This window comes from Daphnia pulex, chromosome 10, assembly GCF_021134715.1.
Source record: "Daphnia pulex isolate KAP4 chromosome 10, ASM2113471v1".
NCBI classification, from domain to species: Eukaryota; Metazoa; Arthropoda; class Branchiopoda; order Diplostraca; family Daphniidae; genus Daphnia; species Daphnia pulex.
Window position 1 is genome coordinate 9,272,565 of NC_060026.1, and position 72,089 is coordinate 9,344,653.

At 38.6% G+C, this 72,089-nt stretch overlaps 1 protein-coding gene and 2 long non-coding RNA genes across 3 annotated transcripts; all 3 read right to left on the bottom strand.

The window, feature by feature from the left end:
• Window positions 1-8,337: 8,337 nt before the first annotated feature.
• Window positions 8,338-11,341, bottom strand: LOC124204352. Its single transcript, XR_006878850.1, has 3 exons — window positions 8,937-11,341; window positions 8,547-8,802; window positions 8,338-8,485 (listed from the first exon to the last, which is right to left on the bottom strand). It is a non-coding gene; the product is annotated as an uncharacterized LOC124204352 (long non-coding RNA).
• Window positions 11,342-26,926: 15,585 nt separating this feature from the next.
• LOC124203494 lies at window positions 26,927-28,195 on the bottom strand. Its single transcript, XM_046600169.1, has 5 exons — window positions 28,187-28,195; window positions 27,869-28,098; window positions 27,502-27,596; window positions 27,231-27,460; window positions 26,927-27,136 (listed from the first exon to the last, which is right to left on the bottom strand). The coding sequence occupies exons 1-5, from the start codon at window positions 28,193-28,195 to the stop codon at window positions 26,927-26,929; spliced, it is 774 nt and encodes a 257-aa protein (XP_046456125.1).
• A 13,028-nt stretch (window positions 28,196-41,223) lies between these two features.
• LOC124204349 lies at window positions 41,224-44,231 on the bottom strand. The gene is made up of 3 exons (XR_006878849.1): window positions 41,824-44,231; window positions 41,433-41,688; window positions 41,224-41,371 (listed from the first exon to the last, which is right to left on the bottom strand). It is a non-coding gene; the product is annotated as an uncharacterized LOC124204349 (long non-coding RNA).
• Between the last annotated feature and the right edge of the window lie 27,858 nt (window positions 44,232-72,089).

Consider the following 72,089-nt stretch of genomic DNA (forward strand, 5'->3'; position numbering starts at 1 on the left):
AAACTTTATGAATAAATAATCTAAGATCTGAGAACGACATCATGTCGTGGCAATAGATTTAACCTTTATATAACACTTGATAATAAAGCGTCTAAGAACAAAGTGGGGTGTAGGCGGTGCCGAAACAGACAATAATAGTGCCGAAACGGACAAAAGTGGCTAAGAAAACATGCATCGAAATACCAATACTTAGGACCACCTCTGGTGGCGGTGCCGAAAAATACAATTACAGTGCCGAAACGGAAAAAATTAGTGCCTAAACCGCCAAAATTCAAAGTGCCGAAAAAAGTGCCGAAACGGGTGGCAACCAAATTCAGACGTAGACAAACAACACTGATTTCAGAGTCCCTATCTCAAACAGATAACACTAAACACCTCCTGGGAAAATGCGATCAAGCGAAAAACGTGGAAGACTTGTTGAATAAAAAGGTGGTAAACAGTTACTTCTGCTCCCAAGTCTTGCATAGGCTCTCCATACGGGGTATTACCAACATTTACGGAATATATAGAGTTACAAGACGGGACATTGAAAAGGTTGGTTGGCTTGATGGATTCCGGAAACCAGATCTCCTTCATACGTATAGGCTCAATCAGAAACGCAAACAAGGAAATAATAGACAACAAAGAATTAAGGATCAGTGGGTTCTCCGCAAAGACAGGGAAAACCAGTCGTCACAACATAGCGGAATTCAACCTATGTTAAACCTACTGGAAGGCACCCAAAATCAAGTGCAAGTTCATAGAGAAAATTTTTTTGGGAAATTTAAAGGACTACTATTTCAGGAGATGAAGGAACGGTTAATACAGAAAAGAAAAAATATTTTGCAATATTTTTATTTTCCAATCATTACTGATCTACAGTTTCAATTTCCATATCATTCACCTCTTCCAATAACGCTTCTTCGCCTCTTTCTTCTTTAGCTGTCTTCTCTGCTTTGGCTCTTTTGATTCCGGCAAACACTGATTCTTTGTGCTTCTCTGCAATGGATTTTACTCACAGAAAAACTGTTACTACCCGTGGGCAGCAACTTCTTGAGGTATTTCTGTGTCAGTTCTTTCTTCTCTTTCTCTATGTCTGCTTGCCTTTTATGGATGCTGGCCAACTACATCAACACTTTCGACTGCTCTTCTACTAGTGCGGCTTTAGATACTGCTTTGTTTTAACATCTCTTTACGATGCTTCTCTTCCTCAAGTTTGAAAACCTCTTTCTCCTCTGGACTCAGATGTTCAGAATGGAACTCAAGTGGTCTCTGCGGATGATTGCCTGCGTAAGGCCTTTAAAATCCGTGGCTTGGTTTTCCTTTTCCTCCTGAGTATGGAGCTGTAATCCCCAGACGATAGAAGAATTTCTGTGGAAAGAGACGGTCCAGAAATGCCCAGCAGGCCTTCAAGTCGTTCTTTTCTAACAGCCCTAAGGAGTGTTTTCTCACTCCAGTAATAAGCATATTTTCTCACTCAAAAGCATGGCCATATAGGTGGTAGCAGTCATTTCCTGTTCGAAAAGAGGGAGTGTATGTACGTGTGCCTAGGGGTGGGTGGGTAGGTTTTGCTTGATTGGGGGTTCGCCATTTTGTAGAAGTCAAAAAGAAAAAAATTATTAAATATAAAATTAATTATTTTTTAATTTTGGCAATTTTTTTTAGGGAGGGGGGGGGAGAAGATAGTTTGTGTTAGAAAAAAATAACCCTTCTCTCTCTCTTTGAGCGCTGGATTTGGATTCCTTCAGCCGTGGCTAGAAAAATGCGGTCAGCGAGGTATCGGAGATTCCACAATCTACCAGCACCAACCACAAGTCAACAAATCCAGGCTCGACCAGCTCGTAGCATCTAGTCACGGTCGACGTCGAAGGATCAGCAATTCCCGTTGGATTTGGGTTCAGGTTGGTTTTCAAAAAATTATTCTTCAACAAATTACTCTACCGTTTAAAAATGTAACTTTTTTCACTGTTCTGCTAAAGACCCCTTGTTGCTAAAGACACATGGCTACTGCCGTTTCATTGTGTAGACTTTGTATAATGTTATGTGAAAGTTTTGAGTAGCGTCGGGTCATTTTTCTACAACGGCTTTCTTTTTTTGGTCATCTACCAGTTAAAAATGTAACTTATTTTTTGAAATATTTTGCTAAAGACACCAAGCTACCACAGTTCATTGTTATAGAACTGGCGCAGCTTTATATGAAAAATTTATTTCGTATCAAAAGATTTGGTTAGTGTTGTTTCATTTTAAAAAAATTTAAGGGAGTGGTTAACACTGTTAGGGCTGGTTGGTTGGCTCATGACAATGAACACAGAGTCCCCCGGTCTGTAAACATTGATAACGAAATTCGGCAGAAAGTTTAGTGTAAAGTAGTCGGCCGCCTGATGGTCAGTTGGGGTAGTCATCGCATAGAGGGCAGCGAGGATATGGCTGCGCTGGCGAACCTCCCGTTGATAGTTACTTCGGCTGTTGTTGCAGTTATATTCTGGAACGGTTGAATTAATCGAATCCTACAGGGTTTCTGTGCACGTGTTAGTGGTGGGAGGCATCACATGCACACTGCCAAAAAAATGCAAAGAATACCAGAGCTCCTACCTCTGGCTTTCCGCCAAAGATTGCAACAATGTCTAAAACACTACTGCCTTCTGCTTGTTACTGTCAACGGAACACAGGAACACTCAAATTTATCGGACTCTAACTGCTACATCCTCTTATAGGGGGTAGTCGTCCGCGTTTCCCTTTACGGCGTTACCAGTAGTTGCGATGCGGCAGACAGCACAACTGTGGAAAACTGAGTTTTTCGAAGTTTCCAATCTGGACAACCGACGTTCACATAGTGCGCAAAACGTGCCTGTGGTTCACTGAATAAAGTTGCAGTATGCTCATGGTAGGAGAAGAAAGGATTTCGGCAATACAGAGGAATTTACAAACTTGCCTACAAACAAACAGTTAAAGGAGTGTTGTATTGCCCAAAAGAAATGAGTGCTTACAGAACATAAAGACTAACCATTTCAGTTTTTCCGAATGTTTATGAAGTGAAGGAAGGTCTCTTCTTCTACAAATGGAAGGAGTGGTGAGCGAGAGCCTCCGAAATGTACGTCCAATACACTGTTGGGACACTTCTTCTCGTGGTGGTAGCCAATTGGATATTTAAAAGCCATGGTTCCCGTTCGGAACATGCCCTTCCGGAATGGGAATTGGCTAACGAGAGAGATAAATTCACACGTCATTCGACACAATGTACAGATGGAAAACCAGTCTATGTACGAAAACAAATCATAAAATTTCTTCTTCTTTCTGGCTAAGGCGCTACATACGAACGGTACTTGCTAATATGGTGCTAAATCACATTAAAAACCCACCGATAACATGCACTTATGTATAATGCTTTGCGCTGATGAATGGCAATCGGCGTTATTAGTATTACCTGTTCCATGTGATTTGGGTCAGGTGCGAAGAATTTCCGTAAGGGTGTTATGTTCAAGTACAGATTAACTGCGCCCCTGTTAGCTTTTGGTATGATTGAGCCCCACTTGCACGCAACAGCAGAGGGAGCAGACTCCAATGTCACAACAGTGGGTTGCAAGGCTTCAGCAATGTAACCTTTGTTCACAGCCAATTAGTTTTCAGATGCAACGGTTTTCAACATTTTGGTGGCTTGGTCGTAGTTAACCACGTCAGCATTAAACTTGCTGATGTCGAAATTTGATCAGAGAACGCCACAAGCTGTGCCCGTTTTTTGTTCCTCAAACGCATATTTATTACGAAATTCAACTTGAAATGTGCTATTAGGAATTTGAGTTATTACGAAATGGTTATTACAAAATGGAACAATCAAAGGTGTCACTGGTTTGCACAATTAAGAGCAAAACTGGCAATAAGACGGGAAGGGAACCTAACTTATGAGGAACATATTTTTGGAGACGGCAAGTACAGTATCCTACAAAAATCTGAACAGCAATTCATTAAAAAAAGCCAAGCCCCCTATCCATATTGCTTTTAACTTGGCTTTAAACCCAAATTTAGGGACTTCATTTGCTGGAACATTCCTTTTCTAAAATTCTTTTCTAAAAACTATTATTTTCTAAAATTCTTTTCTAAAAACTATTCTTTTCTAAAAACTCTGTAACATACATGTAAAAACATCTGTATTAAGGCATCTAAAAAATGGCTTAGTATAAGTAAGAAATTTTTTTTGCAGAAATTCTAAGTTCTTTTTACTGACAAGTTTAACTTTCGTTGTTCAACCTAATCTAATTGCAAAGATTTCTTTACTTAAGTAAAGTAGCTTAAATTCCACTGAAAAACTGGACAGATATGTTCAGAACACTCGTTATGAATAATTTATATTGTCCATATATTCTTTTAACCAAGGCAACCCTTTATAAAGAACCACATAGTCAGTTTTAGTTAATCAAGTTTTTTAGTTTAAAGATTCATTGATTGAAGGGGTTGAGAATGAAAAAATCAGCAAAAGCAGCAGCTATTGCATATCATGCAGAAGCTGTTGCATGATATGCAGCAAGCGCAAGATCAGAAGGCCAGATCAGAAATCCACATTCACCAGAATGTTGTCCTCAAAGATCCTCTGGAAACGTCGCAACAGCCAACTGGTGACCCGGGCGGAGATCAGACCTTAGGATCGTCACCCTCCAAAAATTTTATGATCAGATGGGAACAAACTATAACAGATGTTTACAGACTTGAACAAGTCCTACAACTGTCTGACATCAGTCACCAATGATCATATAATCATATAATCTTATTTGAATCTAATTTTTCTTTATGCATTTCCATGTAATATTTTCTACCACTGAGAAAGTAGGTTTTTTTGTTATTTATTTCCAAAACTGGTCATTGAATTATTTAAATCCCGGAAATTTCCAATCTTTAAATCCTGGAAATTACAATTGATCAAATTGTACCAGCTGTCTGTCCCTGCCCACCCATTCCCGTCACCCGACACCAGAACCCAGACATTATATGATCCCCATTGATTCAGTTGAAATACCGGATTTCAGAAGCTGGTTCAACAGCCTCAGTAATCTGAGCTGCTGCTGCATAACTTGTTATAAATTATAACTGATATTATAAATTGTCAAAATTTGTTATGTTCAGTCGATTTTCTGTTGTTTGTCGAGTTCCGTCAATTGAATGCCCATCCCATTGCTCTTCCTTCTAGATAGAACACGGAAACGTGATTTTTAATTGTTTTTTTCATCGAACAGTTTGATGATTTGTCTCGAACTAAAATGTCACGGGGACAATACACAATTAGCCACAGGCTTTTTGTATTTTTCACACAAGAATTAGGTACCTGTTACCAGTTCCATCGCGGATACGAAAATGGGAAAATTCGTGTGAATCTCCAAATATATGGTACTTTTATGTTAAATTTTTTTTTTAATTTAGTTTACTTACATTTTTTTTTACAGGAGATGAACTGCATAACGAAACTGCAATTATTAATACATTTGAGGATGCGAAAGATGCGTGTTTGCGCAATATATTTCATTTCTCTTTCGAGAAGAAAAAATGACCTAGTATGTTTTTTTTTATTCTTATCTTCTTCTTCTTGCCATGGTGTGTAGTTGAATTATTTATTTGGGCGAGATATTTAAAGTTTAATTCCCCCCTCCCCTCCATCTTTTTTTTTATTTAGTAACTTTCTTCCTGGACGGAATTTTGATGGCTACCGAAATTCCGTCCGAAAGACCCAACTTCCAGGGGATGGGGTATACCCCCACGTAGTGCAGCCAACCCTGGATAAAAAGATCAAAGATGAAGGCTGGAATAAGACGGAGATTCGTTTTAATTAAGAAAAGATTTTGGATTCATCTTGCTGGTGTTTATTGGACCTATAAGTAAGTCTAAAATGTCTTTGTGCGTTTTTTATTTGTTATTTTTTTATAATTTCTTTTTTTTTATTCTAAAGAATTCAATATAACATCCGTTGATAACATCAAAGAAAAAGCGGTTACCGATGCGATTTTGGAAGGGGGCCAAATCAATTACAGCAAGTCTTTGCCCCAAACAGGAAGCAACCCACCCACCAACTGGTGTCCCGGGAGGAGATATATTAGCCAGATTGTACCCCAAGATGTACACCAACCAACTGGTTTCCAAGGCGAGGGGGGCCTCTAAAAGTCATCGTTTCAAAAATATTTTGAAGGCATCGACGTCTTTTAACTTTATTTTGTCTTTTTTCACTTCTTCTGCCACTCTGGCCCCTTAATGTATTTTCTAGATCTAGAAATATCACGATGTTTTTTGTATGAATTAACCGAAAGTAAATACGGACCTTTAGTTACGATGAAACTAATCTCTTTCTTTTTGGTTTACAGTGTCGAACCACTCAAGCAAACACGTGCCAAAAAGTATTTTTGTCAAAGATCCACCACGGGATCTAGACGAATCAATCGCTAACAACCGAGCGTTCGCGGAAGAGCTGGTCTTTGACGACCGGAAAGGAAACATCAAGGACGCAAAGCGTCAGGTTTGGCGCCTATTGGAGCGTTGCTTCCCGTTAGCATTCTTCGATCTTACGGGTTCAACACCACCCAAGGCCCTCCTGACCGAGAAACCCAAAATGAAATGGGAAATATTGAAGGCTGAAAGGCTCGAAAAAGAAGCCTTGATTCTCCTAACCCTGGATCAGAGAACGCAGTTCGCCGAGGACGAAGCTCTCATCCGCAGGGATAGAGAGGCACAGAACGCTCTAAGAGAAGAGGTTCGCGCAGCAAAAAAGAGGAAAAGGGACGCGGTGGAAGAGGCAAAGATACGACTGGTAGAGAAAGAGGCAAAAGACAAGCGTGAGGCCTACGAGCGCTCAAAGCGTCGTAGGGTTGACCCTCCACCTGTCAGGGCCAACACGGTAGCCCAGGAAACGGTTCCGTTTGTCACACCAATCGGAGACCTTTTTCTACCAGGAAACCTCTTCCACAGGCTGCAGACGGCCATCGCTGCAAGGCAATTCCCTATTCCGGGTACGGCGAGTAACCCGGTGACCTCGGAGATACTGGCAGTGATTACAAAGCACTCACCCCAAGTAGATCAGCCTATGCCATTGGCCTCGACGAACCAGGTAGAGACACCGACACCAACGGCCTCGACGAGCCAGGTTCGGACTCCAAAAGCGACTCCAAAGCGTACAGCGGCAAGTAAGAGCAAGGCGTCTACCCCGAAGAGGTGAACGTTGAAGCTTTGAAAACTCCGGCACTGCTGAGTCCGATATCGCCCAAGCCGTCGAAAGGCAAGGCGGTAGCCCGGTCGAAGCCCGCGGCAAAAGACGCGCCAGCTGTCAAAAGTACGCCCGCCAAGGAGTTGAAGCTGATCATCAAAAGGTTCGACGACGAGAATCCTGGTGTTACACTGGTGAGGCTCCCGAGGCCCCGACGAATGTCAGCCATCAACCCTCCCTCAAAGGAGTTGGTAGAAGCGGCAGGAAAAGAGACGGCGAGGCGCAATAGTCTCAGAACTGCCAAAGAACCTGAGCCAGGCAAAGAGAAGACACCCAGAACTGAGCCTGTTAACTTAAAAGGCAAATCAAAGGGGCTGTTCGGTGAAACGGACAGCGCCGAAGAAAAGCTACTTAAGGAGAAACCTATCCCCAATTAGGCCCCGACTCAGGCCCCAACTCCAGCGAAGGAGCAAACCACAGCAGCGACGACTGAGCTGCCTAGCCCGATCCCACGAAGATCCCGCCGGTTGTTGGACTCAGCTTCCGAGTCAGAGCCGGAGCTCATACTCACGGCGGACGAAGAAGAAGAGGTCCTGAAAAATCTGGCTCTAAGTTCGATTAGGCAGGACAAGACGGTTGAAACACACGAAGAGGTGGCTAAGAAACTCGACCTGGTTTCGGAGCCGATGAATCATTGAGTCTTGATATTGTATCAATCCCTGTGTTTGTCGAACTAAAGACACTTGTAAAAAAATTGAACTGTTTCTGTCTGTCATTTGAAGAATAGAGAATGATCTCTGACAAAAAAAATGTTTATTTAAAGATTAATTAAATTACATTTCATACGTGTTTTATGGTCAATTCTATTACAATGCTGTGCCGCCTTTAACGCCCAATATATCAAAAGAACATGCCTTTGGTATGTTTACTGTAATTATGTATTTTGATATGCGCGGCCACAAAAGAGAACCTCTCTAGATGCCGGTGCTAGCCGGAATGAGATCTTTCTTCGTCTTTGGCGGCCCTCTACCGGACATTTCTACGCATCACTTAACACAAACAAACTAAGCACATCCCACATCCTCCACTCACACTACTGTTGCCTGGCATAGGAGGGATACCATCTTTGCCAGACTTGACATTCTTGACATCTACAATACATGCATACTAAGTGTTAGGCACAACTGGCTCCACATGTTTTCACTCTCGACTGCAATTTACCCATTCGGTGAGCAAGGATTTCCATGTTCTGAGCTCCTCTAATGGCATGCTCTGCACTGATTTCATCAGCGTATTGGATGAATCTGAAGCCTTTCAGAATGGATATGCCTAAGTCGAAAGCAACATGCATGATCTGACATTTACAGACAAACTAAACAACAAATCCTACCCATTATGTGTCCGTATTGACTTAAATTCTCTTCTAGCAACTCTTTGGTGAGTCTAGGGTCATTGGTGGGCAGGTTTCCCACAAAAATTCGGGCACTGGCCATTGATGCGTCAGAAGTGTGATTTTAAAGCCTGTCTGCTCCTCTTGGTGGGCCACTATCTCTGCCTCCACCTCTTCCCCGTCCGCTGTCCATATCTCTCCCACCGGAAACCTTCCATTGCCAACACCACGTCCACGCCGAAAACTCATTTCGTTTCTGATTTAAAAAAAAAATACAAGTTGAACACACACGTCATTTTCGAGCAAAATAGGCAGTCAAGGTACTCAAATGCAGCTAAAGTGAACACTAAAACATCAAGTCGAGCAAAATGCACTAAAATGATAGCATACCTGTTTTTAAAATAGTAAGATTTTACACTTCGAAATGAAAAGCCGGGATCTTTTTGCCTTATGAATGGCGTCACAAACAAGCTTCTCGCCGCGACGCTGCCGCAATTTTCACCAAAGATTTCTGATAGCGACTTGTCCATGTCGTTGATTTATCGCCCTCGGGACTTGGATTGGGGTTGGTCGATTTTTATTAAAATAAAACGCCGGTTTTCCTCCTCAGTTTCGACCCCTTGGGGCTTAGTTTTTTATACATAAATTATATTAAAAATAAAGAAAACCGGCTACCAGAATTTAATGAAAGATTTTATTTATTTTTTCAATTTCATAATAAAAAAACAAAAAGAACACACAATTTTTAAAATGTCCTTGATTCAAGCTAATGGCCATTGCGAATTTCCCGGGACACCCACCAACTGGTGTTGCAGGAATCCCCCCCCCCCCAGAAAACGCAATATGTTTCTTTTTTGTTTTATTCCCCGATTCAAGCTAATTGCCATTGCGAACCTAGAAATTAAAAGATGTTGAATAGAAGATGTCGTATTTGTCATGAAACAAAAGCAGTCCGCGATTCTTTCAAAAACTACTTCAATTCGGAGGAGGGCGCCGTGCCATGGCAAAATTCAGCAGTTGATAACGATGGATTCGATCCATGTGATAATTAATTTGATAATTATATTTTCACCTGTCAAACTGGACCAAGCTACATACGTCTATCCAACCATTTTTAAACAAATGGAACCACCGACTACTGGCTACCATCTTGGCAACTGGTAGTCTTCTTCTTCTTTTGCCTGGTGCGGCTGCCAGGCCAATTGGTAAATAATAAGTTATGCGTGTTAAAAATATATGTTTATTTTTTTTTTTTTTTATTTTGCAGAAGTAGATCCAAAGTTTGTCAATGTTGATGGCCTTGCGGGAGCAGCAGGTCAAGCTGTGCTTGACATCGACCTAAAATTTCTTCGAAGCTCCTATGGCATCTTAATCGTGATTGCGGTTAAGTATATCATATGGCCCTTCATCAAATTGTTGGGGGGTCGACTCCTACGCAATTGTAAGTATTATTTTTTTTTTATTTATTTTTATTTTTTTATTTATTTATTTTTTTATTTTTATTATTTCAGGGAGATGGTGGAATGACGCAGTCCGTTATTTCAACCCCCCTCCCGAAGCAGCTCCTCCAGCTCCTCCACCCAACTTGAGGCCGTTGGAGGAGCTACTCCAACAGCAGCTCTTAGTGATGGGGGAAATCAGGGGTTTGTTGTTAGTTGATCGTGTTGCCCCCGTCCTACAAGTTTGTGAATGTTGAACGGCTAGCGGGAGCAGCAGGTCAAGCAGTGCTTGATATGGATCTGAAATTTCTTCGAAGTTCGTATGGAATCTTAATTCTGATTGCGTGCAAGTATATCATATGGCCTTTTTTAAAGATGTTTGGGGGTCGACTCCTACGTAATTGTGAGTATTATTTTTTTTATTTTTTTATTTTTTTTAGATTTTTATTTATTATTTTTTTTATTTTTATTATTTCAGTGAAATGGTGGAATGACGTGGTCGAATATTTCAACCCCCCTCCCGCAGCAGCTGCAGCAGCTCCTCCACCCAACTTGAGGCCGTTGGAGGAGCTGCTCCGACAGCAACTCACAATTTTGGGGGAAATCAAGTTGTTGGCAGAACGTGCTGCCCCCGTCAAACATCATTCGCCATCATCCGCACCCCCAAATCCCGGGCCCTTCCCAGACCAGTTGGACCAGACCTGTTTTATGGTCAATTCAACATATATCAAAAGAACATGCCTTTGGTATAATTACTGTAATTATGTATTTTTATCCCATTACAAGAATTCCAATCTCCTGTCCTTACTATTCGCTGGAAACCCTTTTAAATCAAACGTAATTTTTTTTATAGTTTCAATATTTTCATGAAATCAAAAAATTTCTGTATAAAAAAGCCATACCCGTGGCAGAGCAAATCAAGGCGACGAGGAGGAGAACGTTATTTTTTTAAAACTTGTATCAAATCCTGTTGCCAAGACGGATTAAAAAAAACGAAGCGCCAGATCGAGCCGGATTGAGCCGACATTGAATTAATAAAATTTAAAAAAAAAAAAACGGGTGAGACGACGACACAAAAAAATGTCGAGAAAATAAATTTTCTCGTCCCACTAATTACTCGATTTTATATTTCAAACTATAAGTTCGAAAAAGTCTCCGTAAAGAAGAAAGGGTGAAAAAAAACGGCTTTTTTGCCGGATTCAGAAAAACGAACAACTTTAAAACCATATCAAAGTTGTATGATATCTGGTTACATAAGTCAAAAATGACACATGCGCGTCAACAAAAGAGAACCTCTCTAGATGCCGATGCTAGCCGGAATGAGAGCTTCTTCCTTTGTCTCTTGCGCCCCTCTACCGGACATTTCTACGCATCCCTTAACACAAACAAACTAAGCACATATTTAGGAGTTGCCAGATTGCAAAAAATCCAAAGGAGCTCTTCACATCGTATTTCCTTGACATTTCAATGATAATTCTAGACGAATTACTTTTAAAGCTAATGCGCGTGTTAAAAAGCTTTGAAGAAATTGGGAAATTAGTTGATGGTTATTTCCATTTTTTGGCTTACAAATACACAATCTTTAAGGCGGATATGTAAATATCTTGCAGTTTCTTTTTGTTCATTACATGTCTTATTCGACCATTTACCTATTGAAAATGACTAAAAGAAATGTGTGTTGTCTTTTATAAAAGTTTTTGATGTCTCATAAGTGTTATACCCAAGGATGATAAATTCAACATTGAAATAGTAGTTACTAGTAGCGCGTATATTGTTCGTCAAATTTTCACAAAAAGTTTATTTTTTAGCGCTAGATGGAGGTAAGAAACAATCGGAAAAATAATCGACAAAAATTAGAGGAACATCAAATTTTTCCCAGAGAAATTTAATCGCCAATTATTTTTCAGCGATTATCGCTAGCAGCTGATTATCGGCAAAAAAAATCGTGCGGTAAGTCTGAAGCTACGAATCCAAAGGTAAAAAAAAATATATGTTAAACTTCGAAACCCGTTCAATATGTTGGGATAAATTTTATTTGGATCGAGATAGTACCAGCGGTATACGGACGATTCGGCAAATTTGACGTTTTCCGAATTGGTTTTTGCCGAATTGGTTGACTTTGTTATTTTCCCGAATCGTACATACCAATTCGGTAAAAAGCCAATTCGGCAAAATTGTTTAAAATGCCGTTGTAAGGCCAGTGGCGCTAGCTGTGTGGGTTTCGGGTAATCAGCGCCACCACCAACACGCGAATTATACTGTCTGTCGTCACACTCTCATTTTTATTACTCATACAATTATTTTTTCACAATTACAATCATTCACTCACATCATCTTTTTCATCGTCCAAACACATAGCTTCATTTAACACATTTGATTCGGCATACACTTCAGAAACAGCTTTTAGAAGTTTTTTTTCCATTAATCTGTTCAGGGTAGGAATTCCACAACTCAAACAATTTTTTGTTTAGAGAATCGGTTAGTTTCAGTGTGCGCTTAATTAGTTTGTTTCCGCATAGTAATTTCTTATAGAGGGGAATTAATTTGGACTCCTGATAAAGTATGGGTACCAGTAAGTAAAAATTCATTTTATCCTTATTGTGGCGATTGATGCGATTATGCCAACCCTCTGCGTCGTTGTTAGTGCGGATTGGCTGGTTGAAAACACACCATTTTGCAGGGGGCCAAACTTTACTTACGATCCAATTAGCACGCATATAGGAAACAAATTTTTTGACTAGTGCTAGTTGTGTTTTCTTCTTTTTTAATTCCTCATCCGTCTCCCAAAGAGAAATAATCTTCCTTTCAAGGTATTCAAACATTCTGGGAATTTTTTCCATTGGTATCAGGTGTAAGCTTAGGAATCTGTCTAGATATTTATGTACATTTGCGTTACTTCTATACAATCCAACAAGGCCAATCTTTTTTAAATTTCTAAATACAGCCTGACACCAGTGGAAGCCACACCCAATAATGTTAACCTCAGGAAGCGTTTCCTTCACCCCCCTCCAAATTGCTCGTTCAAAGTCTGTAACAAACTCCTTCACAGCACATTCACCACCCAACAATTCCAGAATCTTTTCGAAAACCTTGCGGTAATCTCTTTGAGTCCTTCCCGACATAAACACAAAACAAAGTGGAACCTGCTTTAACTGCCCATTCTTTTTTAGAAACCCATGGAGGGAAAATAGTTGAGTGAAAGGGAAGTTTATGGTTTTAAAGGTTCCGTCGGCATACCATCGAACGGCAGTTTTCAAAAGCGCTAGTTGTTCGTCAGTCATGAAAATTAAATGACGTTTAGAACCAACTACAACTTCTCCTTTAAAAAACGAAGTGGGCATTAAGTCCATTTTGATTTGAAAAAAAGATCAGTTGGGTGTTTAGCAGTGCGCTTTGCTTTTACCCGATTTACAGCCCTAGCTAACGTTGTGGGGTTAATTGGGTTCCAATTTGGGTCATCATCAAGGGCCTTAACAACCATGTGCTCAACGACTTTTAGGGCAGGTTCGTTAATATGAGATAAGGCATACTTTTTGGCTTCGGCAGCAAGAACCATGTTGACTTTATGGTGGGACTTTGCCTTGCACGAATGCGGGTGATGCTCCGCAAATTTATCTCCAATCTGGGAAACTAGTCCACGACAAGGATTTTTATTTGGCCGGTAGTTGCAGCACCACATGACAGTTCCATGAATAAATCTGGAAGCTTTCTGGGAATGCGCTCCTTTACATTTTTCAGTAGTGCAGCCACTTGATCAAAGCCGCCATCTCCGTTACCCCTTGTCTTGCCCAAAAATTCAGGATGAAATGAGGCTGCATTAACAACAAGAAAATGTGTTCTGCACTATCGTATTCAAGGTTCTTAATTTTTTATAAGCTTGGTAGTTAGGGAATTTAACAGCAAATTATACCCAAAAATAGAGCAAGATTTGAAGTTTAACACATATATTTCCTGCAAGGTAGCATTATCCCTTCATATTGAAAAAAATTCGGAAAGTCGTAGTCCCATAAGACCCCTTGTTAAATTGTGGTATGTGTTTTTTGGGAGGAGGAAAAGTAGGTGCAACGTTTTTCAGTGGGACTGCGGTTAGGGTATAGGCTATAGGGGGACAACACTCCTTACAAGGACGCATTTTACTTCGTGATTATAACTTCGGGAATAATCCTGATCGATATTTCTCTTCAGCATTATCGAGATTCTGGAAGGGATGAAATTGGATTTCTCCTTGAAACTGTGAAAAATTTAAAATTTTACAAGATAGTTTTAGAAAACGACATATAAATAATTATTAACTGCATATATTTGTGCGTGAAAATTTGATTTCTAATACACTTCATAATGTGGGGGACATCTAAAATTTCAATAGATTTGGGTCGGTAGGATGCTTAATATAATTTGTGACGTGTTCCATTTCTCCAGATACACCAAACAGTCTTTGTACTCCTTTTTAAGTGTGGTGACCATCACAAAAAATATTGGTCACAATTGCGCCTTTCTTTTTCAAAGCTTTTATTGCCTTGACAGCAATGTTTTGAATAACAATAGCACTGGCCGCACCACTAATTGCGTAAACAGCGATATGTTGGGCCAATTTAGATCTGTAGCATCGAAACATCAACACAAGCATAATCTGCCAGTTTTTCGCTCTTGTTTGTTATCATACTCTCTCCGCCGTAATCAACGAGTCCTTCGAATAAATGTTTTGTTTTGAAAACTTGTGTCCTTTTTTGACAGAAATCTCATCCCATACCAAAGAACTGTTTCTGATATGTTTTTCTTTTCACTTTAAGTTACGCGCGATTGCTTCGATTGAAAAGTCGTTTAGTCCAAATCAACCGAGTATACCCCTTACTAGACTTTGAATGGTGCTATACTATGAGATGGCAAGGGAAGGAGTCCATCGCTAACATTTCCCCTCAGATGATTGTAAGCCTTAGTACTCTTTACTCTTAACAGCAAGCATTGGAAAAATCAATCCATGTCGTAGCGTATTCCTATATTCAGGGGACGAAATAATATTTTCATGTTATTTTATTTCATAATTGGGAAAATTGAACTCATTTGTCATTAATATTTAATTGTTTATAAAACGTAAAAAAGTAAATGGGAATCGTAATGTACGTTTATGTGAAATGGAAACTAAAAATTTTAATGAGAAAATCAGAAAAAAAACATTCTTCATCAAATTGGTTACATGGTTACTACAGAAACATTTACAAGTGTCATTTGAAAAAGTAAACGGCAGAATTTTCGTCATCTAAAAGAACTAAAAAATGGGATGTCAGAAACAACAATATGATACTATGCAATTGGAAACCAAAATGTCTTAGATGAAATGTTTGAGTTCCAGCGTCGTCAAATATTCATTGAATAATTTTCTTGACCGTAAACCTCTTTATTATACAATGCAAGTAATACAAATAACATTGGACAAGTAGTTGGCATTTGCAACACGTAAAACGTTTTTCGATCTCATTGGGGCTCCATAGTCGACGCAAGCTTCACAAAATTCCTTTTCCATGCTAACGTTTGCAGAAAATCTGAGATGTGCAGAATTTTGGCAAATAGCACCGTGCGGTTCACGAAAAATTACGATTTTGTCAACGACTCCGTTAACTGTGTTGCGATACCCACATTTTTACGGGCAAGGGACAGGTGATTTGGATAGTTAAAAATGAACACTACCAATAAAAAATTGCTTGTTATTGAAATTATAATTAATTAAAAATTAGTCTTACTCAAATTTTCAAAAATGACCAGCATTAACTTGAGGTCTGCAGTTAGTTTTTTAGTGCACATTGTAAAAAATCTGAAAATTTCCATGACAACAGATACGTTTCTTTCGAGCTTTTCGCATTAAAACTACCAACAGAGATTGCTTACGATCCGCTCCATTTTTATGTACATTCTTGAACTTTCAGACTTATACTGAAGGATACGATCGATCTGTCGTCAATAAGTCTAAATTTTCCCTAACCCCTTTTAGAACCCTTTTCAAATAAATTCGCATTTTTTCAAAGACGCTTCAATCCCTTACCCCACTACGGAGAAACAAAATTGTGTTACCCTATCCTAAACTTATTGGGTATTCTACGGGGTCTCTATTCTACGGCCAGGGAACGTAATGTTATCATAACTACGTTTCCACCGAAATTTGAGACATTGACATTTCAGTATAGATTGTGTATGGCTAGGGATTTGACCCCTCCCCAACCCCCAAAAAACCATTCCACCTTGTAACCCAACATGTAATTTTCCATGTAATGCTATGTAATTACATATATTTAGTGTGTTTGTTTTTTACATATAAACAAAGTGTGTTTGTTTACTTGCGCCGTTACACTTGCAGTGCATCTTGAACTTGTTACCGATTTATCCACCCGCTCGTTTTACTGGCATTCAGAAGATTTGCCGCGAGAAGAGGGCCAGTGTCGGCCATGTACTCAGATAATGCACAAACATTCCACTGTGTCGAGCGCCACTTAAACATCCTTTGGATTTATTCCGCAAGCTTAGCGCCATGGTGGGGAGGATTTTGGGAGCGGATGGTACGGAGTGTCAAATATTTACTACGACGCTCCAACGGCAGAGCCTGTTTAGCTTACGACGAACTCGAAGCAAGCCTTATCGAAATCGAAAGCGTAATTATCGCACGGCCTCTTAATTACATCAGTGACGGACCAGATGAACCACTCCCTATCACTCCCAACCAATTTCTCAACAATCGCTGATCGACTTGCGCTAACCCGAAGCCAGCAGTCAACTTGATGGCTGCAACCTCAACTAGTGCAACACTCATCGCGATGAGCCAGGAGAGAAGAGAGTATGTTAGCAACATCTTCGCCCGATTCATCGAGGACTATGTAATGCAGCTGGATAACTTCAAAACAAAGGGAAAATCCGGCCGGAAAATTCACCTTGGTGAAGTCGTACTCATTCACGACGAATACACCAAACGCCTTATGTGGTCAACCAATTGGTCACTGAGCTCACACCGAGTCGTGATGGACTCATTCGTTCAGTCGTTCTCCAGACTCCTAACGGTAATCTAATTAATCAAGCAATTCAATGTTTATAGTCTTTAGAAGTGTACCAAGACCACGAAGACATATTTGCCAAAGATGCAGCAGGAACGGAGCTGGTCGATGATCCAGCTCCCCCTGACCCAGCACCGATGACACCCGATCCAGTTCCAAACGATCCAGATCTAGCAATTGGAGAAGTCGAGCCGGATGATACGGGCTCTGGTGGGGAGTATGTTGGGAATGTATTGACACCCCAATTGCCTATTTCAAGATCTGGCCGTCGGAGTCGCTTGCCGCGTCATCTTAACGATTATTAATTGAGATCGTAAACAGAAAATAGAAGACCTGAAGATTGAGTTTACTTTCACTCGGTATTAACGAAAAAAATTTAATTATCCAGGCAAGAGTGAAAATTGATTTTTAATTTCAGGGCTTCCAAAGAATTGCTAGACAAAGTAAAATCCAACTACGTAAAAAATCTACCTGAGGATGTGTCAGAAGAAATGTTGAGGGAGGTTTTTGAACAGTTTGGCCCTTTTTTCTACCTGAACAAATTCAAATCTAATGCTCTGGTTAAATTTTAAGATGCCGTGTGCGCTACTCACGGACGTTTAAGTCTTTGCGATAAATTTGAAATTTGTTCGGCTGCTGCAGTTGGTGATCGTTCAGAGGGAGGTGAAACTCATTAGGAAATTGTAAGTGTTAAGTAAAATAAACAGTTAAATTCGCTTTGACTTCCTCATTGTTGCTATTTTTCCGATAGCCCACCCCCCCTCCTTCTGTTTCTAAGTATTTCCATGGCAGCCTAGCATTTTGTCAATAAAAGGGTCGTCTTCTGACACGAAAACCTATATTGACCCTATAATGTCTTTTCTAAACATTACCAGCCTTCTACGTAAAAAAATAATGAAGTAGAGTTGCTTTGTTGTAACCAAGTGAAATATTATTTTTAAAAAGGGCAATAGAGGTCCATTTCTATAGGTGATCTGATTCGTTGAAATATCTAGGTCAACTACAGTTAACACAATTCAGTCGAGCAAAACGCACGAAAATAGTTAACATTGGTAGCTATTAAAAAAAAACTAGAGGAGGGGAAATGGAGACGGCCACGAACACAACCTCCCGTCATGGAGCGGCGAAAATGAAATGACTGGAGTTTTAACTGGTTGTCGTCTGCTTTGAATTGGGACTCATTGTTGCCAAGTGTACCAAAAATTCAATACAATTTGAATGTTTTGATTCTCAAGTGTGCTCTTTTCTCAAATACCTTGTTCCTTGCATAGAATTATAAAAAAATAATGAAAATAAATAGTAATCGAATAATCAAGAGCATAGTATGCTCTTGTCCTGGCCTAAAATCAATTCAAATTTTCTCGTCTGTTGAAATTTCTTAATTTCTTTAGTAAACCTGCTCGTTTTAAACCTTTTATATTTAAGTCTAATTGCATAATCCGGTATAATGTAATCTAATAAGCTTGATGAAAACCTCAACCCCCTCAAAAAAATAAATTCTCACTTGGCAACGTTGCCTATGCAGCGCGGGCTCCGCTCTTTAGCCGCGAGGATCTCCAGCACTAGCAGCACCAGGATCTCCGAGGCCCTCACCCCCGCGGGCTCAAGTCACGCTGGAGATATCCTCGCTGCATCCGCTACGCGGCCGCTTGCATCGGCAAGTTAGCGATGAAATAGTAAAATAATTCTGAGAATTTTAACAAGATATCGTTAACCACTTCACCAATAGCGCTTAACAACATGTAGCAAATAGCAATAGTGATTTGAGGTAACAACGGGGACGACACTCCCAGAAGGCCAGAATGTGTGACGTCATTTCCCTACACAGACACTTAATTATTCAATTAACAAGATTTTTTGTTTTTATTGCTTGATAATACAACACCGGATAAATGATTCACACAAAAACACATTTTAGAATTTAAACGTGAAATACTTTTTAAATTGGTGATACTCGACAACAATGTGTAAAATTAAAATTCCATCAGACGAAAAGAAATTTCTCATCTCACTCAGATGCAGTGATGGTATCGTTCTTATGAAAATTTTGCGTGTAAGAAATTTTGTTAGCCAAGTCTTACTGAACTTATTTCTAAAATCTGCATCTGTTTTAGGTCTTGAGATTTTTGGATCTGCACCCACTGGAATTCTGATTTTCTAATGAAAGTGTTAGCAAGATCATGCAAAGCTGTGTCAAAACCTGCTTTGAGACACATCCAAGTGGTTCGTAATCAGCTTCTTTAGCTGTTGTTTAGACTTTTGATTCATTTGTCTCTTATTTTAGAACTCGTGAGAAAATCTACTGAAAATTTTCTGAGTGAAATGGGCATGTCACTGAACTCACTTGGCCTGCAGTCTTACATTCCTCTCTTATGAATTGATTGGTGACATTTTAGTGCCTGCATCTTTTGAAATCACATAAGTTTTCCAGATCTTCGATCTTTCTGACCCAGGTCAGGAATCAGCTGTCATTGATTTTAAGGAATACTAAGTCCGATCTTGCCGAAGCCGACGAAAGGCAAAGCGCTTGTCTTGCCGAAGTCCGCGACACCAGCGAGTTTCTAGATAATACTATGCTACAACTGGGGGAAATCAAGGAGGCCTTTGAGGCGCACGAACCCATCCAACATGTTAAAAAATCCAGGACTACGCCCTTGTCCATTTCGAGGATAGGAACGACTCTGTTCAGGCGACTGATGTGCTAATCGGAAACAGACTTTTATGTGAACCTTCTCGAAGTTTCAAGCTTCAAGCTTCTTTTCTTTTTTTCACAGAAGTGAATGAGCCACTCCAGATGAAATTTTTCATCAAAAACTGGGAAGGCAACGTTATTCCTGCCATCGAGTAGCGGAAGCGGCCGTAAGTGCGTTCAATAAAGAAAAAGATTTTCGCGCATCTATTTTTCGTTGTTGTTTATCGCCCCTTGTCCGTCGCCCTTTTCGTATTTGCAAAATGCGAGGCAAAATGAATAAAAAGAGAGATAAGGTATATAGGAAATTGATGATTGTGCATTCTTAGGCCTTGATGTTGAGGAGCATCTTCAACTGATTAGATATTTCCTGGAAATGTTCTTTGTGGTATGTTGCATTTGTAGTGGTCCAGTGAGGTGGAGGTTTAGGAAGACTGGCCGCCGCTGGAGCCTCACTGAACTTGGCACCCGCATAGAAGAATTCTGTATGGTAGATTGCTGATTTTCGATAGCACAAGGAAAAATATAATTGTTATGCCGATCACGGTTTTCTCGGTTATTTCGGTTATCTCGGTTATCCCGATTATCCCCTCCTCTATGGTTATCTCGATTATCTCCACCTCGGCGTTGCCAATTGCCACCGCCTCCTTGTTGTCCTTGCCGGTTGCCATACTGCGGTCGGTCACCGAAACGCACATTTTGGTTTCCACGAGAGAACCCAAATGGGCCTTGACGGATTGCTGGTTCAATATCCAGTATGTTTCCCCGCCACCGTTCATTTTTTTAAATTAAATTTTTTATCTCCCCCAAATGTACAAAAAGCTAATATAGTTACTATTTCCCGACACATTTTAAAAATTTTGGGCTAAGAATTACAAATTCTGCTATTCTCCCTGCTGAACCCTTTTTTCTGTCTGGCTATGTTTATCTGATTATTTATTGATGAAGTTAAACACACCATGTTGAGCTTAATCCAATCAGTATTCGTAGCGGAGAGAGGGAGACATGACCATCATCCATGACATGATTACTACATGACGGAAAAAAGGGGACTGAATGGGCGCGAGCCTCTCTATTGACTGTTGGGCACATGTAGATTTGGTGGAATGGGTGCGGAGTTGCCAGATGTGGCGTCATCACACGCCCCTTTCGACAGGCAAAAAACAAAGTGTTTTTTGCTCACAAGCAAAGTACAATAACTGATGAGTAAAATGAAGGAAGCCATGCATGAGTATTTGGCATAAACAGGAGACAGTGGCGCTTATTTCCTTTCAACAGTATTTTGCTGCGCCACGCCAATCAATGCGGCGAGTGTACGAAACCAACACGGGTGGGGTGAAATTTTTTGAAAAGTAGGGTTTATATTTACTCTCAGAACTTCAGAAATAATTCCCCCTCCTTAAAATCCTTTTCTAGGTTTTTAAAGGGTGGGTATATAAAAAAATTATTATTAACAGAATTCCTTTTTCAAAATTTTAATTTATTTGTATTTAATATGTCAAAATTGAACTACAAAAATACATGTATTTTCAAATTAAAATTAATGTTAGAAACAATTAAAATTTTAAGGGAGGGTTTTGAGGGAATATTAAAAAGGTTCTAAGTAGAAATAGTGCTCACGACAAAAAAAAATGTTGCGATTTATTTTAGGTCAATCCGCTATTGTGACGAGACTATATTGGCTAAAGAACGTCTGTTTGCGCAACGAGCCACTCAAGAGACTTTAACTGTTAAATAACTAAAGAATCTACATGTGGCTTTCTTAAAAAAAACTTCCCATTAAAGTAAAACCCTTTAGTGCTAAGCTCAAATAAGTTCATCTTCGAACATTTTGAAGTAATCATTTATATCAGATGGTTTTTGACATCCGGCGTACAACCCAGCCATTATTATGTCAGCATGTTTTAAATTTGATATTCTCCCTATAATAGGCCAAAAAGTTGACGAATCACTTTTGGTCAAGGGAATTCCGTTGATATTCCAAATCAATTTAAATATTTCGGGAAAATCGCTTGACAGAAGGGAAGAGAGAATTGCGATGGTAATGGTATGGAAATTGCAAAACCGAAGTTGTAGTAGCGGCCAGGTCTCATATAAGTAGTTTGAACTTTGGTGCGAAGAGAGCCAAGTAGTGTCCTGGCATCTAGCGGTAGAAATTTCAGTCCAGCTTCATGGTGTAATATTTTCAGCAAACAACTGGCGTGAGAAACAGGAATCTATTCAATTTGGAAATTTACTTTTTTTTGTTGGACCATTAAATTTTGAAATATAAGTAGAGAGAATGCGTTTTAAAAAATCGAAAAAAAAAGGTTTTCATCCTAAAAATCAATTTTCTCCTCGATGGTGACGCACGCTTTTCTCCTCGTATTCGCACCCCCCTCATATTTTTTCCCGCTTCACCATTCAAATTTTGAATGAAGGAGAAAAAAACACATCATCACCGTCAGCTGGGGGGGGGGTCATATAGCTGCTGCTCTGGGAGAATATTCCGCACTGGTGATTTTGACAAAAATCTGGTTAAGTAGATCAGCATAAAACATTAGGTAGTAGTCGCCGTAGTGGTAGCTACCAGTTTCTTAGCTTTTAGACACAGCTTTGAAGCTCTTAATGAGATTCAACTTTAGTGTCGCCGATTGGCTGATCCGCGAAAGTTGGCCTAATACGAGGACACCTCCGTTTGTTTCCTTTTGGTTTAGTCCTGTAGGTAAAAAAATCCTTTTGAACACTTTAGTGTCCATCATCAGATATTTTGTTGAAATGGATAAGCCTGCCGATATTCTCACATTTCTTCAAGATTTTATCGGTGAACTTTGTCACTTGTTCCCTTTAACTTCATCTCCTTCTTCTTCTTCGTATCTTACCTTAAGGAAACGAAAGGTCAGTTTGGGTAATATCCTATATAAGATCTCAGTAATCCTGATTCTACTCAGTAAATGAGAGTTTTGTATTCTTTAAGTTTTGAGTCGAAGGATAGAGGGATTAATGATGAGAATGCAGAATGCAATAGTTGGTGTGGGTAATTGTAGATATACTTTCTCATAACTGACAACTGGATGACATGGTTCTTAGCAAACTCCATACAAACTTACATGTAAATCAAGCGAAGGCTTTTGCAATTATTTAAAGAGTGACAAAATTAATTTAGAGTCTCTTAGATCGTATTCTTTATAAGATCCTCAACAATCTTAATTCGAGCAGATTGCATAGTTTTCAACATTTTATTTTATTGCCTCTCTTGATTCCGAGAATAATCATATTATCAATATCCATTAAGTGAGTATTGATCCTTCTCTTCTCTTTAGAATTAAGAATTGAAGCAATGTGATGAATGTAAAATCCATTAAACTGATAGGCTTCTTGAGCAGTAGAGATGTCTCCATCAGTATGTGTCAACACACAAAATGTGCTGAGCCTTGTGGTAATTTGGCTAGTATTTCTTTTTGTAGTTTTGTAAGACCTCTCGATATGCGGTGGCTTAAACTAGTACTTATTTTTCTCTTCGGGAAAAGTGTGAATATCTTCGGTAAGATTCAATGTTGTAACTCGATTAGACCTGAGAGAAAAAAAAATCTAGTTAGCCTGGTTTCCATGTAAAGTTCATGTCCGTGTTTGAGGACGATGAGATATCTTGTTTGGATCATCGAATCCCTGGAAACGGCTCAAAACCAAATGCAGAAAAAATGAAAGCCATTGCGGAGTTTCCGTCACCTAATGACCACCCGGCTGGACAACGAGTAGTGGCTCTACGAAGCTCCTTGTGGATGGTGTCGTTTTACAGAAATTATATTTCAAATTTTGCAGAATTAGCAACCCCGCTTTATAAACCATCGAAAAAGAAAACGATGTGGATATGGGCCTGTGAACAGCAACAATAGTTTTACACGTTGAGAAATTCCCTTATGAAAACTTATATGTTTCTAGCCAAAAAAGACATTAAATATCCTAATTTTGAAGTCCTAACGATAGATGAATCAACGGGGCAGCTTTTAATAAATTTATCCTTTTTGTCAAAGGTTAAACCTATGTATAATGTTCAAATGCCATACATAGGGTAGTCTGATCTTATCCAATTCACCTCTTCGGATCCTAATTCTGGATTTGGTTTCAGTAAGTTAAATCAACAGTTATTTTCTACAAATTTCATTTAAATATCTCCTTATACACTTTGTCCTGGAAATTGTTGATTGTCTCCCATCAAATGGCCCCAACACAGAATACGACGTCATGCAACAGCAGTTTAAAGTTCAGGACCATACAGCCGATGCCGATGTAAGTAGAGTTAAATTTATTGTATGAAAATTCTTTGTTAACTTATTATCTTTATTTTAGATTGACATGATTTTCAAAGGAAATTAGCTGGTAACAAGGATGAAAACTTTCAAACCTAAAAATAAAAGAAGCATGATTGTCGTATTCTCCATGACAAACTGGAAAAGTTGGATTTTGATCCGGAGGTTGATGTCGGTGTATTGGATCTAGGAATTAAGGTTATTCAGAATAAATTGATGTGACGTATTTAAAATAAAATCCATCAAATTTAAAGGTTTTACGTTAATGTTTATGGTTTTAGAGACTGAATCCACAGAGAATTAGCCCGAGGGAAGAAACTTTACTACGTATTTGACTTGGAATGGTGCAAAGATGTCTTGGCAGTGTTCATATTCATTGAAACTGAACTATTGGGGAGAACAACAGAGCAATCAAAATCTTCTTTTGCAGTTAACACTTTTAAGAATCTGCTTCACTCTATACCTAAGTTGAATATCTCTTTAAAAACGCCTAAGCACTGTAGGTAACGTAACCCTCAGTGTTTTTTTACTACTTCTTTCAAACTTGTTTCGCTAAAATGCGTATAGCACTACACCTAGCATCAAGTCATGTATTTTAGTCAACAAGTTCAAGTTTATTTATTGTTGTCATAACAGTACTCACTCTGTTCCCTACTTTATATAATTTTATATGACATTTATTTTTGAATTGCAAAAATAAATTAACAGCTTTTCATTCAGCTTTGTTTTTAATTTGTGGGTTGCCATACCCCAGATGGAAATTTTTCGAAAATGATAACCTTCGTTTTATCGCAATATATCAAAACCTTCATTTTTCACAATTTGAAACCTCATAGTTGAAGGTTTCGAACTTGTTAAATTACTTAAAAACCTTGTTTTTCGCAAGTTAAAACCTTCTTTTTTGAACTATTTAAAACCTTTGTTTTTCACTAGTTATAAAACCTTTCATAATTTTATGTTTCATAACTTGTAAAAATAGTAACTGGCTAACTGCCAAATCGGCGAAATAAACCAAAGTTTAATACTTTATACAATAGAACGTAATGGAATAGAAGATTTCAACAGTAAAACCTAACTTTTTGCTAACAGCATGCTGTACAACTTTAGGTTTTGTCTTGGCCGACGGTTCAGCCGTTTTGCAGGGCCCAGCTAGTGATGTGTGTTGAGAGAATATCTCTTATGCGTTCTTCTTCGCACAACAGCATCGCACGAACGACAAACGGTAACAGAAAGGAGCAGAAATGCGATTGGAGAAGGCAAACGGGAAAAAGATTAGCGAAAAAATTGGGAGGTTTGAACGATCCAATCATCGTGCAAGTCAATCGGATTATCCAAGAATGTTCAGCTTGCGTCCACAGGAAGTCGTCGATGTTGTTGATATTAAAATCAACAGAAGAAGCAAAACGATATCGTAATTAAAATTAAAATATTGGATTTTTATTAATAAATCTAAGTTTATATTATAAATTAGTCAAATGAAAATAAAACTGAAAACAAGAACACAGTGAGACAAATGAGTCAAAGAATCGGATGTATTGATGATAAAAAGAATGAGCTACTGAAACACCGCAATGAAAACATTTCAAACTCTCTTGAAGAAAATGAAATTTGCAAAAGGATCCATTCCCGATCTAGCGTATGAATAAGTAAAATGTTTTCTTTTGTTATAATATTATTGTTATTTTTAATGTTATTGTTATGCCATTGGTAATATTATTGATTAAAAACATTATGTTTTCGTTTTTTTTTTCGGTTTTTGTTTAAAGAAATTTTAAAAAAGAGAAGCTTGATAATGCTATTGCTCGAGTTCGCAGCGGCGAGGTGCAGCACAGCCCCCAACCAAACCTGCTATGCGGCGTTCACATTGTAGGCTTTTCGGGTATCAGAAAGATGAAAAACGAAAACCGAAAGACGACAAAATTTGGTTTTCGTCTTCAACTATTCACACTATAAAAATAAGAAAAGAATGACAGCAGACAGATTTGGCATTGCTAATGTTGCCCCAATATCAAAAATTATTTGCGGTTCAAAAATGGAACGCTGGGATTGGCTGTTCAGTTTTCAGCTTTCGAATTTCGTCTTTCCATCGATGTTCGCCAAGTTTGGAAAATTTCAAGTATGGAAACACGAATTATTTTGCGTTGTCGGCCATTATTCCGTTTCCCCCCGTCAAGTAGCCGAAGGCTTCTTTACCATTGGTTGAGGGGTTGAAATGGCCAGATGCTCACCAGAGCCCCCAAAGGCCAGATCGGTCTATGATCCGGTTTTATGATGACTTTTTTTGGCATTTTGTATGTCAATAATGAACAATATGCCTGAAACTTCTCTAATAGGTTCTGGATTTAAAATTTAGGTGATTATGAGCCAGTAGAACAGTAGAAAATGTATACATGCCAGTGAGTCATCAGGCAATTCACTAATGGATGGCCGAGGGATCCTTTGTTTTTTAGACCCAATTGGGGCAATCGCGTGCTCGCACCATCACCTAGTGCATCTTTTTGGCTGTTTCGCGGCTATGTAGCGATTCACACCAGGACGCAATAAAAACGAAAAGGTTGCGTGAAAATAAACATTGAAATACATTGAAATGGAAGATAATCGATGAGGATCTGCGAGTTCGGGGGCACGTGTTACTTGAAAAACCAACTGAACTTTTTGTTTAAGGATTGATCCCTTCAAGATAAAAATATTAGAAATTAATTTTTCATTCATGAACATGATGAAAATTCATGAACATGAAAATTTCATTTTTACAAGTAGAGGGATAAGTACAATAAAATAAATGCCAAAAAAGATACAAACAAAAAACATGCATAATACTTCTAGGAACAGAGGGGATATGAAAAAAATTGCTAAATACGTTAGCAGAAAGGTAAATGTGGTCCGATATAATAGAAATTTTGTGCGAGGTTGGGTGGGGATTCACCTAAACGCTGGAAGGGGACGTAGCCATGGAAACTATTACGTTTTTGAAAAAGTTAAAAGCTTTATTAGCGTATTTCGAAGATTCGAAATGGATGAAAGCGAAGTCGTCAATAATCTTGACGTGGACAACTGGACCGAGCACCTCGAACATCCGTTTCAGTGTTTCTTCATTTAAGTCGTGAGGAACGTTGCTCAAATGAAGAACCTTACGCTAAACCCGTTAAAGAAAACAGATTGCAATTAATTGCATTTAATTACCCACATTGCCCCAAGGAATAAACTATTCAAAGTCAAATTGTGTTTACCTTATAAGTTTCATCCTTGTTTGAAGATTCCTTGGACGGCTCTAGGGCAGCAACAAGACAATTACCTGGTGCAGCAGCATCGTTAAGGGGAGCAGTATCGAGACCGAGAACGGGGGCCTTAGCGTCACCGACAACTACAACTACATCGAGACCGACTGCTTGGGGATCCGCAACACCGACAACCGCAAATGCATCGAAACCGCCCGCTGGGGGATCCGCAACACCGACAGCTTGGGGGACAGCAACACCGACAGCTTGGGGACAGCAACACCGACAACTTCGTCAAGACTGACAGCCTTAGAACCGGTGGACCGGTACACTTGTGCTTTTCGATCAAACTTAACGATCCCTTGTTGGTAGGGTGATCTGCAAAAAAAATCATACATCATTAGTATTAAATAAAACAACAAAAAGGTTAGTAGATACTTACTCCCCGGGATAGTAGTAGGGGATTGAAAAATTGCTAAATACGTTAGCAGAAAGGCAACTTAGGTCCGAGATAATAGAAATTTTGTGGGATTAGGTGGGGATTCACCTAAACGTGGCCGAATGTGGAAAACTTTTCCCTAATTCCTTCAACTCCAAATGGCAGGATAATTATTATCGAGATATTGATTGCTTAAAACAGAGATTTCCACTTCGCAACGCAATTCACCTTAGCCAAAGAAATTTGCAAAATCGTGCCGTAAAGATCGTATCCGTCAAGGGCATCAAGTGCGTGGACAGCATCGTCTCTGTTTTCAATACGCACATACGCGTAATCCTCTAATATCTTCACACGCTGGATTGGTCCATGAACCTCGAAAACCTCCCGCAATTTTTCTTCCTTGAAATCATGCGGAAGATTCCGCGCACAAGCAACCTTGAACTAAACACGTTAAAAACAAAAGAAAAAAAAATTACTCACAAAATACTTTGAAACTAAAAATAAGAAGAGAATGAACAATTTTTTTTACCTGAGACATTATGTCTTTGCCAGGATGTTCCTTTTGGCACTGTTAAGTGATTTTCTCTGCCCAGTCTACGATGATGTCGCAGCCAAATTCTTCACTCAGCCTGTGCTGAGACATCGCTTGGCCGAATAAGCCAACTTGTTTGTTTCGTATCCCTAGAAGCAGAAACCGCGATTTTTTACACATATAGGCGCATTTTTGGGACGTTAACATAAGTCTCCAAGCGTAGGCATCCTTTTATTTCCAAACCGTCCAACTGGAAAACAGAAACAAAATAACAATTGACATCTGAAGGTATAGAAACTGTTTTAAATGTTACCTCGAGGGTAACAGCTACCTCATACGATTGCCTCATGGGCTGCTTCGCTCTTTAAGAATTTAATAAACCATTATTCAAGATGAAGATTTATCGAAGTATCCATAGCTCGCCGAATAGACAAGAAATTCCAGCATTTGAGAAAAATTGCAACAGTTCATCTTTGCAGACATTGTGAAGAATGTTACAACACAAGATCTGAAAAAAGGAAATGTTAGAACATTTTTCTCCTCAATTACGTTGAGAAAACTTACTTCACAACTGTTGAGACTGTTTGGTGGTCCTCCTGTAGAGGAGTCATCACAGGGGTTATCACTTTTCACAGGCTCATCACTTTCCACGGGATTTTTGTTAAGCATGCCTTATCCCATACCCCTTTTTCCAAAACTTGATCCTGTAAGAATAATATATAGAAGTCAAGCAATTGGGTTGGGCAACTGCCACCCCTCAACTTAGTTAGGTGGTGGAAATACCCACTCCAGAAGCTTGCTACAAGATGGATACCACAACGAACCAGAGAAAGTATGGAGGCCCTCCACCAAACAGTTGCGAAGTAAGTTTGCCTAACTGCATAAATTGACTTACCCCCCGTTTACAGCAATATCAGTGTTCTTTTCGCACACATTCAAATGATGATAAACATTTGCAAAGATATTAAATTTCAGCATGCATCAATTTTGTCATTTTCCAACAAAAAACTCATCATTACGTTCTTTGTATTAAAACCATAGTTGGTAAGAAAATGACGCGTGAGTGCTGAATATGGACCAGGAATAACATTTCCACATATAAAACACTGAAAGTTCTTTTTTTTTGCACGCGGTGCATTCTGCATTACGAAATCTGAGGCCTAGCTTAAAACCTCTGAACTTGAGCAATTTGAACCTAGCTTCAAATGAAATCCACTAAAAACTAAAATATTATAGGTAAAACAAACGAACCAGAACGTTGATGATAAATATCTGGAATAAGGATGCTTCTGGAAATGCTGCAAACAGGAAACAATGGCTGCCACCACAACACTTTTCACAAGTATACTAAGGGAATTTGCCATTGCAATTATATCATGATAATATTTATTTTTTAATGGTTTTCGTATTTAACCTTTTTTGCGATACTTATGGGGTTCAATGTTTGGAAGGAAAATTTCGTCAAGTTGATGACTCACATCGATTTCGGCAAGCCTTATTAACTCCGATCTGTCGGCTATTAAAAAGTTATACATATTATTACAATGCTTAAAAATTAAAAATTTGAATTTTTATAATTACGCCCAACATAAAAGTCGAAAAAGACAGAGAAGGAATGAATCCACTTTTTCCATGGGAATCTAACATTAATTGGGGGACTTCGTTGGCAGAAATTATTTCTTAATCATACATTTCCCTGTACATAACAGCTGCATATAAAACTGCAATTTTTTAAATATTTATAAACAAGTATAAATAAGAGCTGCACTGTGTGGTAGTGTTAAGGCTACGACAACAATCTGGAATGACGGACAATAATCTGAAAAAAATGGAGGGAGGAGAGAGATAATGACCCTAAGCTATATTGCGGAGGGTTGCACACTTAAAATGCCCACCAATTTGTCTAGAGAAAGATTAAAAAGTGCCTGCAGACAGACACTTTTGACAAGGCAGGGCAAGAACGATTCTAGAGAGGCAATGATTGTGGGGTGCCAAGCTGAGTCAAATGCATTTTTTATATCCAAAAAGGTTGTCGCACGCACTTTCCGCTCCTCAAAAGCTGACTCAACGAGGGTAACGAGGTCTTGGGCGGCTGATCCTATTTCGACCTACATTATCTGAATCCGTGTTCTTGGGAGTTGATTAACCAATTCAATGAGTGACTGACCAAACAAGTCGACAGAGGATGATCTTTACGTGGAGCTTTGCAAGATTTGAAACCATACTGATAGGTCTTAAGCTGTTGTGGGAAGAGTAATCAAGCTTGTTAGATTTACCAATGACGACAACATTAGCAAACTTCCAGTTTTTTTGGGAAGAAGCAAAGTAGGATGCAGGCATTAAGGATAGAAAAAAGGTGGCTTTTGATCACAGGAATGCTAAAGAGAAGAAGCTCAACTGAAAACCATCCTCACCAGGATCTGATTTATTTGTTAAGAGTACTCACTGCTGTATCAAATTCCTATAAGGAAATAGGTAGCAGAGGGTTCAAGGGTGTTATCGAAAGAGAATTATCGCCAACAGAGAGTTCTAACCACATCTGATTACATTCAACCATATGGTTAAGTCAGTCTTTTTATATCATTTTGGCATCAAATAAAATTGTTTTGTCATTTGTTGAAGTCTCAAAAACTTAAAGAATACCTGTTAAGTGAATGCTGCTCTTCAAGTACTGTTTAACACCCACTTCTTCATGGTGGGATTGAAAGTAGCAAAAGACATAAAGGATTCTGCTTTTTTAGAAGATCCCATCGTTGAATATTTGTGTTCTATTTTTGATATGATGACTTCTACTCATTGTGCTACGTCTCGGGAAACTTTGGACCCGCCCAGCAAGTTCCAGCTGAGCCATTGCCGGCCGTCAGATTGCCGCTGCACCGCTTCGAGGCTGCCGCTCTGCCCGCACTGTTCCCGCAGGTAGTTGTCGAACCTCCGGTAGCAGTGAGAGGCGGTGGCATTGAATGTCACATAGATGTGTTGTATGACATGTTTAACTTTAATTGCCCTGCCTTCTCATGCTGCAGCAGGTCTTGAACTTATAATTTGTCTTTCTTGTTTTTTAGCTTGAGTTTACAGCCAATTCATCATGGAGAGCTTTGATTATCGAGTAAAGGTGGTTTTCTTCGGTTTTGCTTCTACTGTTACAATATTTATCATGCTGCTTGGGCAAAGGTAAGTAACGTCTTTCTTTTGTTTGGAAAATAATAAATTTTTATGTGTGATTTTTCTTTAGGTTATCCGAAATGGGTTGAAGACCCTGACTAATTTGCAGCTGACGTGGCTACAATAGTGAAAAAGGAAGAGATTCCTTTTTTACAAGGCCTTTTTGGCTTCTTACTTATTGTGGACACAAAATATTTCGTTTGCCTACGAAAAACGAAACAACACAGAAAATTAGAAAAATCTGATCTTTGTGTCGTGTCGGTCGTGTCTTCTCTTGTCTCCTCGATAGTTTAATGTAGTTTACATAGCAGGTAAATAGTTTAGAATTAATTAGGATGATTCGTGGGGCTGTAATAAATGGAACATCACGGTTCAATAACTTGTAAAATTTTGATTTGTGTCGAGCACAGGAGCACTTATCATGTAACCAGACAGTGCATGGCATGGATGTGTTATTTACGTTTCAGTGTGAGTTCATGTTTCAATTTGTCTTTTTTTGCATACTTGAGTCGAGCCAGCCATCATCATTAACAAGAATTATAGGTCTTCTTGTCATCATTCAACCTCATCAGCATCGTCATCAGCAGCAGTGTCCAGCTTGTCAGCTTCGTCAATTTGGTATTCATTTGCCACACTTACGTCATTTAATCTGTTATTTAATTTGATGATTTACATAACCTGTGGCCCTGTGGGTGTGCAGTGTGCTCCATTGAAGACTTTATATGCTCTCATCTATAAATATTCCTACTCTTCATTTTCAACTAATTTTTACTTGTGGCTTTCATAAATGTTTTCCATACTAATCATTCTTGTATTTTGTAGGTAATAAGCACAACATTTGAAGAAGAATCCATCGTGTCGGTACAATTCATCTCTTCTTCGCCTCCCTTAAATTCCTCTTGTCTTCGTGTACACTCATGTGAATGTGAGGGTGAATTAGCCGTTAGAATAGATTTTTTACATTAGCCGCGCCAATATGTGTCATGGTGGCTTTTTCTATTCAGAGTCTCGTCTCCTTATCTCTGGACGTATTCTTCAGATGGATTGGGCTGATTTTAAGATAGCGCAACTCAGCTGTTCTTCTATTGCATCAGGAACACCCTGAGCTCCAAAAATTGTCATAATCCTACCAATCAATAAGTAAGAAAATAGATGTTTTGACTCGAAATGCTGGCGAGTAAAAACGGAAGCTTACAGTGCAAATCAATTCTTGCCTATAGTTGCTATATCCACTCTTATATTACTGCTTTGCATTCAAACATAACTGGTTTTTTATACCGGTATTCTATTTGATACTCTTTAATTTTTCTTTTTACTTTTAGTGAAGTCTGGCGATTAAACGAGTTAAAATCAAGAAATAACTCAATTTTTTAGAATTTAATACGATTTGATAATTCGTTAGGACCTGATATTTCACAATGTAGAAATTCTCCTCGTCTCTAGAGGATAAAAACTATGGAACCACTTAATCTTATTAAATTTGGTCCATTTCTGCAATCGCATCCAAGACTGCTTGTCAACTGTTGACTCATTATCTTGGAAAGATCCACACGCCAAAAGGAAAAGAAATTTGAGGATCTTCTCGCAGTGCGACACAAAGCTTGATCAAATGACAAGGATCCAACCAGGCATGGGTGTGCTTTTTGGATCAAACTCTCATCTATATTCACCGAAAGAGAATTTTTCAACGGAAAAAGTCGTCGTTCAGAGTTAATGTTTATCCTTATCGTTGGAGGCGGCATAGAGGTATACGGAAACGGCAAGTCGTACACCGTATTGAGACGTGTTGTTCGGAAGCCAACACGCTGGTTTCGTAAATCTCCGTTATCTGATGCTCGGATTCAAATTCAGACGTAGACAAACAACACTGATTTCAGAGTCCCTATCTCAAACAGATAACACTAAACACCTCCTGGGAAAATGCGATCAAGCGAAAAACGTGGAAGACTTGTTGAATAAAAAGGTGGTAAACAGTTACTTCTGCTCCCAAGTCTTGCATAGGCTCTCCATACGGGGTATTACCAACATTTACGGAATATATAGAGTTACAAGACGGGACATTGAAAAGGTTGGTTGGCTTGATGGATTCCGGAAACCAGATCTCCTTCATACGTATAGGCTCAATCAGAAACGCAAACAAGGAAATAATAGACAACAAAGAATTAAGGATCAGTGGGTTCTCCGCAAAGACAGGGAAAACCAGTCGTCACAACATAGCGGAATTCAACCTATGTTAAACCTACTGGAAGGCACCCAAAATCAAGTGCAAGTTCATAGAGAAAATTTTTTTGGGAAATTTAAAGGACTACTATTTCAGGAGATGAAGGAACGGTTAATACAGAAAAGAAAAAATATTTTGCAATATTTTTATTTTCCAATCATTACTGATCTACAGTTTCAATTTCCATATCATTCACCTCTTCCAATAACGCTTCTTCGCCTCTTTCTTCTTTAGCTGTCTTCTCTGCTTTGGCTCTTTTGATTCCGGCAAACACTGATTCTTTGTGCTTCTCTGCAATGGATTTTACTCACAGAAAAACTGTTACTACCCGTGGGCAGCAACTTCTTGAGGTATTTCTGTGTCAGTTCTTTCTTCTCTTTCTCTATGTCTGCTTGCCTTTTATGGATGCTGGCCAACTACATCAACACTTTCGACTGCTCTTCTACTAGTGCGGCTTTAGATACTGCTTTGTTTTAACATCTCTTTACGATGCTTCTCTTCCTCAAGTTTGAAAACCTCTTTCTCCTCTGGACTCAGATGTTCAGAATGGAACTCAAGTGGTCTCTGCGGATGATTGCCTGCGTAAGGCCTTTAAAATCCGTGGCTTGGTTTTCCTTTTCCTCCTGAGTATGGAGCTGTAATCCCCAGACGATAGAAGAATTTCTGTGGAAAGAGACGGTCCAGAAATGCCCAGCAGGCCTTCAAGTCGTTCTTTTCTAACAGCCCTAAGGAGTGTTTTCTCACTCCAGTAATAAGCATATTTTCTCACTCAAAAGCATGGCCATATAGGTGGTAGCAGTCATTTCCTGTTCGAAAAGAGGGAGTGTATGTACGTGTGCCTAGGGGTGGGTGGGTAGGTTTTGCTTGATTGGGGGTTCGCCATTTTGTAGAAGTCAAAAAGAAAAAAATTATTAAATATAAAATTAATTATTTTTTAATTTTGGCAATTTTTTTTAGGGAGGGGGGGGGGAGAAGATAGTTTGTGTTAGAAAAAAATAACCCTTCTCTCTCTCTTTGAGCGCTGGATTTGGATTCCTTCAGCCGTGGCTAGAAAAATGCGGTCAGCGAGGTATCGGAGATTCCACAATCTACCAGCACCAACCACAAGTCAACAAATCCAGGCTCGACCAGCTCGTAGCATCTAGTCACGGTCGACGTCGAAGGATCAGCAATTCCCGTTGGATTTGGGTTCAGGTTGGTTTTCAAAAAATTATTCTTCAACAAATTACTCTACCGTTTAAAAATGTAACTTTTTTCACTGTTCTGCTAAAGACCCCTTGTTGCTAAAGACACATGGCTACTGCCGTTTCATTGTGTAGACTTTGTATAATGTTATGTGAAAGTTTTGAGTAGCGTCGGGTCATTTTTCTACAACGGCTTTCTTTTTTTGGTCATCTACCAGTTAAAAATGTAACTTATTTTTTGAAATATTTTGCTAAAGACACCAAGCTACCACAGTTCATTGTTATAGAACTGGCGCAGCTTTATATGAAAAATTTATTTCGTATCAAAAGATTTGGTTAGTGTTGTTTCATTTTAAAAAAATTTAAGGGAGTGGTTAACACTGTTAGGGCTGGTTGGTTGGCTCATGACAATGAACACAGAGTCCCCCGGTCTGTAAACATTGATAACGAAATTCGGCAGAAAGTTTAGTGTAAAGTAGTCGGCCGCCTGATGGTCAGTTGGGGTAGTCATCGCATAGAGGGCAGCGAGGATATGGCTGCGCTGGCGAACCTCCCGTTGATAGTAACTTCGGCTGTTGTTGCAGTTATATTCTGGAACGGTTGAATTAATCGAATCCTACAGGGTTTCTGTGCACGTGTTAGTGGTGGGAGGCATCACATGCACACTGCCAAAAAAATGCAAAGAATACCAGAGCTCCTACCTCTGGCTTTCCGCCAAAGATTGCAACAATGTCTAAAACACTACTGCCTTCTGCTTGTTACTGTCAACGGAACACAGGAACACTCAAATTTATCGGACTCTAACTGCTACATCCTCTTATAGGGGGTAGTCGTCCGCGTTTCCCTTTACGGCGTTACCAGTAGTTGCGATGCGGCAGACAGCACAACTGTGGAAAACTGAGTTTTTCGAAGTTTCCAATCTGGACAACCGACGTTCACATAGTGCGCAAAACGTGCCTGTGGTTCACTGAATAAAGTTGCAGTATGCTCATGGTAGGAGAAGAAAGGATTTCGGCAATACAGAGGAATTTACAAACTTGCCTACAAACAAACAGTTAAAGGAGTGTTGTATTGCCCAAAAGAATGAGTGCTTACAGAACATAAAGACTAACCATTTCAGTTTTTCCGAATGTTTATGAAGTGAAGGAAGGTCTCTTCTTCTACAAATGGAAGGAGTGGTGAGCGAGAGCCTCCGAAATGTACGTCCAATACACTGTTGGGACACTTCTTCTCGTGGTGGTAGCCAATTGGATATTTAAAAGCCATGGTTCCCGTTCGGAACATGCCCTTCCGGAATGGGAATTGGCTAACGAGAGAGATAAATTCACACGTCATTCGACACAATGTACAGATGGAAAACCAGTCTATGTACGAAAACAAATCATAAAATTTCTTCTTCTTTCTGGCTAAGGCGCTACATACGAACGGTACTTGCTAATATGGTGCTAAATCACATTAAAAACCCACCGATAACATGCACTTATGTATAATGCTTTGCGCTGATGAATGGCAATCGGCGTTATTAGTATTACCTGTTCCATGTGATTTGGGTCAGGTGCGAAGAATTTCCGTAAGGGTGTTATGTTCAAGTACAGATTAACTGCGCCCCTGTTAGCTTTTGGTATGATTGAGCCCCACTTGCACGCAACAGCAGAGGGAGCAGACTCCAATGTCACAACAGTGGGTTGCAAGGCTTCAGCAATGTAACCTTTGTTCACAGCCAATTAGTTTTCAGATGCAACGGTTTTCAACATTTTGGTGGCTTGGTCGTAGTTAACCACGTCAGCATTAAACTTGCTGATGTCGAAATTTGATCAGAGAACGCCACAAGCTGTGCCCGTTTTTTGTTCCTCAAACGCATATTTATTACGAAATTCAACTTGAAATGTGCTATTAGGAATTTGAGTTATTACGAAATGGTTATTACAAAATGGAACAATCAAAGGTGTCACTGGTTTGCACAATTAAGAGCAAAACTGGCAATAAGACGGGAAGGGAACCTAACTTATGAGGAACATATTTTTGGAGACGGCAAGTACAGTATCCTACAAAAATCTGAACAGCAATTCATTAAAAAAAGCCAAGCCCCCTATCCATATTGCTTTTAACTTGGCTTTAAACCCAAATTTAGGGACTTCATTTGCTGGAACATTCCTTTTCTAAAATTCTTTTCTAAAAACTATTATTTTCTAAAATTCTTTTCTAAAAACTATTCTTTTCTAAAAACTCTGTAACATACATGTAAAAACATCTGTATTAAGGCATCTAAAAAATGGCTTAGTATAAGTAAGAAATTTTTTTTGCAGAAATTCTAAGTTCTTTTTACTGACAAGTTTAACTTTCGTTGTTCAACCTAATCTAATTGCAAAGATTTCTTTACTTAAGTAAAGTAGCTTAAATTCCACTGAAAAACTGGACATATATGTTCAGAACACTCGTTATGAATAATTTATATTGTCCATATATTCTTTTAACCAAGGCAACCCTTTATCAAGAACCACATAGTCAGTTTTAGTTAATCAAGTTTTTTTAGTTTAAAGATTCATTGATTGAAGAGGTTGAGAATGAAAAAATCAGCAAAAGCAGCAGCTATTGCATATCATGCAGAAGCTGTTGCATGATATGCAGCAAGCGCAAGATCAGAAGGCCAGATCAGAAATCCACATTCACCAGAATGTTGTCCTCAAAGATCCTCTGGAAACGTCGCAACAGCCAACTGGTTACCCGGGCGGAGATCAGACCTTAGGATCGTCACCCTCCAAAAATTTTATGATCAGATGGGAACAAACTATAACAGATGTTTACAGACTTGAACAAGTCCTACAACTGTCTGACATCAGTCACCAATGATCATATAATCATATAATCTTATTTGAATCTAATTTTTCTTTATGCATTTCCATGTAATATTTTCTACCACTGAGAAAGTAGGTTTTTTTGTTATTTATTTCCAAAACTGGTCATTGAATTATTTAAATCCCGGAAATTTCCAATCTTTAAATCCTGGAAATTACAATTGATCAAATTGTACCAGCTGTCTGTCCCTGCCCACCCATTCCCGTCACCCGACACCAGAACCCAGACATTATATGATCCCCATTGATTCAGTTGAAATACCGGATTTCAGAAGCTGGTTCAACAGCCTCAGTAATCTGAGCTGCTGCTGCATAACTTGTTATAAATTATAACTGATATTATAAATTGTCAAAATTTGTTATGTTCAGTCGATTTTCTGTTGTTTGTCGAGTTCCGTCAATTGAATGCCCATCCCATTGCTCTTCCTTCTAGATAGAACACGGAAACGTGATTTTTAATTTTTTTTTTCATCGAACAGTTTGATGATTTGTCTCGAACTAAAATGTCACGGGGACAATACACAATTAGCCACAGGCTTTTTGTATTTTTCACACAAGAATTAGGTACCTGTTACCAGTTCCATCGCGGATACGAAAATGGGAAAATTCGTGTGAATCTCCAAATATATGGTACTTTTATGTTAAATTTTTTTTTAATTTAGTTTACTTACATTTTTTTTTACAGGAGATGAACTGCATAACGAAACTGCAATTATTAATACATTTGAGGATGCGAAAGATGCGTGTTTGCGCAAATATATTTCATTTCTCTTTCGAGAAGAAAAAATGACCTAGTATGTTTTTTTTTATTCTTATCTTCTTCTTCTTGCCATGGTGTGTAGTTGAATTATTGATTTGGGCGAGATATTTAAAGTTTAATTCCCCCCTCCCCTCCATCTTTTTTTTTATTTAGTAACTTTCTTCCTGGACGGAATTTTGATGGCTACCGAAATTCCGTCCGAAAGACCCAACTTCCAGGGGATGGGGTATACCCCCACGTAGTGCAGCCAACCCTGGATAAAAAGATCAAAGATGAAGGCTGGAATAAGACGGAGATTCGTTTTAATAAAGAAAAGATTTTGGATTCATCTTGCTGGTGTTTATTGGACCTATAAGTAAGTCTAAAATGTCTTTGTGCGTTTTTTATTTGTTATTTTTTTATAATTTCTTTTTTTTTATTCTAAAGAATTCAATATAACATCCGTTGATAACATCAAAGAAAAAGCGGTTACCGATGCGATTTTGGAAGGGGGCCAAATCAATTACAGCAAGTCTTTGCCCCAAACAGGAAGCAACCCACCCACCAACTGGTGTCCCGGGAGGAGATATATTAGCCAGATTGTACCCCAAGATGTACACCAACCAACTGGTTTCCAAGGCGAGGGGGGCCTCTAAAAGTCATCGTTTCAAAAATATTTTGAAGGCATCGACGTCTTTTAACTTTATTTTGTCTTTTTTCACTTCTTCTGCCACTCTGGCCCCTTAATGTATTTTCTAGATCTAGAAATATCACGATGTTTTTTGTATGAATTAACCGAAAGTAAATACGGACCTTTAGTTACGATGAAACTAATCTCTTTCTTTTTGGTTTACAGTGTCGAACCACTCAAGCAAACACGTGCCAAAAAGTATTTTTGTCAAAGATCCACCACGGGATCTAGACGAATCAATCGCTAACAACCGAGCGTTCGCGGAAGAGCTGGTCTTTGACGACCGGAAAGGAAACATCAAGGACGCAAAGCGTCAGGTTTGGCGCCTATTGGAGCGTTGCTTCCCGTTAGCATTCTTCGATCTTACGGGTTCAACACCACCCAAGGCCCTCCTGACCGAGAAACCCAAAATGAAATGGGAAATATTGAAGGCTGAAAGGCTCGAAAAAGAAGCCTTGACTCTCCTAACCCTGGATCAGAGAACGCAGTTCGCCGAGGACGAAGCTCTCATCCGCAGGGATAGAGAGGCGCAGAACGCTCTAAGAGAAGAGGTTCGCGCAGCAAAAAAGAGGAAAAGGGACGCGGTGGAAGAGGCAAAGATACGACTGGTAGAGAAAGAGGCAAAAGACAAGCGTGAGGCCTACGAGCGCTCAAAGCGTCGTAGGGTTGACCCTCCACCTGTCAGGGCCAATTCGGTAGCCCAGGAAACGGTTCCGTTTGTCACACCAATCGGAGACCTTTTTCTACCAGGAAACCTCTTCCACAGGCTGCAGACGGCCATCGCTGCAAGGCAATTCCCTATTCCGGATACGGCGAGTAACCCGGTGACCTCGGAGATACTGGCAGTGATTACAAAGCACTCACCCCAAGTAGATCAGCCTATGCCATTGGCCTCGACGAACCAGGTAGAGACACCGACACCAACGGCCTCGACGAGCCAGGTTCGGACTCCAAAAGCGACTCCAAAGCGTACAGCGGCAAGTAAGAGCAAGGCGTCTACCCCGAAGAGGTGAACGTTGAAGCTTTGAAAACTCCGGCACTGCTGAGTCCGATATCGCCCAAGCCGTCGAAAGGCAAGGCGGTAGCCCGGTCGAAGCCCGCGGCAAAAGACGCGCCAGCTGTCAAAAGTACGCCCGCCAAGGAGTTGAAGCTGATCATCAAAAGGTTCGACGACGAGAATCCTGGTGTTACACTGGTGAGGCTCCCGAGGCCCCGACGAATGTCAGCCATCAACCCTCCCTCAAAGGAGTTGGTAGAAGCGGCAGGAAAAGAGACGGCGAGGCGCAATAGTCTCAGAACTGCCAAAGAACCTGAGCCAGGCAAAGAGAAGACACCCAGAACTGAGCCTGTTAACTTAAAAGGCAAATCAAAGGGGCTGTTCGGTGAAACGGACAGCGCCGAAGAAAAGCTACTTAAGGAGAAACCTATCCCCAATTAGGCCCCGACTCAGGCCCCAACTCCAGCGAAGGAGCAAACCACAGCAGCGACGACTGAGCTGCCTAGCCCGATCCCACGAAGATCCCGCCGGTTGTTGGACTCAGCTTCCGAGTCAGAGCCGGAGCTCATACTCACGGCGGACGAAGAAGAAGAGGTCCTGAAAAATCTGGCTCTAAGTTCGATTAGGCAGGACAAGACGGTTGAAACACACGAAGAGGTGGCTAAGAAAATCGACCTGGTTTCGGAGCCGAAGAATCATTGAGTCTTGATATTGTATCAATCCCTGTGTTTGTCGAACTAAAGACACTTGTAAAAAAATTGAACTGTTTCTGTCTGTCATTTGAAGAATAGAGAATGATCTCTGACAAAAAATTTTTTTATTTAAAGATTAATTAAATTACATTTCATACGTGTTTTATGGTCAATTCAATTACAATGCTGTGCCGCCTTTAACGCCCAATATATCAAAAGAACATGCCTTTGGTATGTTTACTGTAATTATGTATTTTGATATGCGCGGCCACAAAAGAGAACCTCTCTAGATGCCGGTGCTAGCCGGAATGAGATCTTTCTTCGTCTTTGGCGGCCCTCTACCGGACATTTCTACGCATCACTTAACACAAACAAACTAAGCACATCCCACATCCTCCACTCACACTACTGTTGCCTGGCATAGGAGGGATACCATCTTTGCCAGACTTGACATTCTTGACATCTACAATACATGCATACTAAGTGTTAGGCACAACTGGCTCCACATGTTTTCACTCTCGACTGCAATTTACCCATTCGGTGAGCAAGGATTTCCATGTTCTGAGCTCCTCTAATGGCATGCTCTGCACTGATTTCATCAGCGTATTGGATGAATCTGAAGCCTTTCAGAATGGATATGCCTAAGTCGAAAGCAACATGCATGATCTGACATTTACAGACAAACTAAACAACAAATCCTACCCATTATGTGTCCGTATTGACTTAAATTCTCTTCTAGCAACTCTTTGGTGAGTCTAGGGTCATTGGTGGGCAGGTTTCCCACAAAAATTCGGGCACTGGCCATTGATGCGTCAGAAGTGTGATTTTAAAGCCTGTCTGCTCCTCTTGGTGGGCCACTATCTCTGCCTCCACCTCTTCCCCGTCCACTGTCCATATCTCTCCCACCGGAAACCTTCCATTGCCAACACCACGTCCACGCCGAAAACTCATTTCGTTTCTGATTTAAAAAAAAAATTACAAGTTGAACACACACGTCATTTTCGAGCAAAATAGGCAGTCAAGGTACTCAAATGCAGCTAAAGTGAACACTAAAACATCAAGTCGAGCAAAATGCACTAAAATGATAGCATACCTGTTTTTAAAATAGTAAGATTTTACACTTCGAAATGAAAAGCCGGGATCTTTTTGCCTTATTAATGGCGTCACAAACAAGCTTCTCGCCGCGACGCTGCCGCAATTCTCACCAAAGATTTCTGATAGCGACTTGTCCATGTCGTTGATTTATCGCCCTCGGGACTTGGATTGGGGTTGGTCGATTTTTATTAAAATAAAACGCCAGTTTTCCTCCTCAGTTTCGACCCCTTGGGGCTTAGTTTTTTATACATAAATTATATTAAAAATAAAGAAAACCGGCTACCAGAATTTAATGAAAGATTTTATTTTTTTTTCAATTTCATAATAAAAAAACAAAAAGAACACACAATTTTTAAAATGTCCTTGATTCAAGCTAATGGCCATTGCGAATTTCCCGGGACACCCACCAACTGGTGTTGCAGGAATCCCCCCCCCCAGAAAACGCAATATGTTTCTTTTTTGTTTTATTCCCCGATTCAAGCTAATTGCCATTGCGAACCTAGAAATTAAAAGATGTTGAATAGAAGATGTCGTATTTGTCATGAAACAAAAGCAGTCCGTGATTCTTTCAAAAACTACTTCAATTCGGAGGAGGGCGCCGTGCTATGGCAAAATTCAGCAGTTGATAACGATGGATTCGATCCATGCGATAATTAATTTGATAATTATATTTTCACCTGTCAAACTGGACCAAGCTACATACGTCTATCCAACCATGTTTAAACAAATGGAACCACCGACTACTGGCTACCATCTTGGCAACTGGTAGTCTTCTTCTTCTTTTGCCTGGTGCGGCTGCCAGGCCAATTGGTAAATAATAAGTTATGCGTGTTAAAAATATATGTTTATTTTTTATTTTTTTTTATTTTGCAGAAGTAGATCCAAAGTTTGTCAATGTTGATGGCCTTGCGGGAGCAGCAGGTCAAGCTGTGCTTGACATCGACCTAAAATTTCTTCGAAGCTCCTATGGCATCTTAATCGTGATTGCGGTTAAGTATATCATATGGCCCTTCATCAAATTGTTGGGGGGTCGACTCCTACGCAATTGTAAGTATTATTTTTTTTTTATTTTTTTTTATTTTTTTATTTATTTTATTTTTTATTTTTATTATTTCAGGGAGATGGTGGAATGACGCGGTCCGTTATTTCAACCCCCCTCCCGAAGCAGCTCCTCCAGCTCCTCCACCCAACTTGAGGCCGTTGGAGGAGCTACTCCAACAGCAGCTCTTAGTGATGGGGGAAATCAGGGGTTTGTTGTTAGTTGATCGTGTTGCCCCCGTCCTACAAGTTTGTGAATGTTGAACGGCTAGCGGGAGCAGCAGGTCAAGCAGTGCTTGATATGGATCTGAAATTTCTTCGAAGTTCGTATGGAATCTTAATTCTGATTGCGTGCAAGTATATCATATGGCCTTTTTTAAAGATGTTTGGGGGTCGACTCCTACGTAATTGTGAGTATTATTTTTTTTATTTTTTTATTTTTTTTAGATTTTTATTTATTATTTTTTTTATTTTTATTATTTCAGTGAAATGGTGGAATGACGTGGTCGAATATTTCAACCCCCCTCCCGCAGCAGCTGCAGCAGCTCCTCCACCCAACTTGAGGCCGTTGGAGGAGCTGCTCCGACAGCAACTCACAATTTTGGGGGAAATCAAGTTGTTGGCAGAACGTGCTGCCCCCGTCCAACATCATTCGCCATCATCCGCACCCCCAAATCCCGGGCCCTTCCCAGACCAGTTGGACCAGACCTGTTTTATGGTCAATTCAACATATATCAAAAGAACATGCCTTTGGTATAATTACTGTAATTATGTATTTTTATCCCATTACAAGAATTCCAATCTCCTGTCCTTACTATTCGCTGGAAACCCTTTTAAATCAAACGTAATTTTTTTTTATAGTTTCAATATTTTCATGAAATCAAAAAATTTCTGTATAAAAAAGCCATACCCGTGGCAGAGCAAATCAAGGCGACGAGGAGGAGAACGTTATTTTTTTAAAACTTGTATCAAATCCTGTTGCCAAGACGGATTAAAAAAAACGAAGCGCCAGATCGAGCCGGATTGAGCCGACAAAAAAAAAACGGGTGAGACGACGACACAAAAAAATGTCGAGAAAATAAATTTTCTCGTCCCACTAATTACTCGATTTTATATTTCAAACTATAAGTTCGAAAAAGTCTCCGTAAAGAAGAAAGGGTGAAAAAAAAACTGCTTTTTTGCCGGATTCAGAAAAACGAACAACTTTAAAACCATATCAAAGTTGTATGATATCTGGTTACATAAGTCAAAAATGACACATGCGCGTCAACAAAAGAGAACCTCTCTAGATGCCGATGCTAGCCGGAATGAGAGCTTCTTCCTTTGTCTCTTGCGCCCCTCTACCGGACATTTCTACGCATCCCTTAACACAAACAAACTAAGCACATATTTAGGAGTTGCCAGATTGCAAAAAATCCAAAGGAGCTCTTCACATCGTATTTCCTTGACATTTCAATGATAATTCTAGACGAATTACTTTTAAAGCTAATGCGCGTGTTAAAAAGCTTTGAAGAAATTGGGAAATTAGTTGATGGTTATTTCCATTTTTTGGCTTACAAATACACAATCTTTAAGGCGGATATGTAAATATCTTGCAGTTTCTTTTTGTTCATTACATGTCTTATTCGACCATTTACCTATTGAAAATGACTAAAAGAAATGTGTGTTGTCTTTTATAAAAGTTTTTGATGTCTCATAAGTGTTATACCCAAGGATGATAAATTCAACATTGAAATAGTAGTTACTAGTAGCGCGTATATTGTTCGTCAAATTTTCACAAAAAGTTTATTTTTTAGCGCTAGATGGAGGTAAGAAACAATCGGAAAAATAATCGACAAAAATTAGAGGAATATCAAATTTTTCCCAGAGAAATTTAATCGCCAATTATTTTTCAGCGATTATCGCTAGCAGCTGATTATCGGCAAAAAAAATCGTGCGGTAAGTCTGAAGCTACGAATCCAAAGGTAAAAAAAAATATATGTTAAACTTCGAAACCCGTTCAATATGTTGGGATAAATTTTATTTGGATCGAGATAGTACCAGCGGTATACGGACGATTCGGCAAATTTGACGTTTTCCGAATTGGTTTTTGCCGAATTGGTTGACTTTGTTATTTTCCCGAATCGTACATACCAATTCGGTAAAAAGCCAATTCGGCAAAATTGTTTAAAATGCCGTTGTAAGGCCAGTGGCGCTAGCTGTGTGGGTTTCGGGTAATCAGCGCCACCACCAACACGCGAATTATACTGTCTGTCGTCACACTCTCATTTTTATTACTCATACAATTATTTTTTCACAATTACAATCATTCACTCACATCATCTTTTTCATCGTCCAAACACATAGCTTCATTTAACACATTTGATTCGGCATACACTTCAGAAACAGCTTTTAGAAGTTCAGGGTAGGAATTCCACAACTCAAACAATTTTTTGTTTACAGAATCGGTTAGTTTCAGTGTGCGCTTAATTAGTTTGTTTCCGCATAGTAATTTCTTATAGAGGGGAATTAATTTGGACTCCTGATAAAGTATGGGTACCAGTAAGTAAAAATTCATTTTATCCTTATTGTGGCAATTGATGCGATTATGCCAACCCTCTGCGTCGTTGTTAGTGCGGATTGGCTGGTTGAAAACACACCATTTTGCAGGGGGCCAAACTTTACTTACGATCCAATTAGCACGCATATAGGAAACAAATTTTTTTACTAGTGCTAGTTGTGTTTTCTTCTTTTTTAATTCCTCATCCGTCTCCCAAAGAGAAATAATCTTCCTTTCAAGGTATTCAAACATTCTGGGAATTTTTTCCATTGGTATCAGGTGTAAGCTTAGGAATCTTTCTAGATATTTATGTACATTTGCGTTACTTCTATACAATCCAACAAGGCCAATCTTTTTTAAATTTCTAAATACAGCCTGACACCAGTGGAAGCCACACCCAATAATGTTAACCTCAGGAAGCGTTTCCTTCACCCCCCTCCAAATTGCTCGTTCAAAGTCTGTAACAAACTCCTTCACAGCACATTCACCACCCAACAATTCCAGAATCTTTTCGAAAACCTTGCGGTAATCTCTTTGAGTCCTTCCCGACATAAACACAAAACAAAGTGGAACCTGCTTTAACTGCCCATTCTTTTTTAGAAACCCATGGAGGGAAAATAGTTGAGTGAAAGGGAAGTTTATGGTTTTAAAGGTTCCGTCGGCATACCATCGAACGGCAGTTTTTAAAAGCGCTAGTTGTTCGTCAGTCATGAAAATTAAATGACGTTTAGAACCAACTACAACTTCTCCTTTAAAAAACGAAGTGGGCATTAAGTCCATTTTGATTTGAAAAAAAGATCAGTTGGGTGTTTAGCAGTGCGCTTTGCTTTTACCAGATTTACAGCCCTAGCTAACGTTGTGGGGTTAATTGGGTTCCAATTTGGGTCATCATCAAGGGCCTTAACAACCATGTGCTCAACGACTTTTAGGGCAGGTTCGTTAATATGAGATAAGGCATACTTTTTGGCTTCGGCAGCAAGAACCATGTTGACTTTATGGTGGGACTTTGCCTTGCACGAATGCGGGTGATGCTCCGCAAATTTATCTCCAATCTGGGAAACTAGTCCACGACAAGGATTTTTATTTGGCCGGTAGTTGCAGCACCACATGACAGTTCCATTTTTTCTCGTGTTGCGAATTCCGAGACCACGATCAGTGTCGTCGATCAGCATAGGGTGTAGTCTAGGCGGATAATTTTAATTTTAATTAGTAATGAATCGAAACAACAGCCAAAATTATCAATACCTTTTGCCTGCTGCTGGCTCAATGTGCCATTTTCGTAAACCATTTCCTCTGTGAGATCGATCACCTGATCTTGATCGTTCCTGAACAGGCAAGGACGGCAGACTCGATTCCTGAGTAGCAACAGGCCTGGCAAAGAAGCTAGTCTTTTCCATATGAGCACTTAACGCATTTATTTCTGAGTTGCCATCAGCAGCAGAACTTATTGATATCATCTGGATATCATGAGGAGCACTTGACGCATTTTTTTCTGAATAGCCATCAGCAGCAGAACTTGTTGATATCATTTGCGCAAAATTAATATTATTAAATAAAAAAAGTAATTTAATTTGAACTTTAATTCGTACCGGAAGCCCTGCCAATGCATTGGCTAATTCAATCTCAGGCGTTATCGTAGAAAGGCAAATTCCATCGATTGGAGTAAATGGTATGACGTCAGTAGAATGCGTAGTTGGTCGTGCATGGAGGTTTTTATTTGGGATTGAGTGTAACGGCCCTAAAGTAAGTTTGAATGTTTCTGCAAGCGTAGCTCGCGCATTTTTCACCACTTGTGCGGCCTGAGCCATGAGTTCGACTTGAGGCACAACAGTAGGGCATTTTGCACACTGAAAGTAAAAAGCCTCATTGTTCTTGTTCATAAGTACATAAGTTGCTTTTGAAAGAACTGAAAAGGACATGTATCACATACTTTTCAAAATAATAGATAAATAATCAATTCTACCTTTTCCCCGTTTGTTACCAGGAATGCAGGAAAGATGAACAGGACCCTTGCATTCCACACACGAAACATACTGAATGATTCTACCAGTAAATCCATCATTGCAAATAACGCAAATTTTGTCTTCACCCATTTCAGAACTATAATTTTCCTTAATAAGAATCACAATCAACTTCACTTGACGTTAGAATAAGGTAGACTAAGTAGTAGGCTATTCTTTTATCAGTGTATTCCACAGTATTTGCCGCCAATTTACATTTGCACAGTTGCCGAATCGACTTTTGCCGAATCGGTAATTTCATAGGTGACAATTCGGCAACTTTGCCGAAACGGTTTTCGGCAATTTGCCGAAATGGTTTTTGCCGAATCGTCCGAAATTCAGTACCAGCCCCATGAATAAATCTGGAAGCTTTCTGGGAATGCGCTCCTTTACATTTTTCAGTAGTGCAGCCACTTGATCAAAGCCGCCATCTCCGTTACCCCTTGTCTTGCCCAAAAATTCAGGATGAAATGAGGCTGCATTAACAACAAGAAAATGTGTTCTGCACTATCGTATTCAAGGTTCTTAATTTTTTATAAGCTTGGTAGTTAGGGAATTTAACAGCAAATTATACCCAAAAATAGAGCAAGATTTGAAGTTTAACACATATATTTCCTGCAAGGTAGCATTATCCCTTCATATTGAAAAAAATTCGGAAAGTCGTAGTCCCATAAGACCCCTTGTTAAATTGTGGTATGTGTTTTTTGGGAGGAGGAAAAGTAGGTGCAACGTTTTTCAGTGGGACTGCGGTTAGGGTATAGGCTATAGGGGGACCACACTCCTTACAAGGACGCATTTTACTTCGTGATTATAACTTCGGGAATAATCCTGATCGATATTTCTCTTCAGCATTATCGAGATTCTGGAAGGGATGAAATTGGATTTCTCCTTGAAACTGTGAAAAATTTAAAATTTTACAAGATAGTTTTAGAAAACGACATATAAATAATTATTAACTGCATATATTTGTGCGTGAAAATTTGATTTCTAATACACTTCATAATGTGGGGGACATCTAAAATTTCAATAGATTTGGGTCGGTAGGATGCTTAATATAATTTGTGACGTGTTCCATTTCTCCAGATACACCAAACAGTCTTTGTACTCCTTTATAAGTGTGGTGACCATCACAAAAAATATTGGTCACAATTGCGCCTTTCTTTTTCAAAGCTTTTATTGCCTTGACAGCAATGTTTTGAATAACAATAGCACTGGCCGCACCACTAATTGCGTAAACAGCGATATGTTGGGCCCATTTAGATCTGTAGCATCGAAACATCAACACAAGCATAATCTGCCAGTTTTTCGCTCTTGTTTGTTATCATACTCTCTCCGCCGTAATCAACGAGTCCTTCGAATAAATATTTTGTTTTGAAAACTTGTGTCCTTTTTTGACAGAAATCTCATCCCATACCAAAGAACTGTTTCTGATATGTTTTTCTTTTCACTTTAAGTTACGCGCGATTGCTTCGATTGAAAAGTCGTTTAGTCCAAATCAACCGAGTATACCCCTTACTAGACTTTGAATGGTGCTATACTATGAGATGGCAAGGGAAGGAGTCCATCGCTAACATTTCCCCTCAGATGATTGTAAGCCTTACTACTCTTTACTCTTAACAGCAAGCATTGGAAAAATCAATCCATGTCGTAGCGTATTCCTATATTCAGGGGACGAAATAATATTTTCATGTTATTTTATTTCATAATTGGGAAAATTGAACTCATTTGTCATTAATATTTAATTGTTTATAAAACGTAAAAAAGTAAATGGGAATCGTAATGTACGTTTATGTGAAATGGAAACTAAAAATTTTAATGAGAAAATCAGAAAAAAAACATTCTTCATCAAATTGGTTACATGGTTACTACAGAAACATTTACAAGTGTCATTTGAAAAAGTAAACGGCAGAATTTTCGTCATCTAAAAGAACTAAAAAATGGGATGTCAGAAACAACAATATGATACTATGCAATTGGAAACCAAAATGTCTTAGATGAAATGTTTGAGTTCCAGCGTCGTCAAATATTCATTGAATAATTTTCTTGACCGTAAACCTCTTTATTATACAATGCAAGTAATACAAATAACATTGGACAAGTAGTTGGCATTTGCAACACGTAAAACGTTTTTCGATCTCATTGGGGCTCCATAGTCGACGCAAGCTTCACAAAATTCCTTTTCCATGCTAACGTTTGCAGAAAATCTGAGATGTGCAGAATTTTGGCAAATAGCACCGTGCGGTTCACGAAAAATTACGATTTTGTCAACGACTCCGTTAACTGTGTTGTGATACCCACATTTTTACGGGCAAGGGACAGGTGATTTGGATAGTTAAAAATGAACACTACCAATAAAAAATTGCTTGTTATTGAAATTATAATTAATTTAAAATTAGTCTTACTCAAATTTTCAAAAATGACCAGCATTAACTTGAGGTCTGCAGTTAGTTTTTTAGTGCACATTGTAAAAAATCTGAAAATTTCCATGACAACAGATACGTTTCTTTCGAGCTTTTCGCATTAAAACTACCAACAGAGATTGCTTACGATCCGCTCCATTTTTATGTACATTCTTGAACTTTCAGATTTATACTGAAGGATACGATCGATCTGTCGTCAATAAGTCTAAATTTTCCCTAACCCCTTTTAGAACCCTTTTCAAATAAATTTGCATTTTTTCAAAGACGCTTCAATCCCTTACCCCACTACGGAGAAACAAAATTGTGTTACCCTATCCTAAACTTATTGGGTATTCTACGGGGTCTCTATTCTACGGCCAGGGAACGTAATGTTATCATAACTACGTTTCCACCGAAATTTGAGACATTGACATTTCAGTATAGATTGTGTATGGCTAGGGATTTGACCCCTCCCCAACCCCCAAAAAACCATTCCACCTTGTAACCCAACATGTAATTTTCCATGTAATGCTATGTAATTACATATATTTAGTGTGTTTGTTTTTTACATATAAACAAAGTGTGTTTGTTTACTTGCGCCGTTACACTTGCAGTGCATCTTGAACTTGTTACCGATTTTTCCATTTAAAAGGGCAATAGAGGTCCATTTCTATAGGTGATCTGATTCGTTGAAATATCTAGGTCAACTACAGTTAACACAGTCGAGCAAAACGCACGAAAATAGTTGGCCTGCAGTCTTACATTCCTCTCTTATGAACTAATTGGTGACATTTTAGTGCCTGCATCTTTTGAAATCACATAAGTTTTCCAGATCTTCGATCTTTCTGACCCAGGTCAGGAATCAGCTGTCATTGATTTTAAAGGTTTAGCTGATGCTGGAACACATGCAAGATCTATTGGGGGCAGTCTAATGAAGTTGTTCGAATGAAAATTCTATTATTTTAGATCTCTTGAGAAAATCTGCTGAACATTCTCTGAGTGAATTTGTGCATCTGCTTTACGAACAAAGGCCGCAGTTTCCTCTTCAAGAAACGAAAGGATCGTTAAATTGCAAGGTAATCATAGTTCCATTTTCCTCTCAGCTCTTTAATTTATCTAATTGCATCTTATTTTAGAAGTTCAAAATGAGAACGGCTGACTATGATCCTTCAAGGCTTATAAGAAGTCTAAATCTCCCAAGCCGAGACCGAAGACATTAGCTGTTAATTCCAATATTTTTGTCCAAGAGCGGAATAACGGTCGAGACGCCGTCTGGTCCTACGTCGATACGCCCACTATCTACGAGAGCCCTGAATCAATACCCATACCTGATCCGGCGGATAAAATGCAACCGCCGGCACGGATTGCAATGCCGAAACGATTTGAACGACTTGCCAATCGATTGATCGTTTCTCCTGAGTGGAGGCGGAAGCGCCCGTTGTGACTATTTCAGCTGGACCAAAAAAACATCTTCTCCTCAAAGCATTGACGCTGCTGCCCAAGACTACGTCAATTAACCGGATGTTGCCTTTATCTCAGCCAAATCAACTGACCAAGAGTTTTGGCCGCGCCCTATGCCCTACGAATTACCCTACGTCCGAAAGTTGCTGCGCTTTCTGTTGAGCCTCATCAATCTGTTGGAGCGAATGAATAACAAAGCAATGATTCATGTTGGTCTTAGACTGCCCGCCATACCGGTGGAAACAGGAGCGGACGTGATTGACGCCGTACCATCGCTTCAAACCCCGATCCAATACGAAACGTGTCGGTCACTCTTTTTGCTTCTGAATTTCAAGTGACTATCCGTGGTAGCCGCCGCTTGTCGCGTATGTTTCTTGCTTTTTGAATCGGCACGAACGCAACTTAAATTCCAGCTGGAAACTTATCTGCTGAAGCTTATGGAGATTGTGGCTCACGAGTCACCAAAGGTAGCCTACGAGCGGCTGTAAGTCACTTCTCTGCCGAAGATCGCAATATTCTTTATGAGCATGCAGATCTTGAGCAAGAGTTGCAAGACACATTTTTTTCTTTGAGCAAAGCGACAATGGAGGCTGTCAACAACAAGTCAGGGTACTCTTTGCCTTCATCTCTCAGGTCTAAATCTGTAACATAACTTCTTCAATTGGCGATAAAAGATGGTAAAAAAGAAATGGGAGAAAGTTAATTTTTGCTTATTTTCATAGCTGTTGTATTAACGATATTTGTTTCCTTTTATAGAAAAATCTGGCACAGACTATCGAACACGCTAGTAAAATAGTCAACTCAGTAAGAAAAAGTGTCCTCGATACTAACATGAGTTTTAACTTAGCAAAACTCCTACTTCCGGCGAGGAATGCTACTAGGTGGAATTCCTAATTCTACTTGTAAGAGATCATAATTTGAGTCTTCGAAATGGCCCCTGAACTTAATGGAAAACTGAATGTCACTAAAAAACACGGAAAAATTGGAGCCATTCGAAATGAAAATAATAAAGGAATTGATTTTCATGCTTTGAATGTTCGAAGAGGCTAGTGACGACTTCCAAGACGACTTTGAAACTGTGGGGAAAGTGATCCCTGCCTATACTTAGACTTGGTAAATAAACTTTCCATAACTATGGAAAGAAACGGTTTGGAGGTGTTCAATCCTGAAAGTCCCTTGACTGGTAAAACCACAAACTGCAAGTCTGTTGCGAAAGGATTGCTCGCCTCTTTAACGTCAAGGTGCAATTCTTGATCCGCGTTTTAAAAAAACCCTGGATAAAATCATCTGTATTATCAGAATCTCAGGTGTTAGAAGCTGTCAGGGAGGAACTAGAAAGAAACTTAAGAGCCCTGCGTCAGAAAATTTTTGAATTTAAAAATAACACCAATTCTCATGTTTTTTTTCACAGGTGCTCGCAATCATTATAGTGCTACAAATAACTCTGAAGAATCTAATCAAGCAGAAAACAAATGTCTTCCCCCACCACCGAAGAAAAACCGAAAGATTCTGTACAGTACTGTTTTCAACGAGCTCATCCATAAAAATTCTTCTTCCCCATCTATGGTTATGGATGAGTTTGAAGCGGTGGGTGGGAGTTTGGCTTTCGTCCAATTGATCAGGATATGAGGGTGGTGTAGAAGGAGTTGAGAGTAGTCTCAGTAGTGCACAAAGTGTCAGGCATCCGCTTACCTCCAATAGGGTGGTGAAATTCGACTCGTCAAAATACACTCTCTGTTATAGTAATACAAGTACACGGCAGCACCAAGATGAATACAGGCAGTAAAAGGTCTCTCCTTTTTACAGTCTACCAACAATGACTGACTTAAATCAAATTGCTTAACTAAAGTGTTAAGTTTCATTAGGACCCCCAATTGCAGTGTACTTAATGCAATGCCTTGTATTTATTCCCACAGTACATACACGAATACAGTACACTAAAAGAGCAGTATAAAGAGGTCTTATTCTGGAGCTGGAGCTTGAAAGAGAGCTGAAAGAACTCTTAGCACTTTACGTGCCAAATCCACGAGTATTTATTCTCAAAAGAACACGTTCAGGCCCAATTAAAGTGGGCCTGAAAGACGTGGGCCTGAATGACTGGGCCTGAATGTCGTACACCCCACTGGGGTACGTACACAAACACCTAATTAAATAAGAGTGTGGACGCATCCAGATCATGCGTATGATGGAAGAGGAAAAGAGGACAGGTGAAAGAGCCCGAAACTTGTTGTTACTCTTACAGTCTATTTTGACTTATATCCGTCGAGGGTTAGTTGAGCTAACTGGCTCAATACATTCCTTCTCCCTTATTGAGGAAAAGAATTAATCCTCTTATTGTAAAATAATTGTTTGTATTGAGAAGGAATAAAATTGGTAATTGGAAGGATATAAGAACTCAAATGGGTATACATATTTCCATCACCGGGGTATAAATGAAACAATATAAGAACCATAAAATGTGCATGTTAGGGATGCGCATATTTTCTATCACCGGATAAGGAAACATGTAAATATCCTGATATACCTTAAGGCTAAATTGCCATCACCATGTGGAGTGTGTTTCCTTTCCCTTTACTGAGAAAAGAATTGGACCTTGAATAATGTAAAAATCAATCAAAATGGGTGGGTAAACATAGACATTCAAAAGATACAACAGTGAAAACAAAATAAGGCAACGAAACTAGAAAGGCAATAAAAAAAATGTAACTGGTGCTAACAGGTTCATATGGCTGATTCTTTTTTCGTAATCTGAAGAAAAGGGTGTTTTTTTCAGTTCCTGTTCACCATTCTAGACCAATCTTCTGGTAGTTATGATCAAGCCATTGCAAAGTCCGGTTGTGTGGTAAATCTTTATTCTTAAAGTTTGATTCTAAGTAAGTGAGTAAGTAAGTCGAGTAAATTGCACGTTGTGAGATTCATTGAGGTTTTTAAGATCAAATTTATTTTTTTCCAGCTGGGCGTAGCAATGATGTGTCTGAAATTTGAAAATTTTTGAAGGGTTCTAGGTTGAGGTAGTCTTTTTCTGTTATTGGTGCATCGTCGATTGTAGGCAAAGTGTTTTCTACGTCAGCTTTGTTAATTGTGACAATTGTTTTTTTCTGGTTTCTCCACTGGTATAGGGCATAAAGATAACTTCTGCTATTGATATATCAAGAACAGAAGTACCGGATCTCTCATTTCTAAGGAGATGAGAACCCAGACTCTGATAAAATAAACAAAAAAGATAATGGGGTGATTGAAGTAACTCGCATGTTGGAAAAATAGAATCTCCCTTTAAAAAAAAATTAAAAAACATAGAAGAAATATACTGAAGAGGAGGAAATATTGGAAATATTTATCTATCTCTCAATGAAACAAAATAAGATTACCGGAAAAGAGTCTTACTTATTATTTCATTTGTAGGATGTAACGTATGTTATTCAGCAGTGTAAAGCCTCCACAACCCGACAAAAATAGGAAGGTTACAACGAGCGACTTTTGGCAACGGAAATTGCGAAAGCCAGCACACTTAAAGATTTAGTGGGCGCTCAGCAAGATAGGTCTTTAGTTTTTCGTCGGCAGCAGTAGAACACCTTTCTCCAAATGCTTCCAAAAAGTAAACAACCATTCGTTGGTGAAAAAAATGTTTATATTCCTCTCATTTGAATATTCTAACAAATAAACATTTGTTAAAGGTGCAAATGGTTTTCGCGTTTCCTCTTGTTTTAAAAAACATTTATAATCGATCAAATTGACAACGATATTCTGTCTCGTTTTACTTCACCATTGAATAGCTCGTTGTGGTCTAAATCTTCCTCTTTTTGCTCTTCTTCTTCTATCTTGTATTTATCATCTTGATCAATGCCATCAACTTCAAGTATAAAATTATGTTAACAACATGAAGAAAAAATAACACTTGGAAAAAGATCCAGTCGAATCATGCATAAGAACTTCAGTCAACGAAAAGATTTTCCAATCGGACCAATACCCGTTTTATACTCGAAGGATCATCATTTAGAGTACCTTAAAAAGTCTACGGGACTGTGACTGAGTGGGTAGGTCTGTCTCCCATGATGTGAAAATTCATGTGTAACCATAAAAAATGACAATTTTTTCTGTAAATAACAATTTGTACGTATATAGTCCAAGAACAATTCACGATATTGGTCCATTTCTCTACTGACGTTGAGAGACTTGAAATCGACCTCAAATTTCATTAGCGTCAGGAATATTTTTAATTACCTGCTAGTATTTGGTGTTTTTGTCGACCGAAAATCACACTGTTTTCAAAAACTCGAGCATCATAGTTTGACCATGGCCATCCTGTTCTCACACTTCAAGCTTTTGTTGCAAGTAAATTGCAGAATCATATCACAATAACTGTTTCGGCATGTGTAAACCCTGAAATGCTCAAAGGATTGGCCAATTTGTTAATAGGTGCTGTCTACGATGCCTGAAAAGAAAGAATTTATTATTCATATTTTTTTACCTTCAAAATAAAACACAACAAGAAAAAGATATTGTAACAAATGATTAGCTTCCAAAATTATGGTCGTAACTAACGACTCTTTATTTATTTTATGTTCCGTCGAACACTGGCACTATTCACGATATTCCGCAGCTTTTTCCTCATCTTCAGTTAAAAGTTCTAATTCTAAACGTGTCCAATTTGCTGTTGTAGAAAAAAGACTGAGTAGAAACTGTGATCTTAAAAAATGACTATAGATTTGCAGCCTACTTCCTCCAACCATCCCGTCGTGTAAAAACATTGCATATTCTGAAAATATTGTGCATGATGCTTATCTTTTTTGTCTTGGATTAAATAAAATTGGAAGCTACTTTTCTGAAACAAATTTTGAAAATTTTGAAAATTGGGAAAATTTTGGAAAATTGGGATAACCGTCGGCAAAGTGATGCACATTCTCTTCTGTTACAGTAACAGCAAAACTTTTTAAAACCTGTAAGGAAAAAGGATTTTCGACGGTTAAGATGATGGATTCCGTCATGGTCTACATTGAGAAGAAATTTTTGTCTTTTGTGGCAGCTTCTCAGAAAGATTTTTTTATAATTGCTTTTTCATGACAAGCACCCACGAAAATGCCATCTGGAGTCGCAGCAAGATCAGTGCGTTAAAGAAACTTGCAATCCAGCATCACAAACCTCAACATGTTGTGAAGATTAGACTTTTTCATTAGTTTTTTAATTGAGAAGTTCTATTACTACCATGTTTTATTCCCTTACTGAAAATAGATGAGGGTAGAATATATATACAATTTCTTTATAACATGATATAAATATCATACTCAGTAGCTTCAGATCGGAACGTACAGCAATCAGTTTGGTAAACCTTGTTGGAACAAAGACTTTGAAGGATTGTCTAACGTGTTCTCGTTACTTCGAATACTAGCTGCTGTAAATCTAACCTTCTTGACTTTGTGCCACTGCTTACTATTTGATTATTTTGAATAAACTATTGTATGAGTTTTTGTAGTTCATGGGTCCCCGAATAATATAAAAGAAGATTTTCGCATGTCGTCTGTATTTCATAAATTGGTATATGTGCAACACTTTTGTCATAAAGTGCAGTTCATTTTGCTGGGAGTTAAGTTTGTACTAGAAGAGGAACACACTTTTCTTTAAATGGTTCTATTAACCAATGCAAGCCAATGTTGTCTTATCCGTTTTTAAGTTTCTTTAACATAAGTGAATCATTGGATACAAGATCGAATTTTTAGTTTACAATTTTTCCTGCATATGAATGCAATTAGTCAAAAAATCTAAATCTAAATGTCGAGAAATAGCGACGCTGGTTTTTAATTTCAATCCGAATGTATAAAGTACAAGTTCAGTTTAGAACACTTCGTTGTGAGAAGAGATAAGGGAAAATTGACGAGAGAAAGAACCCTGTGTTAGCGAGGTTCTGTGTTAAAGGGAGAAAGAGAGACCTATGGTAGCGAGGTCGAAATGTGTTCTGTGTGAGCAAGAAAAGAAATGCAACCTGCCGTGAAGCAGGTGAGACGACTTCTGCAAATGCGGGCAAAAGAGAGACAAAGATTGCGTTTTCTAGAAAAAAGTGGATGAAAGAGACTCTTCTGATAGGTTCCTGGTTCATTCCGGATGGCTCTGGATGTGAAGACTGGTTTGGTGTGTGGCTGATGACATCGTTGACATTAATAGCGGGACGGACATTCTTTCGGATTGTTGTGGTAAAAAAAAGACAATTAAAACAGAGCTTTTTGATCTTGACGACTTTTACTCGATCTTCCGATCCTTTAAATTTGGTACATTGAGTTTGGGAATGGTCAAGCGTCACCTAAGCAAAATGGACATCTTCTTCCAGAGAATGGTGAAGAAGGTTGGGATGGCGTGAATTGGACTTGTTTTAAGGCAGGGCAAGAAGGTGTGACTTGATCGTAGTCATCACCCATGATTTCAATTTCACGTTCAATGGTAGTTGTTCGTAATTCGTTGAGAGTCCAATCAGTGGTGCATTGATGGCATGTGAGATTTCTGCGCACGTCGATGGCAAGCTTGTCGATAAGAAATCAAACTAGAAGATAGCCGTAGAAAGCGGGGGCAGTTCCAAGAGCTTCGCATCCTCGAATATGAGATTCAAGTTGATCTGTTAACGAGCGTAAACTGGAACGAGTATAGCGTTTGTGACGAGTAGATTGATGAGTGCCTAGCTTGAAGTGAGCGATTACGACTTTCTTGGGTTGACTGTATTGTTCACGAAAAATATTTTTAGCTTTGATGTAGTTTTAGTTAGAAGATGTGTGACCTAGTAGAGCGGTTTTAGCTTTTCCCTTGAGCTAAAGATCAGAAAGTTGAATTTAGTAGCGCCACCGAAGCTTTTAGCTTCCACTTCTGATTCGAAAACGTGCCAAAAACTGGACCAAAGAAGGATATTTCCTTTAAAGACTGGATTCGAACAATGGACCAGGATTCAAACACTCTTTGAATTTTTTCTCCACTGCTCGCTTATCACAACAGTTTTTGTCCCACCCTCTCAAATTGCTCACATCAACGAAGTTTTTTCTCTCGATCTCGTCTCGTTATTGTACTGCTCTCATCGAAGCGGTATTGTCTCAGTCGATTATCTCAGATTGCTCTCGTCGTAGCAATCTAACAGAATATTATTTTTATAATGTATTATTTATCAAAATGAGTAGGCGTAAAGCTAGAGCTGACGTACGGTTAGTAGTTAGTTGTTATTAAATGTTATTTGGTTTTGCCCAATAGTAGTTTTATGTTTAGTTTAGTAACGTCTATTTGGTATCTTGTACTAAAGTTAATAATGGCTAATCGTCTTTGTGGCTAGAAAACATTAACAGGGTGATTAACTTGACTATATTGCAGCTGCTCAAATTCAACTAGGCAGCTGGTAAATACCTGCACTATAATGTGTTGCATATTGCTATGCGTAAGTGTCCACAAAGACAGCAAATAAAACCTTTCCATTGCACTTGTATCAGTAATGTTCATGAGTTTATAAACAGATCAATTTCAGTTTAAAAGGTTCTTCGTCATCGTAGCTCATTTGGATGATCTTATTTGGTACTTCTACTCTTCCCAGGTAATTTTGGATAAGCATTTTTTTAATTCCATTTGTTCTGATATATCCGTGTTGCATAAAAAAAGAAGTAATTTTACACTTTCTGTACCATAACATAAATAAAAAAAGAGTTTTTATGAGCATTTCCTTATAGTTTTTTTCCATGTAGCAAGTATATTTCAACAATAAATTATTTATTTAAATCTTTTCTGGATAATATATTCGACATGACTAAACAATCTTTTTTTGTTCTAACTTCTAGTGAGCAACAACTAGTTAATTGTGACTCTAACAATAGTGTTTGTCATGGTGGATGGTATTGCAAGGGCTTGGGAATATAAAAAAAAATTATTCAGAAAAACAATCGCTCTACCCTTACAATGCCACTGTAATTACAAATTCATTTTATTCGCGCGTTTAGTCTTCTTTTTCTTGGAAAATGTTTGAGTCAATTATAAGATTAAACTTTTTTCCAATTCAGAATAGCACCCATAAATTCACTACATCAATGATCGGATCGACGGTTGCTACATACATCAACATTGCATCTAATTCAACCTAGTACTAAAGAATACATTCCACCTAGTACTAACCAATACATTCCACCAAGTGCTAACCAATACAGTACACCTGTTGCTATCCAATAGATATCCTCTGCTACAAGCCATCGATTCCCCCTGCTACTAACCAATCCATTCTACCTGATTCTAGCCAATTCATTTGAGATTTTACCTGATGCTACCCAACACATTCCAAATCCAGGTAGAAAAAATGTGCATCAAGCTTCACTGTTTTCTGGTTCTTCAGTTTCAACAATTGTGCCTAATAACATGTTATAATGAGCTGTTTATAATTTCAGATGTTTCTAATTCACCCCATGATCCTGGAGTCTCTTTCTACAGAGAAGCTGTCGACATATGTTGGGATTTGATGCAGCTCTTATATTCTCGAGAGTTTTTAAAGACGCACAAAATGACAAATCAAGTGGGAGGGCAGAATAGAAACACTGGAAAACTTGTCATTAACAAGCTGGAATTGGCCCAAATTATCAGTAAGATATTTTCATCTAATCATTTATAACGTGATCGTAAAAGTAATTGAAACTTGTTGTTTAGAAGCTGTTTAAGATAATTTCATACCAATGCCTAAGAAGTCCGACATCACTAGTCATCACGGTGAAATTCAACAGTACATCAAGGAAGAATAAATAAGAAAATTGAATTGTTGTCTTTGAATTGGTTTTTCATTAAGTTTTCCAAATAACTGTGTTAATTATGTCAAAAAATTCACAAAATAATTGTTTTCCAAATAACTGTGTTAATTATGTCAAGAATAAAGGCCTAGGTTCCAAACAAAATCATCATCTTACTTTATTTATTGAATAAATTTATTGAGAATATATTACACTAAAGTAAAGCATGGTATTTTATGAAAATATGACGTACTTGTGAGCACAGACCATCTTAAAGAAATGACCATAGTTAAGCATAGTTCGGCTGTAAGGAACTATACTCACAACTAAAGTAAACTGTCCGAATTCACTGTAGTTTACTGTAGTATCACTATGATTAACTATGTTCATTTTAGCATTGTAAACTCTGTGTTAAACTAATTTTTTTTTTCTAAATCCTCCTACTGTTACAAGTAAGTATTCTTAATAACAATAATTAAATTCAAATTATGTGCTTATCTCATTTCGTAATTTTTATAACATTACACTATGATCGAAATTTAGAAGAGGCGTTTACACTGCCGTTGCATGTGATAATTTGGGTGTGAATAACGTATGGTTGCTGTGGGATAGACTCTTCTTGGAGAAGATTACTGGATCGTTCGTAATTCATGGGGAACCTCATGGGAAATCTAAGGTTACGTTTAAATCCAGATTAACGTCAATCAGTGTTAGATACCGAAAGTTAATCTGTCGTTGTTACAATACATTTGTTGTCTGAAGAAGCGTTTTCATCCAATGTTTAAAAAAAAATATTTTGACATTCACTTATATGACTATAATTTTCGTAATACAATATCAGAAAAGTTTTATTATGTTTTATTGTGTACTTTTTAGTGAACTGATAATTGAATCTGATAAATTGTAATGGTGTCTCTCCAAAATCGAAAATTTTTATCGAGTAGTAACATTAGATTCAGAGAAGATGAGATCCCACCAAATCCACCCAAAATAGATTTTGAGCTAGTGAAAAAAAGTCAGGCCAAAGGAGTTCCAGGTGCACGACATTAATCCTAAGAAACCAGGTCGCGATTTATTACTTTTCACTGAGCAGCAAATAGAGTTTTTTAAAAGAGCTAAACGGTGGTTTCTTGGGGGCACTTTTTGAATCGTTAAAGCCCCCTTTATGGAGCCATGGTCCATACACGCCATGATTCGTGTATCGAATGAAATGGAGCAAGTCCCTTTAGTATTTGTTTTATATCCCGAAGAAAAAGGTGGGATTATGAGAAAGTTTTAAAATTATTCTACGAGGTTATTTTAAAAAAAAACAAGCCAGAGTCGTTGAAGTAGTGTGTGATTTTGAAAAGCTGTGTGGCAAGCAGTGCGCCTAGTTCTTCCTTTTAACCAAGTAAAAGGTTGCGGACTCCACTGGACTCAGTGTCTTTCCAGACAGTTAAAAAAGATTGTTTTCGTTTCAGCATACCGCAGTCATAAAAATGTGAAGGTTCTTTGCAAACAAGTCTTGTGCTTCCATCTACTCCCAGTTACTAAGATTGAAAATGCCTTTTACCACCTTCTGAACTCAGTGCCTTCAGTAACCAACGATCTTGGAAAACAAAAACCTTGGAATTACTCTTGATTCTGGCCTATCGTTCGAAAGGCATGTGAATGAAGTCTGCAGAAAGGCCTACTTTCAGATCAAAAATATTGCCAGAATCAGGAGATACCTGGACATCAACGCAACACGGACGCTGGTACGTGCGCTGGTGATATCGACTATCGATTACTGCAATGCTCTACTAGTGGCCTGCCAGAGAGTGTGATTGGAAAGCTGCAGAGAGTACAAAATTCAGCGGCTAGGCTAATTCTGCGCCTTGGAAGGCGAGAGCACATCACTCGTCATCTGAGAGACCTGCACTGGCTGCCGGTTAAGAGGAGAATTGAATTCAAGGTCCTGGTACTAGTCTACCGCTGTCTGCACGGATTGGCGCCGCAGTACCTTGCCGACTTGGTGAAGCTGCGCGACTCGACGGTACTGACCAGGTCGGCAGGTGCAAAACATCTGTTGGTGCCGAAAACAAGAACAGCGCACTATGGGGATCGTGCTTTCTGCAGAGTTGGGCCGGTCCTTTGGAACAGCCTGCCACCGAATATTAGAACCAAGGAGTCACTCTCAACTTTTAAATCCGCCCTAAAAACCCATCTGTTTAACTGTCCCCGCTGATGGAAAACTGTACTGTTTCCCTGGCCATGAAAATGTTAGCGCCTTTGATCAAGTCTTGTTAAAGGGCGCTATATAAATGTTAAATATAATAATAATAATAATAATAATCTTGATACCCCAAATCTAAAGAAAATGGTTTGGGTATGTGCAACAAACATGGATAACTAATACAAATTGGCCCATTTCTTCTTGGTGTCAACACTATAGAAAGATGCGAACAAACAATGACGTAGAAGCTTGGCATACGCGACTTAACGTGCACTGTGGTCCCTGACAACATGGTAAAGGGGTGCCTTTATACATGCTCATTGATGTATTAGCTAAGGAAGCTCAACTTGCGGAGCTATATGAAGAAATGTTAATCCAACATCACAGGTTAAGAGTAAAAATAAAACTTACGCGCCCTTAAATTCTAAGTTGTTTTTGTTGTGGGATGACAAAAAAATAGCTTGAACACCATTCTAATTTAAATTCTTTCAAATTTACTAAAAATGCTGATGATCACCGTGAAGTTGAATTGGAAGAGTAAATGTTAAGTATTTGTAATTGCTTTTTTTCTGAAAATAAAATGCATTTTTCATATCATACTGACTAATGCCGAATTTGTAATAATTCAGTGCCGAAACGGCAGTAGGCAGTGCCGAATGTGACTAACCTATTAGTCGGTGCCGAAACGTCTGTAATCATTGTAATTAGTAACCATAATCATAGTCTGCCTTCCTATATAAAGACAGTGACAGTCACATTTTAGCTGAACATTTTCTTTGCTACGGAAAAGCAAATAGACCAAATAAATCTAGATCCGTATTTGGTTCTCGCGCTGAATTTTTTTTTAGTGATGAGAATGCAAATGATTGTGATGAAGTTTGACGCACGTTTCCTATATTTTTAAAAAGATAGTATCTTTCTTAAACGCCAAATTTCTTTAAAAGAGACGTTTTTTAAAAAAAGATACTATCTTTTAAAAAAGATAGGAAACACTTCACGCACTGTGTGCAACCCTTAGTCTCCAGAACTGAATAACGCTAATGACCTGTGTTGCCAAATTTTTATCTATCTACGAATTTTTTCACCTTTGCCCAAACATCCCTAGTTTAATTTCGAACAAAAAACTAAATTGGGAACTTGAAAATTGGCCAAAATTTCAGATGCAGTAGAGAATGATAACTCTCGGGTGCACTAAAAGATTCTCTTTCAAACGAAACTGGAAAAAACTCAGAGGATTACAGTAAATTATTACAAGAGATCAAAACAGAATTTCTTTCGCCGACGAGCTTCACCGAAAGAAACTGATTACTTAGCCTCCACTTCCTGGTCTAGATCAAGAGTAGCCGAAGAATTTCAATGTTCCTAGTTATTTTGCTGCACCAGTTCTTTTTCTGTAGTAGTAGTTAGTGAAGCTTATCGACTAGACGATATCCATTTCTATGCTTAAGTTTCTATTATTTTTTTCATTGAAGAAGAAACTGATCTTTTGATTTTTCGTGTCTATACCCCAACTGGAAGTGACCTAGTTAAGTTACCTCGTCGTAGAAGAGAAGCCGATGAGATGGCTTTGAGCGTTTCTGAAGTTATTTGTACGATTCCTCCACCTTCTCGACTTGTGAGAGGAAGCAAGTTTTATGAACTCCCGATCGAATGTTTCATGAAAATACTAGAAACCATCGAGAAATTAAATGAATTTTCAAATAATTCAATTTGAGACCATCTTAAAATTCTTCTCGCAATATCTCACTAACCGATGTGAGTAATTCCGCGAAAACTCATTCCCAAAGGCGTCTGTATCCTTTAGACAACCTGTGTGAATTTCATAATTTTACGAAAATTTATGTAAGCAAAAAGTTGCTTGTCCCCAGTATTCCGTGTCCCAGGTAGCCTTGTTTTCCCCATGCGACTCAATTACTTGGCACTTTCGAATGCTTTGAAGGTTATCTCCCTGTTTCCAACAGGTGATTTACGAAGTATTCCGTAAAGCTCCATCGACACTATTATTCAGTGTCAAGAATATATGTGTGTTTTAGGTATGAAGTGCATGAATGTATGAAGTGATATAGGGCGAGGAAACGGGAGAGCAATTAAATCTGTGCATTCGCTCGACCACGAGATAAGCTGAAGTGACGTCTCTCACATAACGGAAAGAAGGGTGCGATGTTGAGAAGTATAAACAGGGGAAGAGTGACGTTGTCAAGTCATATCAGATCATTTTCTCCCCGGGAAGCACCGCAGCCATGTAAAGGGAGAAACCCATAGGAACGGGGAATCGACGAAAGTGGACTGAGTTGGAAAAAACAAAGTAGAAAACATACATAGACACACAAACAAACAAAAAATAATAATTTTTCGTTGGCAGGCGTTAAGAGCGACGGAGAGGCGCCGAGGCCACATCCAGTGGAGAGGCAGCCGTTAGAACCGGCAAGCCGATGGGGTCAGAGGGGGTTCTCGACAGACGGCAGAGCCAAATTCTAAGTCACAACATCAGGAGAGCGGAGGCGTAGAAAACGGCAATTATTGCGGAATAGACGACCGGCCAGCTTCACCAGATAATCTCGGAACGCCCCAATTTCCACGAACTTACGGCACTCGGCACAATTTTTGTTTTGCAGTGCAGACGAACTTCCTTGAAACAGCGAAGCCAATTCCTGATATTAACAGTAACCTGGTGGTGATAAAATAGCCCCTAAAAAGTAAAATTGTACTTTAACATTTCTGATTTTGATTTTTAAATTTACTGGCAAGTGGGAACTGTAAAAAAATGTATTAATTAAAAAATTGTGTCATTCCCTCCGTGCTTCTGTCGTAAGTCATTTTTTTCCAACTTCAACTCCGTTCGAAATGTTGACGGACGTTCTCTATTACCACCATGATCATCGTCGCCAGCATGATCGCCTTCGTCACCGCCAGCTTCAGTGTTTCCTAGCTCACTCTGGTTCCTGCTTTAACACCTTTGTAGTCTAATGCTCTAGTTTTGCATCAGTGCTGTTTTTAAATATTCTTTTAATTCTTATTCCACCTAAATATGAAGATAAATGTGAATTAAGATTCGACTAAATATGTTAATTAATAGAGAGAAAGTAGACATACTTAACACAAGAAGTAAGCAGGGATAATGTGTTTGCAATTTCGCATGGGGGAAGATAGGTACGAAAGCCAGAATCAGTAGACGAAATAACAGAAGAAGTTAGGTGTAAAACTAACATTTCCAAAACCAGAATCAACGGCAACAGCCGGCTCAGATGATGAATTAACCATAGGTAATGAAGAATGAATTTTCTAACATCAGAATCAACAGACAGGAAAGCATTGGATTGTGGCAGCGATATAATGGCCTATTCAAAACCAAAATGCTTTGTGTTATTTGCACTGTAAAAAAATATTTCAATATAAAAAAAAATATGAGTCTCTATAAGCCAAATCACTTACTTTTGGAAGAAGCTGTCTACTAAGGTTGAAAAAACAACAGGAGTTTGTATTTTATTACTTGAACCTTGTTGACAGAAGTCTCCCTCTTTACTGCTTCCAATGATGTCAGGGCTGGGTGAATAAGTGTTCTTTGACGTTTGTGCCTTCTACCTTTTTCTAATTGTTCTTGCTCTGATTCACTGTTAAAATCGCCGTGTTCCTGAGCATGAATGATCCTTATCTTGTCATCCTAGTAAGATTCTAACACAAAATTTTTCAAATTAGATTTTACCCATTACAATGCGAATATAAATAAGGACCAACCAAATTTAGCTCGTTTGAAGAAAGAGTAATGAAACCATTTCTCTTCACTCCGTGGCTTCCTTCCCTGTACGCTGTATCTCCCCTGGACTTTGGGTACACACAAAATGTACCAGTGCTAGTGTTAAGATTCACGATACAATTAATTCGTCCTTCTTGTAAAAAAACAATTGTTCCAAACACGTGGTTAAAAATATGGTTATGGTTATAAATAATTTAATAGTTGAAAAACTTACAGGTGAAAAAAGCATTTTCTGGTTCAATTTTGAAAGAGTAATGAAGGTGAATTGTCTGAATTACAAAATACGTAAAAATACTTAAGATTGAAGAAAATAAGTAGTAAAATTGCTTGAGGAAAATTATAAATGACTGAAAAATTGACAACGACGCCAGACATACCAAACATTCCCCTATCCTAATCTGAAATCTTAGAACATCAACGGGGTATACCGACACCATCAAGCTAGTATTAAAGTTCTTTCTGCAATGAAGACTTTGATCGAAAACATTATAGATGTCAAAACTAAAAACGCTGTTCCACATTATTCTTCATTTTTTTCTCACTCATTTTCAAGCTAAAGTTTACATTAAACATGTCTGAGGTGACTGGTGAAACCAAAGATGTTTTGAACGACGCCTCCACAGTATTTGAAATTCAAATATATATCACAACAGTTTAAAACAGGAAAATTTTTTTTTGATACGGAACGGTAAGAAATAAATATTTTAGCTTGAAATGAACCAAAAAGCCAATCTAATTTTTCTAGTAATGTATATTGTCAGCCAAATTATAATTCTTTTGTATAATCCTATTATTCTTCATAAAGATCTAATGAAAAAGAACTATTCCAAACTATGTGATAAATCACAAATATCGTTTGATGTCGACATGTGATATTTGGGTTACCAGTTTGGTACGCCAAGTGAGTCAGACAGCAAGTTAATTGTTAAATGTAGAAATATGGTCACCAAGCGTAAACAGTATATTGTTAAGATATCAGCAACTGGTTCTGATGTAGAAGTTTCAAACAAGAAACCATTTATTATTAGGATTTGGAACTTATTATATGTGAGTATGTGTGATTTAATGTACACAATTTATTGTAATGTACAATTGTTCTTAAATTATAGGAAAGTCACGTACTATTCACCCAGCATATGTTGCAGGTGATAGTATTTACAAGATTCTCAAAAACTGTACAAAGAGGAAGCTAAAAAAGTTGAGGAAAGTGAAGACATGAATAAAAATTATGATAACGAGGATAGCTCAAGCCATTCAGACTCTGGCTAGGTTATACTTCGCTTCTCCAAAAACGAAAAAGAACGAGAAATAGATTTTCGAAAGTAGAAATTTTGTTTGATGTGACGAAAGCGACAGCTGAAAGGAGAAAGAAGGAAAAGTCAGAAAAAGAGATTCTGCAACAAAAACGGCATGAAGATCAAATGGCTCTTAAAAATCACCAAAATCGATGAAAAACTCAAAACAAAACAACTGGAAACGAATTCGGAGTGTTTCTCTTTTAGCATTACCAGCTCTATTATTATCAGCTTTGTAACGCAAAGAGGGGTTTACATTACGGTTGATTGGGGCATTTGCATGTAACTTGTGGTTCAGATTACCATTGTGAATACATAAATTGTGTATGGCGGCTCCAGTATAACTACAATGTCATCTGCATTTCCTATAGTAGCGTCCACATCCAGGCACCTTCTAGTTATGTTTTTGACATTACCAAAAACATTTCTAGTAGTTCACCCCAAATGATTTTCACTATGATTTTGATGTAGCGCTGTTCGCTACTTCCGGCGATGATGGTTCCACGGCTGTCACGATTCATGGCGTAATTCCTGTAATCCAAACATGGTGGGTCCATTAAAAAAATTTTGAAATCCAATCAAGATCAGACGAAAAAATACTTGTGAAAACTGTTGTGATAAGTGTTGTGTTACTGTGCCCTTCCTTCCGTGACCGCCAGATGGCGCGCGGTTCACAAGGCCATTGGAAGCAGCGGGCCGAAATAAGGGCAGTCTCGTTTCGGCTTAGCTGGCAGTTTGGCGAGCGGCAGGTTTTCATACATTAACAAATTGTAAACATTTGCTTGTAGAGACATGAAATATGTACACATACACATACACTGAAAATTGAATATACATTTTTAGAAATATCCAAACACACATACACTCAAATGGAATGTACAATAGGGCATATGATATTTTTTTTCGAAATAAGTAATCCAGTCCAATTACTTCATTTCCTGACATTGTGTTACACAGATTTTTTTGGGTCCGTTTTTAATTTTTCGCACTTCCAGTGCATCTATTGTTGGCATGAATTACAATGGACTGACGGTTCATTGTTAGAAGCGTCGTCAATTATCTTGTCACATTTTTGGCATTTATAATCCAGCTGGTTCTTGGTCTATCAAAAAGATAGCATTAATAAGGAAGTTAAAGTGAATTTAACTTAGCATTTTATACTGAACACTTACAATTTCTTAATCTTTTTCATCATCTTCTAACTGATTGTCAACTTCAGCAGCAGGACAAATTTCCAATTTTTCGCAAAGACTGTAATTCTCTTGGGAAGAGCTGGCGGCATCTCGCACTTCGTCTTCCAATACTTTTTTTTCCTCAAGAGACCTGGAAAATCAATGTTCACACTTGACTGGATTTTTTTTTCATTTATTGTTCTTACCGAGCCAACACAGCCTTCAGATTTTATATTCCTTGTTCAAGTTTCTCTTTTTTTTCTTTATGGTTTTTAAGAGCTAGAGCAAGAATTTAAATTAAAAGTCATCTACGACATGGTCATTTAAAAAACAATGTTTCCGTTGCAACACATTTCTTCTTATTGTTTCGAGTATCGCCAGTTGACTTGACTTTAACACATTCAAGATGCTTAATGAGTTTATGACGCAATTCTTTCAGTCGGTTCATGCTTTTGAGCGGAAATATTTTGAGCGATAAAAAAATGAAATAGATCAATCAATTAGCAATAGTTTAAAAATAGGAAAACAATAAATGGCTTACAAGGGCTTGTTCGGCGAATTCATTTTCTTTTTCCAGCAAAATATTGTTGTCTTCTCTGAGGTTAGACTCACTTTCTACGCATTTCACCAATTCAGCATTCACCATCTCGATGAAATGATCCATTAAATTTTCTATAGTAGATTTATTCTCAGCCATCTTTGTGGCTGTTGTCTCAAAATTGAAACGCGCGAGAAAAAATCGGGATTAAATATAGAATATATTTAGAATCGTTAGGCAACTCTCCTTCTACTTTGTCAACCACGAAGAGCAGATGCGAACAGAGAAGTCTGTAGGATGAGGCAAACCAACATGTACAACTTGAGAAGTTAGATGGAATTGTGTACTCTCCCGAAATCGAAGACACCACATATGACGTAGGGCCCTGCGTCTAAGAAATAGTTAACCTTTAGCAACATATTATTTATCTTTACATATTGTGAAATATTTAATACTGTTATGGCGTAGGTTGTTGTGAGTTTTTTCTGATTGTTTCTGTACTAGGTTCCATCCATAAATTGTTAAATGTTCTCTTAGCGCGGTCAATCTCAGTGGTAAAATAGAAATTGGGAACCTAATGTCAGATTCCAGAGACTTGACATCGCGATCAAGGAATCTAGTTGCGGCAATGTCCAGCAACGCTTCTATGACAGAATTCAGCTAGCGGACTGAAGGTGCAATAGCGCAAAACCTTATCCAAGCACCGTCAGGCCGATGGTACGAATAGACCTGACGGAAGCATTCAATAGTTGCGATGGATGGATTCACCAAATGGTAGCAGTATTTTGTTCGATCAAATTTGGGAGAAAGTTCTTGCTTACAGGGCAAGAGAATCAATTGGAAACTAAAAATGAGATTTTTTTTTGTTGATGGGCAAACTTCCACTCCACCCTTTTCCATGCATCCATCAATTCTTTTTTATTCTTTCCTTTCGGTCTCTGGTTCCCTTGGGTGAAAGTGAGTGTTGTTGTCCCACTCCTGGAAAAATCGTCTTCCCACTGCCAAATGTTTTTTTTTCTTTCTTTTCATTTCCTTCCCCTTTTATTTGTTTAAATTCTCTTTTTTCCTCTTCTTTCTCCTTCCGAAGAAAATGGTGCTCAAGCGGTTGTTGAATTCCCAATAGGAATCGAACAAAGTAAAATGCCATCATAAATGCTACAGATCAAATCGAAGAAGAAGATCTGCCCATCAAATCTACCCATAAAGTATATTATTCTCGTAAAAAAAACGCTATGAAATGTGTTATTCAACGCCATTTGTTTACTAGTTTGAAAGAAAGCGGAGAAACTGCTTTTACAATAAAAGTCATTCGATTGATTCAGATCGAATTTTGGGGAAAGTAGAGTATCACAAGACATTGGCGGGACTTGGAATACGTTGGAATGAACCCGGAAAAGGCCAAGGTCTTTGGTAGTGGAAATAGGATTCAACAAAGACCCGTTTTGCCCTCACATTTGGTTCAATATAATTTGAATTTCATCTGCCCAGCAGGTAATTAATGAAACAATATGTTGTGTCCATACTGATTATAAAGGATAACGTAGACTTTATTGATTCGGTTGTTGAATTATTTCACCGTCACTTCCGCGAAGGCATTATAAGCTCCAAACATTCTAGGTTCACTAGGTTGGTTTTCAGTACAATTTGGAAGGATGCCAAATAAAATATTTTAATAACTCTACCTTCCGAGTCAATCACGAAACAATCCAATGCTAACTGTGTAAACACAGATGTACCAAAATGGTACCAACATTGGAAGGATACGTAGCTAGACGACTAGCCAAGATTTTCCCGGATTTTCTGAACAATTTAAACAGTTCATCTTTGTAGACATTGTGGGGAATATTGCAACACAAGATCTAAAAAAAGAAAATGTTATAAAATTTTTATCATTTCAATTATGTTGGGCAAATTTACATCACAACGGTTGCGACTGTTGTTTGTCAAGTTAAGTTGTGGTCCTTCTGCAGAGGAGTCAAGTTTAACCATGCTGACCAATTTCATTGTCTGTATGTTGCTCGTGTCTTGTGATTGAATATTAATTGAGGTGAATGAATCGACTTCGACTTTTACGTTTTCCGACCCAAGTTCAGTGATGTCAGTTCCGGTCGTATACTCAGCCAATTCTTCACTGGCTTCTTGGTATTCCTCGAAGGTGGTAGAAATGGCCGATTTCTGTTCGGGTTGAAGAATTCAGTATTCGTTACATAAGTGAAAACACCCAATTCTTATTTCTTAAAATGGTAATGGTGACAAATCTGATCCATTTTGTGATACAGACATAAAGAGAATGGTGATGCCTTCTTGAGTGGATATTTGGGTAAATATGATGGTGGGTTGTTAGAAGAGGAAGAATCTAAAAATTACTGGACTTTTCCTCGAATCTTCCCTCAACATGCAAGATGCATAGAGGGGTTGGGAGATAACCGGGTATACAGATTTAACCAGAGACATAGGGGAGACTGGGGTTAAATGTGTAAGGTGGGTTATATGGTTCGGCGATACATTCACAAACTTCCTTTTTTAAAATATTATTCTGAAATTGGAACTTTGAAGACGAACACTTCATCTTTAAAATTTGGAACTAAGAATCGTGTTTTAAACAAGGAAAGCTAAACAAATTCATGATGCCGTTTTGACGTGTGAATTGTAGGGGGTCAGCCAACTGCGTTTCATATCCAACCATCATTTCCCACAGGCAGCACATATCCCAACAGTAACAACCCCACAAAGAAATTGTGAGTGACTTGGAACAAATCGGATATTCATCGGATGAATCTTGCTTTCTTTAGACTCTTTTACATATCTTTCCAGAGGGAAATGGCGTCTTTTTATGTCTTTAACATTTTCTCCCCGTTATAACTTTTTCCGGGTTTTTTTTTAATTCCCAACTCGATTGGCCTTTGGGGTAGAGCAAAATATAAACCGGAAGTGGGAGAATCACCTGTCGGAAAGTAAAGAGACAAGTGAAAGGCGCGATGATGTTTCTCTTTGATATATTTTTTCACTTTCAATTCCATTATGAAAAGTCTTTTTGTATTGGATTCAAACTTTGATCACGATTTTTCCCGTTCTCAAACGTAGCCATCCTTCAAAAGTTGTCGGCGTCGAGCTAGACTTGAAAATTTTTTTTGACGACAATCTATCC

Bases quoted from the DNA above. Each gene is read 5' to 3' on its own strand.
- LOC124203494 (XM_046600169.1), bottom strand. The intron at 27,597-27,868 runs GTGGAAATCTCT...TTTTTTTTGCAG, and splicing joins AAGGTGAATTGCGTTGCGAA to ATCACCCTACCAACAAGGGA. The intron at 27,461-27,501 runs GTGTTGCTGTCC...CTGTCCCCCAAG, and splicing joins CAGTCTTGACGAAGTTGTCG to CTGTCGGTGTTGCGGATCCC.